The 72,089-nt window shown below is 36.0% G+C and overlaps 1 protein-coding gene across 1 annotated transcript; it reads left to right on the forward strand.

Annotated features, from left to right (window-relative positions):
- The first annotated feature begins 19,638 nt into the window (after positions 1-19,638).
- On the forward strand, positions 19,639-51,465 carry calcr (calcitonin receptor). The gene is made up of 15 exons (XM_062990687.1): positions 19,639-19,700; positions 20,537-20,699; positions 21,998-22,105; positions 23,004-23,107; positions 23,249-23,399; positions 23,596-23,706; positions 24,901-25,013; positions 27,648-27,739; positions 33,205-33,331; positions 38,846-38,999; positions 42,033-42,093; positions 42,187-42,253; positions 43,953-44,171; positions 44,261-44,302; positions 51,230-51,465. Exons 1-15 carry the CDS (start codon positions 19,656-19,658, stop codon positions 51,416-51,418), a joined length of 1,746 nt encoding a protein of 581 aa, XP_062846757.1. The 5' UTR covers positions 19,639-19,655; the 3' UTR covers positions 51,419-51,465.
- The last annotated feature ends 20,624 nt before the right edge of the window (positions 51,466-72,089 follow it).

The following is a 72,089-nucleotide window of genomic DNA, read 5'->3' on the forward strand; positions in this document are numbered from 1 at the left end:
AAAAGTACTACCATCTGTGCCTACAGTTCCTCCAAGACTGGAGGGCTTGTTCCTTAAAGTGAGTGCACTTAAATTCACATTTTAACTGAATGTTGCATTGTATTTTTTACCAGTAATTTGCAATGATTTAACATTTACAAAAGGCTAAAACAACTTTTTCTTAAATTTTATTTGAAGTCCACAGTGGGTGACACAGAGGAAAACAAAATCTTTTTTTATTTAGTATGAAAGTGGCACAATGGAACATTGCAATAATGCTGCTGTTTCATAATCAAATGTTGAACAAGAAAAGTGATGGGAAGACCTAGGCAAGAGAGACAGAGACATATGGATATTGCTTTTTAGTGCTGATAATTAGAAGCACACACAAAAAGAATGCAAGCATGTTTTTCAGAACTTTGAAAGCAGCTTTTGAAAGGCTGATTTATATGACACTCAGGATTACCATACAGTGGATATAAAAAGTCTACACACTCCCGTTAAAATGCAGGGATTTTGTGATGTAAAAAACAGACAAAGATGAATCATTTTAGATTTAACTGATTTCAATTGAACAACAAACTGAAAACATCTGGAGGGAAAACTAAAAATAATGTGGTTGCACACCCTTCAATTTGCATGTGGCTGTGTTCAGAAATAACCATTACAATCAAACTTAAGTAGTCATTACACCTGCCATCAATTAAAGTGACTCTAATTAACCCCATATGAAGTTCAATTCTTTTAGTAGGATTTTCCTGCCATTTACTTGCTAAGTGTCAAATTGTTAAAATGTATAGGTAAGAAGAAAGGTACATCAATTTTCAAGACATTATATGTACATATTAGACTAGACTTTGGTTTGTAACCCTCCCAGTCAACCAGGTCCTGTTTGCCGCCCTTAACTTTGTGCACATTCAACAGCCACTTCACAGTGTATTCTGGGATTAACTGTGGTGTGGGTGGGGGTGTTGACAGAGCTGAATGTTCAGGGTAGTTGCAATTCACCTGCTTATTGTGGAACACTGTAACTTCAATATTCTATAAACTTTTCACTATAATTTTGCCTCTGTCCCAGCTTTATTGGAGTGTGTTACAGGCATCAAATTCTAAATGTATTTCTATTTACCAAATACGATGGAGTTATTCAGTGAAAACATTGGAAATCTTTTCTTTCTACTTTTGTGAGTTAAATAAAGATTTAGGAGAACAAGCAAAGCACAGATTCTTCTTTTTTACCAACTTTTCACAGTAAGGGGTTTGTACATAAGGCTGTTTTTTCTGCCCTAAAAAACACTGGAATGTTTTATCCCAGAGCACAAAGGAGGATGGATTGTCTGCTCTAAAGTTACAGAGTGTGTGTGATAGCAGGCTGATAAGTTAAAAATGCTTTTGAATTGAATTGCACTATAACCTCAAAACATTTACATGGACACTCAATGTCTCTCAGAAATACTGCTGGTCTTCTGGCTTTACTGACCTTTAATGACTAAAAATCTATTAATGAAAAATACATTACGTGATTAGTTTCACCACTTGAGATGGAGAGTTATCTAAGTTTAATAAAGGGAATACATGGGGACTTGGCTGGATAATCAATGTCAGAATTTGTGTGTAAGGTTTCTGGCCACTCTCAAGCAAAGCAACTGGAAAACTAAATTGAAAACTTCTTTCTGGCCTTAGATTAAAGTCAGTTTATTCATCCTTAGTGTTCTTGAATGCTTACACATTTTGCAGCCGTTGTACTTCACCTCTGGATCACTTGGCATGCTTTGGTCCATGATAGATGTGTTAGAGATTGATGGTGTGTCGTCTAGAAAACTAACAGTGTGTAGTGTCAGTTTCTGAAGTCTGAATGTTTTGGTCATGGTCTACAATTTACCCCAAATGTCAAATAAAAGAAAATTGCAAAAATAATTGCCCAAAAAAATCCCAGTGGCTTAGATACATTAAATGAACAGTGTCTGTTGATAGAGGGAGAGGGCATATTTATTGAAGCATGTGGAGAAGAGCGGAAATTGATTATTTTATTAGTGTAATTAATTAGGGGGGCTATTTGCTTGACAAGAGCCCTTATAGTGTTGCGTGACTCAGTCTTTTGCTAACGCAGATGTATTCCCACTGGTAGAAATGTAGAGCATAATAAATTAGGTGCCGTTTTACAACAAGTCTTAAACAATGACACATTTTTGGAAGTTACCCTGTGTTATACTATAAGTTTCCTAATAAACATAACTGTGCACTGTTTTGTATCTACTATTAATTTCAGTTTGTAGTGACTTTAGTGCATCAGAAACTGTACTTTAACAAATCTTATAAAGAAAAATTAAGCACCAATGTGACTGCATAACTTATTGCTCTATTTTATGAAAAAAAGTTCTGACTGCCAAACGCTAGCATGTGAGTTACCATTCAGCACCATAAGGTGCTTTACATCTAAAAAAAATCACATACAGATTAAAAGTACACTCCTTTTTGTGTCCGTTAGTTGTTTTGTAACTCAAAAGGCAAAATTATAGAATCAATTCTTGCAATGTTTCTTTTAAAGCCAAACCACCAACACAATCACATAAAATAGATGAGTTTAATTATCTGGGTACTGTTAAGGGCCCCAACCAATTCAGGGAAGGTTCATGTTTGTACAGAAGTGAATGGCATTCTTTGGTTTTATCACATTAACAAACTAAAATTAACTAAAATTAGCAGACAGAGAGGCGCCTGTGCAGAATGCAGGGGTGAAAAAGGGTTCCGCGAAGGGCTGCACGCGGGTCGGAGGAGGCGTGAGCAGCAATATACCTCGACTGCAATTAGGGATCCCCCAGCAGTGGAAGACAAATTGACTACGCTAAATTGGGAGAAAATGGGAGAAAATGCAAATGTGTGCTTTTGGTGCCCCTGCCTAAATAAACCAAATGAATAAAAAATATAAAATAACATAAATAAAAACCCTATTATTGTATTTTACTGTGTCTTCTTTGAATGTATATCCAAGAGAATTCTAAAATTTTAGTAGAAGCTATTTAACAAAATTCTTTAACCATGGCATTGCAGATGTTACTTTACAGAGCGTATACTAGATAAAAGGGGGCGGAGACTCCATGACACTTAACAATTCTTCTTGCACCACATCTTTACTGCATTAATAACTATTAATAAGTTTAATGCTTTATTCCTACAATTTTACCTGTTATAAAATACCATAATTACCCTGTTATCTTAGTAAAGCTAATAATTAGCAAACTGTTATTAAACTGTGTGATATCATTGAAGGATTGTATTCAAACAGACACAGTCCCTCCAAACCCCAGCATCACTGCCCAAATCTTTAATGTCATGTCTAACGTGCAGAGAAGCTTTGCAAAAATCAGATAAAGTAGGAGTCAAACTTCTTTATTATTTTTTTATTGGTAATGATATTGATACATTGCATATTAACCAATTGCGCTTGACTTTGCTCTGCTTGACTTTGCCACTGTTCTGCCATTTTGGTAAAGCATTTCAGTTAAAACTGCACACTAAATTAAATCCTTGACCCATGTGTATCAATTTTTTTTATTTTTCTGCTGATCTTGGCATTCCACTGATCATTGTAAAACTTGAATTAGAACGTTACCTGTGCTGTGTACACTGATGGACTCCCATACCATGACAGATGTTGTCTTTTGCACATTTTGTTTATTTTGTTGATGGTTTGTTTGTCTGTGGCATTGAGAAGTAAACATCCATTTTTTCTACAAGGTGAAATATGGACTCATCTGACCACAACCAACATTTACACCATAGTACTTTTGAGATAAGCGTGAGCCCAAAAAATCTGCTTACTTTCTGCAGAAAGTTACTGAATGTTTTTTTTTCTCTTTCATCTGAAATATAAGTTTTGAATTTCCGGTTGCATTTCTTGATGCAGCGGACTGTGTAAAGTGACAACGGTTATGCTTAGTACTCCTATGCCGATGTAGTATGATGGTTTCTCATGCATTGCAGTCTGAGGGCTTAAAATTCACACATTCAACTGTAGATTTCAGCCTTGCTGTATTCTCAATGAGATTTCCCTGGATTCCTTGACTCTTTTTGGTTGTTTGGTAGAGGGTGAAAGACCTAAATTATTTGTAATCTTGTGTTAAAAAAAATCTACTTTTTCAACTGATTAACATTTTTCTTATCAAGTTTGGCACAAAGTTGTTAGGCATGACACTTCTTTGCTTGCAAAAATTGAGCCTTTGGTGAATCCTCTTTTATAATTTATACTTTATATCATGATTCACCTGTTACCAGTTTTAAAACTGTGTAACTTTAATGTACTATAAACTGTTCACTCTTACTCTGCCCCATTCAAACTTTTTTGAGTCTTTTGCAAGCATCATATTCTAAATTTGTGCAAAAATGCAATTAAGTTGGTTAGTGAAAACATTAAGATGTTAATTAAAGGTTTAAATTATTAACTACCCTTCTTATTTTTATTGTATTTTACAAAATGTCCCAGCTTTTCTTGAATAGGGTTTGTATTAAATTATGTTTTTTTCAAGTTTAGGTATTCTTTAGACCTTACCAGTGAGAGTAAAACAGTGTTTTAAATACAGCAAGGGACTGATTTTATAAGCACTGCAAAAACAGAATAAATAGTGTCAACTTGTGGATTATATCAGGAGAGCTTTTCTGTTCTCTACTGTATGTACTGTGTTTAAACATGTTTTATTCTCAAGGTCATTTGTTCAGATTTCACAGTTGCTATTAAATAGATTTAGGTTGTGCTCTGTTTCTTACCATGCAATAAAAACTAACCATAATGTAATCAAAGGATATTATACCTTGTGGTATATGTGTGGTTCTGAGTTGCAACGTTCAGTGTAGCACAATCTAGTTTGATGGCTTCCTCACCTCCAGTGATCGCATGATTGGACTCATTGTGTGAAAGGAAATAAAGAGAGTGGAGTCAGCCGGGTGAAGGTTTGGGATGGAGTGTACAGCCCCAGCCAAGCATTAAATGCAATGCCTTGAGCTGATGCAAGCAAGGCTATTCGACACTGCTATGTTCGTCAGCAATCCTGCCATCAATTTCATAGTTCCACATTTATTGTGCTGCCACTCTGGTACAATTTAGAAAAGAAATGCACATTTGGTCTATGACTTTAAGGAAAAAGTCATAAATGTTAGAGCTGTTTCAGGCTTCATTTCTTTTTTAGGTTTGACTACATTATAAATAAATCTCACAAATATTCACAATTTCTAATATTGCTTTTTAACTTCTTAAATATATTTTGTACGAGTATGTTAATTGTTTTAGACAGGAAAAATATTATCAAGCCATATATGACAGCTTGACAAGCTTGAAGGTGATAAAATAGACAGATAAAAAAGGAAAAATTGAGACTTTTTCTAATTAATCACCAATTAATAGTAGCCAACAGTAGCCAATCAAATTGTTTGGCCATTCATTTTCAGTAACCATAATTATTGGTCATGGTCTTGGTGAACCCTGAGGATTGCAAGGTCTTACATCCTGACAGGGCACTAGTCTATCACAGAGCAGAACTGGCTTACCTATTTACTAACTCATTCACACCCAGGGGCAGTTTGGAGAAATTGACCTTCTGCATGTTTGGAAGGTGGAAGCAAAACTAAACACCAGGAGGAAGGCTTTGGGGAAAACACGCCAAACCTCTTACAAGAAGTAATTGTTGGCAGGCCTTCATGACCCCAGAACTGTGTGACACCCAAACTACCTGCATAAGCATAACTAAAATTTTATGTAGGCAATGTTAACACAGTTTTTTTTCTTCTACGAATAAGAATACCTTTATTGTCATTGTACAAGTACAACGAGATTCAGTGTGCTCTACCTAAATAGGAAATAGAATACATGTAAATGAGAATATGAAGTACTAATAGAGGATCCCAGTAGTAGAAGGCTCCCAGTTTCGATATAAGGTGTTCCATGCAATAGTACCAAGGCAATATAGCAATGGCATTAGCAATGCCATCAACCATGTAGCAGCTCCAATACTATTAAAGTAAACAATGTGCAATAGCGATTGATATTAAACATATATTATACTATACTTTGCCTAATGGATACCAACTGCATCTTCAAGTCTTCAGAGTGCCCGTAAGTCATTGGAGGTTGTTACTGTCAGTCAGAATAACAAACTGAGGTCTGATTAGGGAGGTTAATTGTTTTTTCCCCCGCTTGTTCTAATAATGTACTTTTCTGGCTATGACTAAACATAAGCTGTAACAACGTCTTAAATGACTCACCTTTAATGCCCCATGTGTTTGTTTTGTTGTTGTCCCCTCTCTGTTTAGCATTCATTGCATTTCAGTTCCACCTGTGTCAATTTCATGTCTAATCACATAGTGTTTAAACCTTCTGATGTCTTGTTTATTTGTATCAGTTTTGCATCAGTCTTGTGTTCTTGTTCATTTGTCATTACTTTGGTTTGCTGTGTTTTGTGCTTCTTTAATAAACTTGAATGTGTGCACTTGTTTCCATGTTAAAGCTGTGTACTACTTTTAGTAGGAAACAGCTGGGAAACTGAATAAAAGTGCTCGAGGAAAAGAATAATAAATAAAGAAGCACAAACACACTAAACTAAAGTAATAGAGAATCAGACTGGGTACAATATGCAATCAGCGTCTGACAAAACAAATTAAAAAGAATATGACAGTGGAGGGTTAAATGTGAGTTGTTGAAGATGTTGTTGTTACATTAGTGGAATTTAAAACTGAACTAACAGTAGCCAAACATGAAAATATACTTTAAAGTTGCAATTTCATGTAGGTAATGCTAGCTCATACAGTAAACATACAACTACATTTATTTAATTTAAATGTGAAATCACTTAACATATTTACTTCACATAACATCTTATCAGCATATTTGTAGCTTTCAGTTTGTTATTTGGCAGGAATTAAGATTGACATTTAAATTGTAAATTTTTTGTAACACTATCAGTAGCATATAGCTAATAGGATGTCAAGTGACAGGCTGATACAAGTAATATTTAGTATTATTTTAAGTAATAATTAATAATAAATTCTTTTTATTACTTAATTAAAAGTAGTAATAAGAATTTAAAAGTAATAATCTCATGGTTAGCAGTTAACCATGTTAAAATATACTAGGGATGTCCCGATCACGTTTTTTTGTTCCCGATACCGATCCCGATCATTAATTTTGATCCCGATCCGATACCGAGTCTCAAACCGATACTTGTATTTTCTAGATATTGTCTAGATAAGAACTGGATAATACTGTTCACACAGTGCACACTTCGAGTACATAACAGTTATTCAAATTAATCCAATGTATATGTTTAACAACTAAATAGCTCTGCAGTGCTGTAGGGAAAAATGCTGCATCCAAGCTATTGGCTTAATGTTTTGTATTTTTACAAAATCAATCAAAATGAGTGAGATAATTAGTTTTACTTTAAACTTTACATTCGAAGAAAAAAAATCTGTTTAACGCAGTGATACACTAAAAATGAACAGAAATCTGTGTAGCAGCTTAACTTGAATATAAGAAAAAAAGTTACTTAAAAGCATTACAGTAAAACCTGAATACCAAAATAAAATGGAAAGGCTCTTTTGTTATGAAGGAAAGCCAGTTTTTAAAGTGCTTGTATTGTGACAGTGGTTTGATGGACGTTTCAACGCGAAGTGAGTGTGTTTTGCCCCTTTGGGGCTTCCATAGTGCATGGAATAGCGTGCTTGGCTCAAGCTGTCCGCTATTCAGTACCGTAACAGAAGAAGTTAATAAAGTGTTATGCTCCCGACAATATGTGAATATACTGTGTATTTATTTCTTTATTAAACGAGTGCATCACTACGTTGTTTTGTAAACCGGAGTGATCCTTGACTCACACACCATATAAACAGTAAAATTCTACAGTAATGAACGCAGCTCTGCTACCAGTGAAGGTCAGTAACGCGTTACTCTAATCTGACCGCATTTTTCAGCAACGAGTAATCTAACGCGTTACTATTTCCAATCCAGTAATCAGATTAAAGTTACTTATCCAAGTTACTGTGCGTTACTATTTTTGTCATTTTCCTTAGTAAAAAGATATATATTTGCTTTCTTCTTGCGTCTCGGGGAGTGACGTCTGGCCTATGCGACAGTTAAGTCACGGGCTGCGTCCGGAATCGGTTACTTACAGAGTGTGCACTAGATTGGAGGAAGTGTGCACTACTCGGCCAACGCCGAGTGATGACGTAATATCACCATGGTTACAGACTCATTACAAATCCCACTCGCCAAAATGTAGGATATTTATCGTCTTTTTGTTATTTATTTGTCTTTAAAAATGTTATTTTATTTATCTTACTTGCACTTGTGAACAGAGGACTCCTTTTTCCGCGTCTTTCCTGTTTCTTATTCCGCTTCAATCGCAGCTCCAGTTGTATTATGGGATACATTAGCGGACCGCATTATATAACTAATAAAGTAACTTGTAATCTAACTTAGTTACTTTTAAAATCAAGTAATCCATAAAGTAACTAAGTTACTTTTTAAAGGAGTAATCAGTAATCAGATTACTTTTTCAAGGTAACTATGCCATCACTGTCTGCTACTACCGCCTCATGAAACGCTCGCATTGCAGACATTACACGTCGCTGCTGGACTTGTTTCACTTTCCAATTTAAAGTATTTCCACACAGCGGACATGCTGATGTAAAACAAAAGATCGGGATTACGATCGGGTTTAGTAAAGCCGATTCCGATCAGTTAAAAAATGCCTTGATCGGCCCCGATCCCGATCTTTAAGATCGGATCGGGACATCCCTAAAATATACCCTAACAGTCATGGTTTTATATTGGTAGTGTTGGCACAAAGATAACAGGCCATATAGCTGTTAGCTAATTACCTGATTGCAAGTTTTTAAAGATCTTGTCATCATCTAAAAATCTATTTTTGTGATGAAACCTATTGTACTCTTCCAAAACCTGTTGTTTTACAGAAACATTAAAAACTCCTGATTTAAATGAGCACACTGACATTTGTGATATGATAACTTGTAGTATAAATCAGTGTCATTTGAATTGGTCTACAGATGAAAAGGCTTGGTTTTGTGATCAGTTTTACTTTAAACATTGTTATATGTGTAGAACTGATTTCCCTCAGTGGCATTGACTTCATACTGCTGTCTAGCTTTTTGCTTTTCTTATGTCTGGTCCCATGTTTGATTTATCACTTCTGTCAAGGCTTATTTATTTTCTTAATATTTGCTTCCAAATTCTTCTACCTGGGTTTCACAGTGGATTTACTTTTGGGAATAAGTTACTTTTTATAATTTGCAGTACAAAAAATAGCTACAAATTTCTTTTAGCAGAGAGTTCTGTCTTACCTGGTTGAAGTAACAGTCATGCTGCTCAAACAATAAATTAATAAACACACTATAGTATAGAATTTTTAGTTACTTTATTAAAAATCTTCTTTTAATTGTCAAAATGTGTCTAAAACTAATTTAAATCTGTCCTCAGCTCTGAAATATCAAATGCCATTCCTGCAGAAATTTACATAGACAGTTAGGGTGACAAGCATTCCTGAATAAACAATGAAAAAGAACTTATCTAATGTTGTCATCCATGCAAATATTGAAAAGCACTAGAAAATCAATTAAGGCTTTTTTTTCAGTGCCAAGCCATACAAATGTTCTTTTGACTGAATGGGCACAAATTTCCAGAGACATACTTCAAAGTATTGTAAATATATTGTATTATTAAGTATTATATTGTATTATATTAAGTATTGTATTTTTATACCATTGTTTTTGGAATGGAATGTCCAACAAGCTAATGGTCAGGTGTCCAAATACTTTTGGCCATATATCGCAAGTTTTAGTCTGGTCCAACAAACCTTCACACAGAAGTTTAAATGAAAAACGTTTAGTTGTCTTGACAAATGTCCACATGAACTTTTATTCAACCCCCAGCTTCACTGCTGGGTGAAACATCCTTTTGTCTTGATAACATCTGGTTAGCAGTTTCAGTAAGTGCTAACAAGCTTCTGACATCTTACTTTTGGAATGTTTGCCCATTGTTCTTGTGCAAACGTTTCCAGTTATTGAGGTTTATGCTTCAACTGCTTTCTTTCTTTCTTTAAATCTAACCAAAGATTTTCTATGGAATTTAAATATAGATACTGAAAAGGCCACTATAGCATATCACAGGACTGGTTCCTTAATCAAGCTTTGGTTGACTTGGAACATACGTTTGCCTTAATGACCTCTCAAAGCCCCACATTATCATTCATCCACCTCCATGATTGACCATGGTAATGGTATTCTTCTGGTAATAAGCCCCGCCTTTCTTATACTAGACAAATCGATAATCAATATGGCCAAATTGTCACTCCATTAGAACTTTGACCCAGAGCTCCACAGACATATCCCAAATATTTCATATTCCAGTTGACCCTGGTTATTAAGTCTGGTATTTTTCTAAAACATTTAGTTCTTTATTGTACTGATGATATTGCTAAGGCCTCTGGATGAAATTTTGGTCTTTCTCCCAAAGCCAGGCAGGTTTACTGCTGCGCCATTAGTTTAAAACTTGGAAAACACAATACTCCCAATTGTGTCTTTGGGAATGTTCAAGGTCTTGAAAATCTTCTACCCATTGTCCATACATTGAACTTATATCATCTTTTGGCTTTTGTGACAGCACTTTAGTCCCAACAGTTTAATCATGTTGTAACCCAACTTTAGCTTAAACAAACTAGCAGTATGTTTTAGGATGAGCAATATTATGTGGGGGTTGAATAATTGTGACATGGCAGAATTAACAAAATATCCTGCAACTTTAAATACTACATAATACATTTTCTGTGTTGATTTGTTGTATTGTTGAACTGATAATGACTTAATTTAAAGCAAAATTATTTAAAACAAAACTTTTTTGTTGTGGAGGCATACATTTTCATAGAAATTGAAGGTTAAAAGCTTTGTTCAAGAGCCAAACAGTGGCAGAAGGGCAGTAATGGGGCTTGAAATGTTTCAATCAATAATAGCTTAGTTGCTGAGCTAACACTTACACTGAATGCATTTTAATCAGTATTAATGTTTGCTTGATAAATCAATAATAAAATAAATCTTTGTCAGACTCAGTGTAGCACTGTCATCTCACAGCAAGAATGTCCTGGGTTTGATTCCCAGATGGAGCAGTCTGGGCAATTTCTTTGTAAAGTTTGCATGTTCTTTTGGGTGTGTGGTTTCCTCTGGGTGTTCCGGTTTTCTCCCTTAATACAAAGACATGTAGAAGTTGAACTGGAGATACAAAACACCATGACGGTGACATTGAACTACCTGTCTTGTCATGCATATAAGCAGAGTAAAAAACATGACGTGAAAAACCCAATGATCCTTTTTGCTAGAGAGTAGTGTTGTTGTATAACAGAAAGTTTTAATGAATAAAACTAAAGGCTCAGAATTTTAAATTGGAAGTGAAAATGTCTCTATATTTAAATGCAGTAAATGTTAATGCACTGTGTTGCAGGAGACAGGTTGCAAATTAATTATGCCACAAGTCGCACTCTAACAGTTTGTATGACTCACAGTTGATATTCAGGATCTCTAAACAAATGTGCGTTTTGCTCCTATAAATATGCTATTCTTAAGTTTCTTAATGTGTACTGTTGTTACCTGTGGTGCCTGTTAAATGTCAAAGGTTTTAGAGTTTATGCTTCTGTAGATACACAGCACCAAGATTTTAATTTGAGACTAAAGAGAACATGTTTGTCTTGTAGTTTACCCTGTTTTTTTAAAAATATAATTTAATCAGTGTCTCCAGTATGGTACAACACTATCACTCTATTGTTAAGCATTGAACATTTAGTCATTTTAATGTCATATTAATAATATCACCAGAGTTGACATCTCAAACTCACAAGTTCAAATCTCAGCTATGCTACCTGCATGCTGCCTGCTTATACAGACAATGATTGGCTTGTTCATTGTGAAGGGATTATCAAATAATTCCTCATAACTGCGGTCGATGGCACCTGCACAGGGATGAGGAATAATGGAGATCAGTGCATGACTCTTTGTACACGATACTGATTCCTGTATGAGCCTGCTTCATGCAGGTGAAAAAGGGAGTCAGCTATTGCAAACATGTTGTTCACAACACTTCTCTATCAGAATTGGAGGTCAGCAGCAGTAGAGGAAGCAAAATCGGGTAATTGGATATGACTAGATTGGAAGGAAGATTGGGGGAGAATTTATTTTAAAATGCAGTTTATTTGTGGGAAGTCCAAGTGAGCGTAGTGGCCTAGTTGGTTGGGGGTATTCTGGTCTCTCCATTCTTCCTGCGTTAGTATGTCCAGATATGTAGAAAAAAAAGTGTCTTACAAAGCATTACATGACCTAAAGGAAGCACAAGCTAGCCCTCGCCTTTTCAGGACTGTAGGTGTTGTAGTGTTGTGAAACTCAATGGGTGGAAAAGGCAAATAACAGTTTGGGGGTAGGGGGTGCAAAACTTTGACGACACACAGCTCTAAGGTCCTGGGAACCTGGGTATGATTCTTATTTCCTGTCACTGTCCATAGCTACTTAACATTCCTAAAATCTATCTAAAACATGCCAGAAGCGGATTGGCTATTCTAAATTTGCCCTGAGTGTGATTGAACAAATGGGGGAGTGAGTTATGCACTGAGGTTTGTTGGTGCAGGGTGTATCTCTGCCTTGTGCCCAATGTTTCAAAAGGCTCCACGAGGGCACGAGATATGTACTAGTGATTAGAAGGTTGCCAGTTAAATCCCAGCTATCACCAAGTAATCACTGTTGGGCCCCTGAGCAAGGCCTTAAACCCTCAATCTCACGGTATTGAGTCATAACTGTTAGTCATTTTGGATAAAAGCACCTGCTAAATTCTGTAAATGTAAATGACCCTGATTAGGACAAAGTAGTTGCTGATTTTGAATAACTTATTGAATTTTAATAGACATTAAGATGTAATGCATCTCTGCAACATGCTTCTGATGAATGAGAGAAAGAACACAGGGTATCAGACAGAATAAAATACAAGTGAGTAGTGACGGGTTATCTGCGCTGAAGTGGTGCACTTGACACCTCTTGCCACTTTTTATTTTATTCCATTTTGTTTAAAATAAAGAATCATTTTTACACCAGTGCACTTAGCAGAAACTACGCTAAGGTGTCAGGCAGAATTTCATTTTTCTAGCTCTTTAGAGCTCCTGGGCTTTAAAGTACAAATCAATAAAAACACTTCAAGGTTAAGCCTGCTGCTATTGCGTTTAGCTTTCTCATTCAAAAATGATAATCAGTCCTGAAGGTTCAAATTTAAGGTCTTTAGAGGCTATAATGGATTTAATGAAATATTCAGCTGGCTGTTATAACTGCACATTGCAATCTTCAAGATTTACAGTAAGGGAAAATGTATTCAAAAATTTGTTGTTGCTAATATGTTTGATATGCTGTACTTCTAGTATATACACTGATCAGTCATAACATTAAAACCACCTCCTTGTTTCTACACTCACTGTCCATTTTATCAGCTCCACTTACCATATAGGAGCACTTTGTAGTTGTACAATTACTGAATGCAGTCCATCTGTTTCTGTACATGCTTGAAAGATGAATTAGTCCTATACATTAAATGGTAAAAAAAATCCTCGTACAAATTGCATTAATCTGGTTGTACTGGTTTTATTATAAGAGACACGGCAATTGGTTGGGATGATTTCACTTAAGAAGTATCAATCATGGTAAAGATAATTAGAATTATGATGAACACATGAATAAATAAATAGAATGTCTACACACTGCACTACAGATCAGAGCTTTGTTGCTGTGGACTTACCAAAAATTTGTCCTTGCTTTTAAAAAAGAAAAAATTCTCTGTACTGTCTGGAAATAGTCAAAAAGTTGGTCTTTGTGTTTTGATAAAAGCATAAATTTCACATTAGACCTGGACCATGTGTAGAAATAGAAAGTGGCAGCTTCAAGGCTTTTCATTTTAGGTATTATTAAAAGTTTTGAAGCATGCAAGCATGGGGATTTAACAAATATAAGACACATTGAATTTACTGCTCAGATTACCCACATTCCAGGGTTTCTCTATACTGGTCTTTAATACTTTTCTAGACCAGATAACAAGGTTGCACAATCTGGATTCTTCTTCTGAGACTCAATAAGATGTGACTGCATGCATGATTGGGAAACATGTTCATGATATTACAAGTTTGTGTCAAATTGCAACTGTGTTCTGTCACCACTCTTCACTCAACATTAAGTTTGAAACTTAACAATGTATGCCTCATTTTGATCTGTTTCCACATTTCTGAAAAAGTTGGGACATTATGTAATATGCAGTAAGAAACAAGAAAAAAAAGAATAAGAAGAACTGATTTGTTAATTCTCTCGAATCTTTATTAAACTGTCAAAAGTAGAAGGAAAATAGTTCCCTGTTTTATTTTGTAAATAGAAACACATTTAGAATTTGTGATAGAAAATCACATCAAATGGAACTGACACATTTGGAGTTCTGAATGTGCCACTAGTGACCTGTGTGGGGTTTAAAAAGCAAAGGACATAATTTATTACATATTACCACATATTGTACCAGATTATTTCAGCTAGAAAATGTATGATTTGTCCAGTTATAATTCGTGTTATGATCAGGACTGATTATGTAGCAAGCAAGTCATCGCTTCTTTTCTATCATATTTTACTTTTTGGGCTAGGGAGGATTTAGAAAATGTATAATTATGTTAGCTGCCATTTAGTGCTTTAAGAGTCAGCCTTCAGTTCTTAACATTCCCATTAATCACCTACTTTTTAGACAAAACTGTAGGCTGATCCTAAAGTGGCAGCTCTTTTTCATAGAGTCCCAGCAAAAGTGCTACTGCTAAGGTAGTGAAGTGCAGGAAAAATGCCACTAAATGCAGTTAATCTGTATACCATAGCTGTTCGTGCTTGCTCTTGATCTTCATTATTGCTAAGGACACCAAGCTCTCAGGAAAGGCTGTGCTGTAATAAAGAGACCCATGTCCTGCTTAGTAATTGTCCTTTTTTTTAAGTACCCATTGTATTATTGACGCTCCATTGAATGAATTTTCCTGTTCACTTGTTGAGATTGCTCTGGTCCATTTTGGGCTATATACATGCTACACCTAATACAGCCAACTAATGGCTCATTGCTGTACAGTCCCTCACTTTTTGTGACTGCAACATCAGGACTAATGGATCGTGAAGCGATGCTTTTCATGTACCTATACATTTATAGGATGTTTCCCCTCTCCCCAGCTGTGCAGCAGCAATGATGGTGCTTTTCAGAGAGCAATTTTGTCATTAAAACACAAAAAATGCATATGCTTAAAATGCATACACTATACATTCAGAAATTTAAATATACCTATTATGGGATACAAATCATGGCAGTTTTGGGATTTAGCATTTTTTCAACTGAATAATCAGAACTTTTATTAAATTAATAAATAAATAAATGTTTTGGAGTCATCAGTATAGTCATATGTTTTTTTTTTTTTTTTTTTTTTTCATACAAACAGAATCCACTGGGTTAAAAATAAAGCTGCTAAAGTGCACCTGCAAGAATGAAAAAACTCAAGTGCAAGATTTTTAATCAAGGTAGAACAATTCTTCGGCTAAAACATCTGGCTAGATGTACAAGTAGACCATTAGTAGATATGATGGGATGGGCTTCGGAAAATGTTAGCATGATGACAACCTGAAGTGCATATAATAATATTATTAATATTGTCTGTTTCCAGGTGAGAAGCCCCTACTCCAGAGTACATACAGTGGGGCCAAGAAGTATTTAGTCAGCCACTGATTGTGCAGGTTCTCCTACTTAGAAAAATGAGAGAGGTCTGTAATTTTCATCATAGGTACACTTCAACTATGAGAGACAAAATGAGAAAAAAAATCCAGGAAATCACATTGTAGGATTTTTAAAGAATTTATTTGTAAATTATGGTGGAAAATTAATATTTGGTCAATAACAAAAGTTCAACTCAATACTTTGTAACATAACCTTTGTTGGCAATGACAGAGGTCAAACGTTTCCTGTAAGTCTTCACCAGGTTTGCACACACTGTAGCTGGTATTTTGGCCCATTCCTCCATACAGACCTCCTCTAGAGCAGTGATGTTTTGGGGCTGTCGCTGGGCAACACGGACTCCAAAAAATTTCTATGGGTTTGAGGTCTGGAGACTGGCTAGGCCACTCCAGGACCTTGAAATGCTTTTTACGGAGCCACTCCTTCGTTGCCCGAGCGGCGTGTTTGGGATCATTGTCATGCTGGAAGACCCAGCCACGTTCCATCTTCAATGCTCTCACTGATGGAAGGAGGTTTCTTTCGATCTCACGATACATGGTTCATTCTTCCCTTAACACGGATCAGTCGTCCTGTCCCCTTTTCAGAAAAACAGCCCCAAAGCATGATGTTTCCACCCCCATGCTTCACAGTAGGTATGGTGTTCTTGGGTTTTTCTTCTTCCTCCAAACACGACGAGTTGAGTTTTTACCAAAAAGTTCCATTTTGGTTTCATCTGACCACATGATATTCTCCCAATCCTCTTCTGGATCATCCATATGCTCTCTGGCAAACATCAGACGGGCCTGGACATGTACTGGCTTAAGCAGGGGGACACGCCTGGCACTGCAGGATTTGAGTCCCTCTCGGCGTAGTGTGTATACTGATGGTAGCCTTTGTTACTTTGGTCCCAGCTCTCTGCAGGTCATTCATCAGGTCCCTCCGTGTAGTTCTGGGATTTTTGCTCACCGTTCTCATGATCATTTTGACCCCACGGGATGAGATCTTGACCCCAAGGGAGATTATCAATGGTCTTGTATGTCTTCCATTTTCTTACAATTGTTCCCACAGTTGATTTATTCACACCAACCTGCTTGCCTATTGTAGATTTACTCTTCCCAGCCTGGTGCAGGTCTACAATTTTCTTCCTGGTGTCCTTCGACAGCTCTTTGGTCTTGGCCATGGTTGAGTTTGGAGTCTGACTGTTTGAGGCTGTGGACAGGTGTCTTTTATACAAATAACAAGGTCAAACAGGTGCCATTAATACAGGTAACGAGTGGAGGACAGAAGAGCTTCTTAAAGAAGAAGTTACAGGTCTGTGAGAGCCAGAAATCTTGCTTGTTTGTTATTGACCAAATACTTATTTTCCACCATAATTTACAAATAAATTCTTTAAAAATCCTACAATGTGATTTCCTCATTTTTTTCTCATTTTGTCTCTCATAGTTGAAGTGTACCTATGATGAAAATTACAGACCTCTCTCATCTTTCTAAGTAGGAGAACCTGCACAATCAGTGGCTGACTAAATACTGTTTGACCCCACTGTACATAAATAATTATACAACCAGCATTTATTTTGTAAGAAGCAAATACTTATGAATGATACCTTTGCTTAAGTGTAACTGCAATGACAAAATATAATAATAACAATAATATTTAATGAGGAAATTTTGATTTGCAGTGTTCTCTTCTGCTTCCCAGAACAAGCTTTCTTTGTTTCACAGCTTAAAAATGTTTAACTGGTTTATAAATAGAAACCTTGTACTATGCAACTCAAACAGTCACTTTGTGTCTCACTAGGAGGGCAAGAAAATGTCTCTTAAGTCTTTAAATAGCATAATAAAAGGAAAATACCAGTTATTTATTTTCCTTTAACTGGCGAAATGAAGTGCTGGGAAGATATTGTCTGTTAGGCGGGGGGGGGGGGGGGGGGGGGGAATCTAGTGAAGGAGCAGCTATTATGAAAGATTAGGCATAATGGAGTTTTTATTTATTTTCACCATGGAAAATAAATTTTCAGTGAATAAATTATTTTTCAGCTTGAAAATTAAATTCAAATTAATTTTAGAAGGTTTAATTGCATTTGCAATGCTGGCAAAGCCAACCAATTCCAACTATACAGAAACTAAGCCTAATCTTAAAGAAAATCCAGTTCACAATCAGTTGGTCCAATGGTCTTAAATGTATGCTCAAAAATTAATGACTAAAGCTGGCAAAGCCAACCACCCCAACTAGACACAAACTAAGCCTAATCCTTAAGACGTTGAAGTCAGTAGGTCTATTGGTCTTAAATGTATTATCTGGAAATTTAGTTTGTTAGTCCAGCTGGACCCAAGTAAAACTTTTTTAATCCTGCTGCATCATGGACCATGGCAAAATAACCTCAAAGTAATCAAGGTTTATTAAAAACCTCACCTTGAGTAACAACCTTGTGGAGATGAATTTTGCGCATCCTTGTTCAGCTTCTCTTTTTCCACTGGCAGAGCTTCATGAAACTGAATAAAGGCATTTGAAACATGAGTAAGTGCCACTCAGAGAACTGGTGTTTTGTTGGATGGATTTTCCTTCTGGCATGGATGAGGCTGGCAGCAGAGACGGGCATTCTGTACGAATCTGGGGTTTGGTTTTTCTCTTCTTTGACAGTCAGGACACCAATGATCTATATTATACTAAGTGATAATGATAGAATGGAACCTACCTCTATTTTAAACACCTTGTTTCGAGTATTGTCACTGCATGCTTTATAGACACGATCCCTTGTTTGGAACAACAAAAACAATACTGTCTTTGCTGGCACATGGGCATTGTGTATGCTGAAGTGCTCTTGAGAAGCTATTGTTAAATAAATAAGCCACGAGAGGCCGTACGTTACTGTGATTTTAGCACGGGGATGACGTTTTTGGCACGACGCGAAGCGGAGTGCCTAAAACTTCTTTCCCCGTGCTAAAATCGTAACAGTAATGCACGGTCTCGAGTGGCTTATTGCTTTTATAAAACGGCGGTCAATATAAAATATAATAAATACAACAATGTTTAATCATAAATGTATCTTTTGTGTATAAATTTACAATAAAGCATTCTTCCGCGACGCAAGGTAATCCCATTAACAGTGTTGCTAGGCAACGTGAGGGCGAAAATAACATTAACTTTCTCTATTCAGTGGCGTATTAATATGGAATGATGTGAGGTGGTCCTAGGTGTGCGTTTATCGGGGATTTTACAACGGCTTCGAACGCGGCTCAGCCAATCAGATTTTAGGACCGGAACTATCCGTTTTATAAATGTAATGTTTTCTGCATCTGGTTGACTAAATTGACTACAGTATACAGGATTGGTTCTTGTTCAGAGATTTGCAAAAACAAAAGTTACAAAAATATGATGACATATTTTAGTAACACTCTTCTCAGCCCAACTAATAAAGCAAGACCTCTATCTGCTGGTTTTGGCTATATCGGATGAAGGAGTGTATCCAGAGTCTTAGTAGCTCCATCTGGATGGTTTCAGCACTAATATTAAATGAGGTGTTGAAAAGAAAACATACACATGAAGTGTGGTTACAACTGAGAGTAATTAACAAAAAGTGAACAAAAATGTGATTAAAGAGAGCTTTGGGAAAAGCCAGCTTGACATGGAGCCATATGTACAACATGCTGATAAAAATATGTACTACTGTTATTTTACGTTTTTTCAATTGCTTTTGTTAAATAAAGAAATTCTGGTGGTGAAATTATTGACAGTTTGTGAAGGTGTTAAAAGTTTTATAAGCCAAACCTAAATATGTTAGCAATTTTCTCTAAACCTGGATCTAAAAACTTTCATACACCATGTGTTTTTTTCTCCCCCTTCCCACAAATTCAGATAAAGACAGAATCTGAGAGCATGGACTGGCAGGGTTTCCTCTGGCTTTTGGTGTTGTTCGCATTAGTAAGTCTTAAAACCTTTTTATATAAGTGTTTTACAGTTTTTTCTTCACTTCAAATAAAATTGAACTTATAGCATGACATTACAAAATACTTTCTGTTTATGATCAGACATGAATGAAAAAGTAAGTGGTTTTTACTAAATCATAATCACACTGAGGGAGATGACTCTGAACCGACTTGGGTGGTGGCCTGGTGGTCGTATGTATGACGTCATTTACTTCAATGTTTGGAGTGACATCATATGTACGGCTGCTAAACTGCTACATAGGACATCAGAAACTGCTCAGATCTTTTCCATTTTAGAATGGTAAGAACAAGAGATTTATTTTATACTGAAACTAACAAGAACTACGTGACATTGTAAAGAGCTAAAGATTTTTAATTAGTAAAATGATTTAATTTGAAATACTTTTATGCATAATAGAAGACTACTTCTAAACTGTTTTATGCCTCTCTGTGAAATTGTCAGTGGGATATCTTGTGCCAGATGTAGCATCTACACAAGCCAACTGAATCACAATGGAACATTATCTAAAAGTTGCCAGTGCTAGATATGGATTTATTCTAAAATACACAATGCTGATAAGAGCTGATCATTTCCATTTCTACAATCATACTTTGCCTTCCTTAAGATTGTAATGGCTAGCAAGGGAAACTGCAGGTATAAAGTGTTTCACTTAAAGGGCTGTAAATTCTGATTAAACCAAAGTGTAACTTTTTAAAGCACACTCGTCATTTTTTATATTTAAAGGGTGCATATTTTTTACCCACTGCATTCAGTGTGTCTAAAGTATTTTAAAAGAAATATTCGAAACGAGTGCTTTTCTTTTTTTACAGTGCTTAACTGGTGCAGATGCAGCAGAACCTCAAGCTGAGTCAACCACAGACTTTTCTCTATCCCCTGCAATGGGGGTGATGGAGGGCGAACGGCAAATCATGACAGAGTCTCAGTATAAATGTCTGGAGCTGCTAAGCAGAGACATGACACGTAATAAAAGTGGTAATGCCACAGATGTTATATCTGTGTTTAAATCTAGATGTTAAATTAACTGCATATTAAATAATAGCTGGCACAGATTTTATTTAGTGACAATCTTGTGAAGTGCCAAACTTGTTAATGACGGGCAAGAGACTGGTGGTACTGTACCGACCAAAACTTCACAGCTTAGAAAACAAATGTTAACCGTCTGTTTTTTAACAGCTGGAAAAATTGTCTTTACAAAAGGTTAGGAATACCCAGGACCTTTGAATATCCATGAACATTTGGAAATACTATCTTATAATAACAACTGCCTGCTAATAAATTAGCTTGCAATAAATTAGTTAGCGTTTATCACTTAACACGATAATACTGCTTTTAGCTTGCTCTGTACTATGAATTAATAAGTGTAAGCACTATTTATTAAATATAAAATTTTGTGTTTGCTGTGGTGTAAAGCTGTGGTATAAATTAAGTCACCTACCCAACCAGTTTTTAAATCTAATGTAAGAGTAAGTATTAAAGTTTATATGTGCATAAATTCAGTGTCTGAGGGCTACAAGCGACATGAGATAGACATGAGCATTGGAGAAGTCTGCTGTTAGCATGCAGCTGCTGAACACTGTATATCTTTTGCATTCAAAAAAAACAAAAAAAACAAGAAGCAGTAGGTTAACATTTGTTAACAACTGTGTATAACCATTTATCTCTCTCAGCATTATCAGTCACGAGCCATCCAGAATATAGGAGCATAACATGTAGACGTAGGTGGGATTTTACTAATAAAGTATTTGCATCAACATATTTTAAAAATGTATTTAAAAGTAACAAATTTGTCAAAACACATTAACATTTCTTGTATTCGTCAGACTAAATAATTCAAAGCAACTTGACAAAGTGCTTAAAATGAACCAGAACCACTGTAATAAATAATTATGCCAGGTTAGTGCAGTTCCAGTGTTGCTGGTATTAAAGAAAAAATAGATGTATATAAATGTATATAAAGTATTCACTTAACATTTTTGCACAACATTGGGTTGGTGAATAAATACAATTTGGATTTTTACCTAACAGTCTACAACAGATCACCCATAATAACAAAGTGGAATGTGTTGCAGGCCTGAAATGCTATGAATAGATGTATATTACAAGTGAAATGAAGTTGGCTAGACAAAACATACAATATCTTAGGTTCATACTGCCTTTTCAAACTGTCACAATTTTTTTCTAATTTTGGGTTGTCAGTATATTAAAATTGTATTCAAATGATAACCTAAATTCTTAAATTTAAATGGTTTATTTTTTCATGCATTTTCTAGTTTCCCATTGTAGCAGGTTCTGGGACGGCTGGCTGTGCTGGGATGAAACTTTCGCTGGGACTTTTGCTTCACAGAGCTGTCCAGACTACCCCTCATTTGACACCTCAGGTAAGACTTATCTCTTACTTGTCTCTACTAATTATTACAGAAGCTACCTCAAACTGATGTTTGTTCCTTATCAGTCCCTAACATGAAATGCTGTGAGAAAGCCAGTCCTGGGCAAGTAGCTTTTGGTTTAACCTTTGGTTTTTGATACAACACTAAACACTTCGACAGGTTGAAAATAATCTTTCTACAAACTAGATTCCCCCTTCAGATTTAACAGTTAAAAACTGATAATATACACTACATTTCCCATTGATGCAACAATATAATAAAACAATATGACATCATGAGACCATGCCAGCTGAAATGTCATGCCAGCATTTCAGATTTTTGACATTTTTACCAGCCAAATTTATTATTATTATCCATCTTTATCAATGCCACTATTGATTTTTACCTATTCATCCTTTACTACTGCAAGTAATTGTTCAGTGTGATTCTGTAAATGAGATGCCAATACTTAATTTGTGTTGACCAGCAGCCAGTGACAAAATGGGTTTACCAAAAAAAGGCTTAAGGAAAATCTTAATGACTTTCCTTAAGATTTGTGTGATATAAAGACATGTAAAAAGAGCCTGGTGGCCCAATAAATGAACCCATCAGCCTTTCATATCATGTTTAAATGTACAGAATGTTTCTGTGTTGAAGGTAGTTATGTGTTAATACAGCATTAGAAGTTAGTACATTAGACAAATTAGACTAGAAATTGACTGTAATAAGCAATGCACAATAGATGAGTGAACATAAGATTGTTAAATGGTCCACTCCTTTGTACAGGCCTAGTCCTGTTTTCTTTGATTGCCAATCAATATTCTGTGTGTATGCAATGATTGATATCAGAGTATTGTCATTACAAAACAGTAGCTTAAATAACTGTGTTTTATTTTTTCCTTTTGCACAGCAAAAATAACAAAATTTTGTGAAGAATCTGGTAACTGGGCCCAGAGCTCATCTTTCAATAATACTTGGTCTCAGTGTCTTGGGCTCTCCAAGGACACATTAAAGGTATTATAAATGTTTTCCATGTTGTAATAGTTTTAGTTGCTGCTTTAAATATTGATCCTGAAAAAAAAAAAACATCGATTTGAATGTGTTGCACTTGACATTTTTTAATTTGATGTTTCTAATGTTTTATGTGTTTTGCAGAAGGAGGAACTGGATGCAGAAACAGATTCCACGGTAGAGACACTGGTCAGTCCTGTGGCAACTCAAAAAACTGAAGAAAGAAAAAAAATCATTGATGGTCAATATAAATGCTTTGAGAAGATGAACAGAGATCCACCCTATAACAATTCAGGTATTAAAAACTTTTGTGGACTGTAATAGGGCCATTATATTTATAACTCTTATATTGTGAACAATTATAGGTGGTGAATAAACTTCACCTACTGATTTAGAATAAAAATAAACCTAAACTGACCAAACCGTATTTGTTGTTTATATCTGATTGAAACAGAAACACTAAAGAAACTATCATTTTGTTTGAATTCAAGGTCTGTACTGTAACCGGACATGGGACGGCTGGCTATGTTGGGATGACACACCTGCAGGAACATACACATCTCAAAATTGCCCCAATTACTTCCGTGACTTTGATCCTACAGGTATGAGCTAAAGGAATAACTGCCATTGTTAAATATACACTGTTATCGTTACACGCTAAACCTATGTAAACCTTTCTAGCAGTAATTCTAAGATATGTATAAATATACTTTGTAATTAACTAATTATAAAAATATCAGACATTGTGCCGCTCAGGTGGCACAGCAGTAAAACACGGTAGCACACCAGAGCTGACACTTCAAAATTGTCTGTTCGAAACTCAGCTCTGCCATCCGGCTGGGCAGCTACATGAACAACGATTGGCCTGTTGTTCATACAGGGTGGGAAGCCGGAGAGGGACCTTATAACTTATGATGCATTTATGACCTCTGCTGGCTGGTTGATGGCACCTGCTCAGAGTTGAGGGATAATGTGGACAGGGTGTGGCTCTCTGTACACAAGGCTGATCCACATATGAACTCGCCTCATGCAGGTAAAAAGATGCAGTCGGCTACTGCACACGTGTCAGAGGGGGTGTGTGTCAATCTGGCTCTCCTCAATCAGCAGTGGGGATCAGCATTCATAGAGAGGAAGCATAATGCAATCATGTAATTGGATACAACTAGATTGGGAGGAAAAATTGGGAAAACTGCAAAAAATAAAATCAGATATGACATTATATTTAATGGTTAATAGCTTTAATATCCTTGGTTTAGTTATATCCATATATGCTATAGCACCAAAGCACAAGTAATAGCACTGTAGTGGGATTATATTTGAGTCTTCTCTGAGTGAGGGATTCCTTGCAAAAAATGAATGCTCTGCCCAGTGTTTTTCTACTATACGTCCATTGTTTGGGAGTAGGCTCCAGACCCACAGGACCCTGTTATGAAAAAAAGATGGGATATGTGGAAAACATGGTAAAAACAAGACCTGTTGTGGCAATGTAATCAAAGCTAGTCTGTAATAAGACACAGGTCTGGGCAAGCTTGTAAATTATTATCCTTTTACCTGTATCAAAAGCAAACATGGCAGACTTTCTTGCTATATGGCTAGCATTTCAAGACAATATGTTTGCAATTCAAGATAAAATGACATGCAAAATATTTTATTTGACTTTGGTATGAAATATTTGATTATTATTGATATTTTGACACATCTTTAAGAATAGTTAAATACTTTTAATCGTTCTTTTAAGGAAAGATAATTTCCACAAAGCTGAAACCGACTCATGTGTAATTCATTATCTTTCTCAGAAAAGGCCATAAAATATTGTGATGAGACTGGAAACTGGTTTCGGCATCCAGAAACAAACAGGACGTGGTCCAACTACACACTCTGCATTGCCTACACTAAGGACAAGCTAAGGGTAAAGAAAATAACTGCTTTGTTTATGAAAGTGTCAAGCTTTGAAAAAGATGAAATGCATATTTTAAAGCTCAGGAGCAGACTAACATTAAATCTGTAGAGGTTACTTTGACATCAGAGGGAATTCCACACACATCTGTTCTATTAATAGAGAGTGATTTTGTAGGACTTTGAGAAGAAACAAAAGCATGAGACGGGGTGAGGGTTGACTGGTAAAATAAGCTGAGATAATCCTCTTTAGCATTTTTTTGCTTTACTGCTTTTGCTAGGTGTCTTTTGCAAGGACCAGATCACTGCAAACAGCTCTGTGTAGGCACTATACCAACCACAGAACTATTCCCCAGCATACACAACAACATAACATCACTCAAATCTCCTAAAATGACTAGTTACCCTAAAAAAAGGTAAACTACCCATAAGCCCCTGCAATATATAACTATTTACATAGTCTCCACAAGGTGGCTCAATCACAGTCCCTAATAAACCCAACATAAAACCACCTGGTGTTTCAGGCAGCATCTTTGCTGGTGGCCAGTGTGCCTAAACAAAGAACAAGCCACGTTGGCGGCTGGAGGCTTTGACGGCTTGTCCTTTGAGCTAGAGTGTCCATGTTTGTGTGCACTGAAAACCCACATGCACTTTTCTAGCTGAAACTTGTGTCTTCGCCTGTGCCAGCTGTTGTGTAGTGCTGCCTGGCTATGTGATGCATGCTGTCCATTCTTTATTGCAGCTCTATCACATAGTCAGCAGCCTGTTGTCTGGTGATCAGCCAAAAAACGAGGGGGGTTCAGAGCTCTCTACCTATCATAAGCACCCCTGGCGACCGTCCTTGTTGTTTCTGTTGTTTTCTGCTGTCGTTTTTTGCCATCTGCCTCTCACTGGGGGCACATTCGTCGCATGCCTTAGCCCAACACCAAGACAGTTTATTTGCACTTGGTGTGCTGGACCTCCAGTGATTTAAAACTTAGCGGCCATCGGAGCGAGGAGTAGTCAGTCCAGAGGGTGAATTTCTGACTCTATAAGTTATGCTGTATTAGCGTTCTTGCCAGCTTAACACTCTACTGAATCTGTTCCACCTTGTCCACCTGGCGAAGCACTTGATACCTTAGTCACTTTGGTCACTGCAAAGTCTCTTTTTTTAATTTGTCTAACAATCGCTGACCATTGTCCAGGTGAACCATTTTCCTTTCTCTGTGGGACTTAGAGCAGTCTGGAGATGTCAGCAAAGTTTTTATGAAGCACTACTAGTACTACTAGTATCTGGCGAGTGGTGGTGGGGGTGCGCCAGTCAAGGATAGCAAATTTGTCAGAAACATTTGATTCTTGGTAGCACATCCTCAAGTCTCTGATGGGCTGTGGCAAAACTGGTGGAGTGAACTAAGAGGTTGTCCAGATACACAATGCACGCAGTGGGTGGGATGCCAATCTGGACCTTTCCAGCAGCTGCTCAGATGTTGCTGGACTATAACATAGGCCAAATGGGAGATTGATGACTTCCCACAGTTCATTTCCTAATGTGTTTTTTGATGCAGCGTCAGGAGACAGTTGCTTCTGCCAGTATTTACTTCTCAGTGAGCTGAACCAGGTGTATCCTGACAGCGAGTACAAGGCCTTGATGGTGTGAGCAATGGGATAGGAATCTTTGTGGATCATTGTGTTTACATGGTGGTAATGCACACACAGCCTCCACAACAAGTCCTTATTTTTCGCCAAGGCCCATGGGCCTTCTGAGGCCTTGATCATGACAGCCTTGGCCATCTCTTCAGACAGTGGGCTTGTTGTCTTATCGGGGTGACATTTCTGTGTGTGGATCTTGTGTTGATACAGCATGGTGTGGCAGCAGTTGCTGTTTTAGGTGGTGAAGCTGTGGCAGTAGTGGTGAATTAATTTGGCCAAGTGCTGTTACTGATGCTCACTCAGGCCTCAGACGCTGCTGTGCCAGAACATGAGAGAGCATTATCACAAGAATTCGGATTGCCCTCAGCCTTCTTGGTGCGGCGGTTTTGCTGTTTTGTGTTTTTCTGCTGTACCAATTTCTTACTGGCTAACGCCTTCCCATTCATGAGCTTTAGTGCAGGCAATGCAGGGAAGTCAGTGGCATTGATAGCAGCAAGGATGTCAAACCCGTGGATGCACTGATCACTAATCTCTGCCAAGAAAAAGTCACGGGTGGCATCCTGTCTGCCAAGCTGTAGTGGAGAAGATGTTGCTTCTTACTTTTACTTTATGGCCCATCACCGTTACTTGTCATGCTCCTGTGGACCAAGGACCAGATGACTGCAAACTTATTGTTTTAGGGCTTTTGTCAGGCAGACAGGTGTACTGTGCAGGCAGTATACCAAATACAAAACAAAACCTTTTATGAGCATACATAACAACATAAAATTGCTCAAGCCCCCTAAATGACTAGTTACCATAAAAAAGGGAAGACTACCTATAAAACCCCTGCAATACATAACTTTTACAGATTCCCCCCAGAGGGTCCAATCACAGCTGGTGACCATGGCTTTAATACTCCCAGTGTTACAGTGTTTTATTTTAAGTCTATAAACTTCTTAAATTATTATATCAAAGTTGTCTTATCTGCAGTGGCATCTGGTGAACAGAATTTGTAGTGTGATGTGTGTTTTTGCAGATGGCGTACATACTGTATTACATGGCACTTGTGGGGCACGCTTTGTCCATTGCATCTCTTCTCATCTCACTGGCCATATTTTTTTATTTCAGGTAAGTTTAGATATGTATTTTTCAAACTGTTGATTTCCATTGTGGAATACACCATTGCATATTATAGGGTTTTATAACCAGTACATAAAATAAAGGCAATATTATAATGGAATTTTAATTTCAAGCCCCTAAAACTTAAAACAATAATTTAAGCTTTTACACTTTTTACAACACTTCTCTATAGCCAGCCACAGCCACTTTACAGTACTATAAAATACACTATAAACATGTCCACAAACCATAAACATAAAACACAAGTCTAAAATTAAACCACACTGTCTAAACTTGGAAACCAATAAAACAGTGGTAGTTACATCGTTAATACAGGCCAACTCTAGTATGGTGCTGAGGTAGAATGAGAAAATATATATTTTAGATGTGTAATGCATCACTTAAGTGCCAAAAATGAGACAAATTTCCCTATAGTTTCACATAGGAAAAAATGCAGCTGGTAATTTTTTGTGGCTAAGGAGTTTGCGGCTGTGGATCAACATGGATCAACAGTTTGTCTGGCACAAGAAAGGTGCAGCTTAGGAACAGAAGAATACTATCCCCACTGTCAGGTACAGATTGGGCTAGTGATGATGTGTGTAATTTTTTCTGAGTGGCATTATGGAGTCACAGAAATATCAAAGCATTTTGAGGAGAAATATTAAGACTTCTGTGTTGACATTGAATCTTGGTGAGAATTGGACTTTCCAACAAGACCATGATCTCAAGCACACTTAGTGTTAACCAAAGCTCGGTTAAGGAATCAGTCCTTTAATACCCTGGAGTGGCCTTCTCAGTCTCAAGATTTAAATCCTGTAAGAACCTTTTTGGTGGGATTTAAAGAAAGCAGTTGCAGCATGAAAGCTATCAAACCTCAGTGAGCTTGAAACTTTTGCACGAGAAGAATGAGTAAAGATAGCACAGGAGAGGTATCAGAAGCTTGTTAGCATCTACCAAATTAGAGGCCACAGTAAAAGGATATTCCACCATGTACTGAGGCTGGGGTTAATAATAATTCACACGGACATTTGTCAAGATATATACATAATATGATGTCAACTAATGTGCTCAACATTGCTTATATGTATCAGTGAATATTGTTACTTTGTTTTCTAAGACTTTCTCTTGTATAATTTCTTTCAAGTCTATACACATCACCATAATAACTTTTAACAGTATACCTGACATTTACATTCCCAGATTTGCATATCCAAATATTTGACAATCAAGAGATTCCATGATTTGAGTTTCTTAATCATAACCTTTAAGATATATTTATTAAATATCAGTGGTTGTTGGGAACTGATTTCTTAAATGTGTAATTTTTCACAAAGGTTGTTGTGTAGTACAGAATAATTTGGAGTATGTCAGAGGTGTTAACATGCTGGTGACTGTTAGTTATTTCACTGCAGATTCCTCAGCATAATTTACCAGGGATGCCACCTCATGCCATTCATTGTTAAAGAAACAATACATTTAAAATGAAATGTAAAGAGGGATGTGTGTTTGCTTTGGAGAAATATTAGCACTGTGGACTACGGAAATGCAAAGAACAGTTTGATTAATTTATCTGTAAATATTAAATCATCTAATAAATTATGACACTGCATTACATATTTATTAAGAAATACTAATATATTAATATTTGATATTCGCTTAAACCATGTCTGTAGATAAAATTTATGTGATTCTATCACTTATGCAAAAACAATAACAATAAAACAATAAATAACAATTTAAAATGCTAACCTCGATCCACATCGAGGAGCTGGCCTACATGAACCAAGCATTGTTTAACCAAGGTACACGGCTTGCTTTCCATCTTGGGCAAGTTATCGCCCCATGCAAGCAGCTTTCTTTTCCTTTTGTTTGCTCACAATTGTTCTGCAGCCAGCAGCAAAAAATGCCCTCTCCTAATGGGCATAATGCTCTTATTCTGTTTTGCAGGTGTGAGGCTTCACCTTGTGCTACACACGCGAGGTGTAACCCACACTATTATAGAAAGAGCTGCCAGTACATGAATCCAGCAGTTTTGCTTTCCATTTGGGACGAGTTAGCTTTTTCAGCTTTCTTTTCCTTTTGTTTGCCCACTTTTTCCGCAGCCTGCAGTAAACAAATGCCCTCTCTCAGTAGGCCTTTCTCTCACCTGTTAGGGATGTGCTGCTGCAACTGCAGCTGTTGGGCACTTTTTCCTCCTCTCCCTCCCCGCCTTGGATAGGTGGGCACAAAGAAAATGTAATGGGGAACTGGAAATTAGTAAATAGAGGGGGAAAAGGGAAAATACAAAAATAAAAACAAACACATCCAATATTTAAAAACAAATATGCACGTGCTGTATCTCAAAGCACCTAGTATAATATTAACATTTTTTTATTTATTGTTCATGCTCTAACTGAACATGCCAAATAGTTCAGTCAATGACTACTGTTTTTCCATGCATCATTTATATCCCTTTGGTTATAAAAATGACCTTTTTCAAAAGAATACTTCATTTTCAAATAAGACATCACTACTAACTAAATTTTTCATGTTTTGCCCATTTACTCATTTAACAGACGTCTCAAAAGCAATAAATATTTTTAAAAAAAGTATCCCAAAAGAAACCACATTATTCAATCATAATAACATGATATGTTGCATTTTGCTTGTATTAGAATAGTTTCTTAAGCTTATAAATATTTTACTGGATTTATTTCACATAAATACTGAATCATAAAAACTAATAAGGTCAGGATAATGAATGTAGATCGTTTACTTTGTTCATCTACATAATCTCATCACATCTAGAAACATAATACAAACATGTAAATTACAGAAAAGCATTTGGTTGCAAAACTACTTCTATATTTTTTCAACTGGAAAGTAGTAATACTGTAGTTCTGCAAAGTATTTACCCTTCTAATTTGCAAGTGCTGTGTGTACACTTTGATGAATGACTGGGCTGTGAGAAATGAGGAGAAAAGTCAAGTCAAGTCAACTTTATTTATATAGCGCTTTTTACAATAGACGTTGTCTCAAAGCAACTTTACAAAATCCAGGACCAACAGATACAAAAACCCCCTGTTGAGCAAGCCGAGGGCGACTGTGGCAAGGAAAAACTCCCTGAAAATTACAGGAAGAAACCTTGAGAGGAACCAGACTCAGCAGGGCCCATCCTTCTTGGGTGGTCTGGAGGATACTTTAAATAAATACACGATTTACACAAAGCATACAAACACAGAATTAAATGATCTAAAAGTTATAACTGGTAATAAATAGATAAATAAATAAATAAATAATAATAGAGTTGTTATTCGCTCTAGTCTTCAATAAAGTCTGTAGTGAGTTCTTGTCATTCTTGGTGCAATTACTCCAGACCCGTCACATCCGGCAGGAGCAGCATAGTTGTCACGGCAGTCTCGACTTTAATCCTTAACCTCGACGGGTAAACAGGTTTCCATCAAAATGCCTTTGGAGTAAAACAACAAAGAATGTAGTTAATAATGTACAATGCTAGTTGTACAAAAAACTCTTTTCTAGTTGTAGAAAAGAACTCAGAGAACTTTGCTGCTTTGCATAGCTCCATTTAAAGCTTACATGGAACACTCCGTGGACTAAAACAATATTTTATTGCTGCATAAACTTTATTAGGGAAACAATACATACACAAATGTGCATATTCTACATACAGCATTGGGTTTTCATGTCAATCTAGCACTAAAGCACTAAATTTTAAAGGTGCTGCACTTTATGATACTACTTAAATAACATGATATGACTTGCTTTATTTTTACATGGCCTTCCACCTTATTGCATCCAGATGTGCTGTTTACAGACAAATTTAACATTACAGACCAGCACAAAGCTTTTATTTATGCCCTCGCTAAAGCAGTGCCCGAGTAAAGTTGGTTAAAAATGTGTGATTTGGTTTGGAAAATGAGTCTTGTTTTCCCTCAGGTCATGCCAGTCTTCAAAAACACTATTACGCAATGCAACTAATGTGTGTGGATTTTTAGGCCTGTGAGGGTGAGGTCATGTGAAAGGCGTGATTCTGCTAATGTGGTGAAATTATTGTATTTTTGAAATACAGTATGTTTACCATTATATTTTCTTTGCTGACTTGATCAAATTTATTGAGATGTGTTAACAAACTGCAGTCTGTGGCTTATGTTTTGTAATTATAGTCATGTATTTTTTATTGCCCTGCTATTTACAGAACAAGGCCGGATCACTCAAAGCAAGCAGCATTCCTTCAAACAGCTGGTTTTTTTTTGTCGTCATTTTTTTTCACTTGAACTGTTTTTTATACATTATTTAACTTATTTGTTTATCTGCATAATGTAGATTTTGTGTTAGCTCCATGTTATGTCAAGTACTAGTCTATACCTAAGCAATAGAACATGGGAGTGAATGTATTTTCACAAATAACATCATGGCTGTGATTCACTCATAGGCATTAGCCAATGGTGAGTGCTGTAAATTATTACAGCCCTGGCGTTGTTCATGATAATACACAACCTTGGTTTAATATATGGCAAAGTAATTATTGCGTTTAGATGCTTTGACCATTGCTAAAGTGTACTAAATCAAGTATATGAATTAAAATTCAATGTTTCTAACTTTGTGGCAATTGATTGAGAAATGCCATTTTCTGCTACAGCATGACTGTGCCCCTGTGTACAAAGTAACACCTATTAAGACATAATGTGGAAGAACACAAGTGGTCTGTACCTTAACCTTAACATCAGTGACAACCTTTGGGATTATTTGAAAGATTGGGTACTGGAGATAAACGTGTACAGACCAACAGGTTGTATATTCATAAAGTTCATGTGTATGTAGCTTATAAAAAAATGAATGAATTTATGTAGCAAATAGGTGTACCTAATAGTAGTTGGTCAGTATATGCAAAGAATCATAATTCTGCTAAATGCCAAATTTGGTGTTCATTTAGCTAGTATTTGTTTATGTAAAATGTATCACAGTATTTAAACATTCTTAACTATGGGATGCAAATGTTATGGTAAAAATAAATGAAAGTCATCCAAACTGAATGCTTCATTAAAAAAAAATCAGTGGTTAAATTTAAAATGATTTAATGTCAGTGTGTCTAAAACAGACCACAGGTAACATCTGACAATCACATTATACTACTAAAAGCCAAGATATTCTGTCCAGGAGTTTGTAATTCATAGCTCTGCTTTCTTTATCAAAGCTTTTGCATTGTGATTGCAATATAAAATGTTGACATTTTTCAGATTAATTTTTATTCCAAATACAAATCATTTAATGGATGAATATGTGGTGTTTGACATAAAGCACTAATGTAAATCTTGTGTGGATCTATGAAACAAGATTAATGTTGAGTGTGATCTGACATACACACTCTAGGTGTGTATTAAAAAAAACATTTTACCATATGTACATGTGAAGTATTTCCATGACTTCTTCTGTTATGAATAAATGACTTATTGCTTGTTTGTTTGTCCTGCTAGGAGTTTAAGCTGCCAAAGAATTACGTTGCACAAGAACCTTTTCTGCTCATATGTGCTCAACTCAGCCTTCACTATTATTAACCTCATATTTGTGGTCAACAATCCTAAAGTGGTGGAGAGGATTCCGGTAAGATTTGTTCATTTGATATTTATATCAGATCTGAGTTAAGCATTCATTGTGAAAAGTTAACACATTCATTGTGCATATTAGCAAACAGATTTATGCATGAACAAATCCACCCTAAATGACTTACACATCAATAAATTTAAGTCCCACCATTACCAAGCTGCTACTGTTGGACCCTTAAGCCATGACTTTAATGCTGATTTGTTTCATACGTAACTCACTAAATGTAATTATTTTAATTCATCATTTTTTAATTTCATACATCGTCCTATGTTTCCTGCAACACTTTAAAACTACACTAGCTCAAAGCTAAAATTGAATAAAGAAAGCACGGTTACTTATCTGCCATACTTTATAACATCACTACATTCTATTTTAAAGTCTAGCTTTTATTTTGCCCCCTTCAGAGCCTCATTATTATTATTATTATTATTGTGGGTTCATGTAAGACACTGTTGTTACCAAATGATACTGATTGCCTGATGGAGATGTCAGCATACCTGTTATATTCTCTATTATATATTCTCAAAGAAGTCTAACCTTCAAAAAGACTTTCCACTTTGTATTTTATTGACAATGTATTTTAACCAGGAAATGCTTATCAGTCCATATGTTTTTATTTTGGTCTTATTTTAAAGAGTCACTCAGATGCAAATAACGAACACAACGTATAGCTTTGCTCAGAAAATAAAAGCAGTTATGGTATAAAATAAATAGACATAATATCAAGATACTAACAGAACAAGAAAATCAAGAAAAGCTGAAAAGTAGTAGTGCCAAACTTTACCTTGAGATCTTCTAGGAAAGCAGCCATACAAGTCCTAAATGGTTTGTGGTTTAATGCTGTTGTATTCTTTTAGAAATCAATACTTAATGTCTTTGGGGGATAAAGAATGTGAAGATCTACTGTCTATACTGAAACACTTTTAAAGAGATTTAAACCTGGTGGCTGTAAATGCTCAACTAGAGGCTCCATTATGTCCTTGTGTTTATTCAACCACCGCTAAATTATTTTAGTGATGGAACTGTCAGTAAGACACCTGACATATGTGTCATCATGTGGATGTTTTCTCTGGGTACGTTTTTCAAGAACATGACAGTAATTGGACTAACTGCATTACATTAGTGAAGTTGGCAGCAGACATGGTGGGTTAAAAGATCCATTGGAATTTCTCCATAACCTAAATACATACAGTTTATTTTTTCCACAAAGGAAATTTACTGAGAGGCATTTGATTAAAACGATAAGAATGATTAAGACTAAAAAGAGGAAAATGTAATGGTAATGTAATTTTAGATTAGCTGTCAGGTTTGACTAGTGTCCGCTTTACTGAAATAATTGTGTAAATAATATGGACTGCTGTAGTGTGATGAGAGCAGATGTTTAAATCACCCTAATCTTTTTTAAATTTTCCTGTCTCTAAGTATTATGCTTTTTCTTTACATGCTGTTATGTTCTTTCTGATAAAAATACCCCATATTTAATGCATCTGGTAAGCTGTGCTGCCAGCTTTTATTTCAGTTTACCATTTGACAAGCTGGAATGGTAGCCCTCAATTCAAGTCAAAACAGATCTGTTTTAGCATAACTGTTCAGCATATTCTTTGCCATGCTATTCTTGTTTGGTCTCACTTGTTTTTGTAACAAGGGGAGACATACAGCAGCATTTTAAAGTGCTGAAATGTTACAATTAATGAGCAGGCATGCCTAGTATGCATAGTTGATATGTAAGAAATAAGTTAAGACAATGTATGCCATTATAAAGAGAAATAATAAAAAGAATGGGCAGAAAAATGTTTAAAAAGCATTAATATGCATTAAAGCTGTTGTACTTATACAACAGCATTGTTTCATATTACAATTATTTTCCTTTTAATTACACATTAATTTTTTTTACACATTTAAAAAAAATACAAATAATGTTAGTCATTTCTTAGTCAATTACTTGAAGCATCTAGCATCTATTAAATCACTATTAAGTGATAAGTAGTAGTATTTACCCACATTTTGTGTTACACTATTTTGGTTTAAGTTTAATGATAGTACTGTATGCCTACTAATAATACAGTATATTTTAATGGATAAATTAGTCTGCTTTGTCAGTTCACATTTTTTATCAAATGGTTGGTCTAAGATGTAAACAAAATACTTTGGATATCTACTTGAAAACAACCATCAAATAGGCAAATCAGAGAACAGAGGCATAACATACTGTACATAGAGGAATTTTGCTTGTTTACAAATGGGCTACTCAGAAAATCACATTAAACACTGGTCTGAATATGTAACTTTAATGGCTTTTTATTTTATTGTATTTTTTTGACTTAAAAATGTGTTTGTCAGGCCTCACTAAACAGATTACTGTAAATAAGGTACTATAGAAATTGTAAATAATTAAATAATACATTACAATAATATATGTATATATTATATATACACGTATATATAAATATAAAAGACATTGAATTCTAATACAAAGAATTGCATTCTAAATTCATTTAAAAAAAGAGTTCAGTGAAATGTGAGTCGGTGTGCTGCTTGCTGGAAGAAGTGAAACATGCTCATTCCATTTAGAGACAACTGCTTTCTCAAGTTATAATTGATGACATCTTTCGTCTGAACAGGTTTCCTCTGTTTATTGGTGTAGCTTATGATCAGAGGAGATTCCAGGTCAAATGTAGGAGGCAAAAAGCAGAAACTGTCTCAGCACACTCACTGACTGTACTGTACGAGTTTGCCTACCGGCATGAGGCAGGTTGAAATGTTTGTACTTGAACTGTATTTTAAGAGGAATTTGTGGAGCTGTGCATCTGGTTGTGAGGGTGTATCAGTCAGCATGACATGAAAATGCAGACATATAATAAAGTTATGTTACTGATGATTAATGGGCATTGGATAAAAAGCATATGGCACAGTCTAAATTCCACACACAAGTTCACAAAGAAAAACCAATCGAGACCCTTTGGGTTCAAATAAGGTCTAATACATGAGATCATTTGCCAGTTTAAATTTTTTACAAAAAATGATGCTTAAGGAAAAAGACACTGAGGGAAAATGTGTTTTCTTATTATGGGTGCATTCATTCCATATTTATTAAAGCAATAAGCCACGAGAGGCCGTGCATTACTGTGATTTTAGCACGGGGATGACGTTTTTGGCACGACGCGAAGCGGAGTGCCTAAAACTTCTTTCCCCGTGCTAAAATCATAACAGTAATGCACGGTCTCGAGTGGCTTATTGCTTTTATAAAACGGCGGTCAACATAAAATATAATAAATACAACAATGTTTAATTCATAAATGTATTTATTGTGTATAAACTTACAATAAAGCATTCTTCCGCGACGCAAAATAGTTCGATTAACAGTGTTGCTAGGCAACATGAGGGCAAAAATAACATTAATTTTTTCTATTCAGTGGCGTATTAATATGGAATGATGTGAGGTGGTCCTAGGTGTGCGTTTATCGGGGATTTTACAACGGCTTCGAACGCGGCTCAGCCAATCAGATTTTAGGACCGGAACTATCCGTTTTATAATTTCATTTTTGATATGATTCTGATTCCAACAATTACACTATCAGCACATAATATTAAAACCACATTACTAACCAAGTCAACAATTAGTAAGCTTTTGTCATCAGTTTATATTAATATGGATTTGATAGTGTATTTTGATTTTTTTTTAGTTAATTTTATGATTGTAACTGATATTAATCACTCAGGTGAGGTATGTTATGTAAAATAAATTCACCAGGTAATACTGTTGTCATAAACTTGTCAGCTCTGTATCGTGCCTGGTCTATGCATATTTTTTGTGAATTTTACAAGACTTTATTATACTGGCAAAATGAATTATTATACTTATAGTAGTTATGATAAAACTTGTAACCAACCAATTCACCTGCTTTTTTTTGGAAATTCTAAAAGTGTTTTTATTTACAAAATACAACAAAGTTGATCAGTAAAAACTCTGAATTTTTCTATTTTTAACAGTAAGAAAATTTACAAATTTATAAAAAAAATCTTCTTTTTACTGTGCTTTACAACACGTCCCAACATTTTTGGAAATTCTTAAAGTGTTTTTATTTACAAAATACAACAAAGTTGATCAGTAAAAACTCTATTTTTAACAAAAATATTTTTATTTATATATTATATATATATATAATTCTATTTTTAACAGTTAACAGTAAGAAAATTTACAAATTTATAAAAAAAAAATCTTCTTTTTACTGTGCTTTACAACACGTCCCAACATTTTTGGAAAATGGGTGTACATTATTTTTAAAGTAATAAAACCATTATTTTATATAGGGAAAATGTACTGGATTTTTATAGTAATTATATCTGGGAATTTCTGGGACATTTTGGGACTAGTTATTTTTATATTTGCTAAACTCATTGAATTTGTTTTATTTTTACAAAAATATCAGCAGAGAAAATACAAAGTAAGTTAGTGATAGAAAGACCTTCTTAGCAATTGAACCAAATAGTATTTTCTGATGGTTTAATTGTCACAAATTTGTCCTATAAATAAATACCTCTCATAAATTTGGAGGAATTCATGTTTGTTGGATGCCCAGTGATGTCTTGATAATGTCTGCCTGTTTGCTAAGTACTTTAAAAATCCAAAACGGTATGTCTCACTAAATCACTGTATGGTGCAAGCATTTGTTAATGTGATGAGCCCATTTTAATTGGATAATAATGCCCTCATACATGTTATTCAAGAGTAATTTGATTAATGCCAGAACGAATTCAAGCACTGTCCATAGTCCATAACCTCTTTTGTTTATGGAAGGTTTAGAAGCAATTTGTGCCAGAAAACAATTCGGATATGTAGGACATAATTCCAAGAAGAATTTAAGCTGTGTGAAGGCAGTGTGGTTCTAATCCCTATTTTGTATTTAATTTTACTTCACTCTATGTTTTTTTGTCATTTTATGCCCTAACAAATGTAATGAAATATTTTTGTTGCCTTTTTCTTATAAAGAGCTAACAAAATATGAGTCTTTATTTATGTGCATAATTTATTTATAGCAAATGTCTGAGGAATTCGGCCCTAAAACAAAACTTAAAATCAGCTTGATGCATTCTAAGGTTTTGTTATGAGGTCTGTTTCACAGTATTTTGTCGGGCTAACTAATTTGTCAAAACACAGCCATTTGGCATAAATGCTTGTCTTACCACGTACAGTTTTTTATATTTTGTGACTAATATACTTTGATGCACATACAGATCAAGATAAAAACTGAAAGCTGTCAGAAACATTTTGTGAGAGGATGTAACTCTACAGGGGGCAACATGCTTAAACAAGCATACACTTGTCTGAGGAGCTAAACTTAAACAAATTGTAAATTAATTACGTGTTTAACTTTAGCACTTCTGAGAATTGTATGGTTGTTTTAAGCATGTTGTCTCTTGCTGAGTTACGTTCTCTCACAAAATGTTTCTGACAGCTTTCAGTTTATATCTTGTTCCTCCATCTTCACCTTACTCTCTTTGGTGTTGTAGGTTGGCTGCAAGGTGCTGCACTTCTTCCACATGTACATGCTAGGTTGTAACTACTTCTGGATGCTATGTGAAGGGATCTATTTGCACACTCTTATTGTGGTAGCAGTGTTTGCCGAGGAGCAGCATCTTCACTGGTATTATCTCTTGGGCTGGGGTAAGTTTCAGCATTATTTTAGTTTAAAATGTGTTTAGTAAGGTGCAGCAAGGTTTTAAATTACTTTTTAGTTTTACATCAGAAATCAGAGCTTTACCTCTTCTATATTTGTTCCTGTCTTTTATTTGTATTATTCCTTTTTTTTTATTTATTGTGTTTATCTGCAGCAAGGGTTCTCAACCTTTTGGCTGTTATGTAAAATAAACATTTAAAGAAGTGAAAATCTCTTTAACCTTGGCATGGAACTCCATCAAAACAGACTAGGCAGAAACTAAAATAATAAAATCACTGCTATCAAACATCATATTTGTTAAAAAGAACCATCGCCGCTCAGGTGCAGCGCTAAAACATGCTAGCAAACCAGAGCTGACATTTCGAACTCGTCGGTTCGAAACTCAGCTCTGCCATCCGGTTGGGCTGGGCGGCTATATGAACAAAGATTTAGCTGTTGTTCATACAGGGAGGGAGCCAAATAGGGACCTCATAACTGATGCAATTACGACCTCTGCTGACTGAATGATGGCGTTTGCACAGAGTTGAGGAATAAGGCTGATCAGGGTGTGGCTCTCCGTACACAAAGCTGATCCGCATATGAACTCGCCTTGTGCAGGTAAAAAGATTCAGTCGGCTACTGCACACGTGTCAGAGGGGGCGTGTGTCAGCTCGCTCTTCTCAATCGGGGCAGGGGTCAGCACCAATAGAGAGCAAGCATAACGCAATTGGGTAAAAATCGGACGCGCTTAAATTGGGAAAAAAGGGGGGAAAATTCATTAAAACAATAATAATAACCATCAGTGATCCTCAAACCTGCTTTGCTTGACCAGAACTAATTACTAATTAGCACTAATTACTTCCTAATTACTGAAGCATTTTTGGGATATGCATCAATACATTAAAAGAAATGGCTGAAAAGAAATAGAATTTAAGTCAAGTGCTGTCTTAAAGTTAATAAAGTGGTGTGGCAAGACCTAATATTTTAAACCTAGCAGAGTTCTTCAGGCTTAAAAATCATCTACATTGATGTGACAGCCTAATATTAAATTATAGGAAGTTATTCCTTGCAGAGTTGGTGCAGCTGATTATTAAGGGACCAAGGGTAAGATTATTGTTTGAATACTTTGTCTCTTGAGCTCGCTTTGGGTGATATTATGTTTTGTATAATGTTGTAAAATTCAGTATGACAAAAATGCTGGAACAGCAAAAAGGGAGTTATTTCTTATTTTGGGGTTGACTACATTTGAATGTGTCACAGTTTAAACCCAGTAACCTTTACTGTAATTTCATCAGTCGTGCTATTAGGTAAAATTGTGACATTATACTGAAGGTGCTGCTACCAGTTGTTAGGTAGAAAACAGGTTCTCTGCTTTTATAGCTGCTTTCTGAATGTAATGTCTACAAAAAAGGCTGATAAGTAAGCTTATGTACAAACAGCACATTTTGCATTTGTATGTGAAAAATAATTATTTAAACTTGATTTATTCTGATTTACTTTTCCATATCCATTTAAATATTCATAAGTGGACACAGAAGACTTAAATGGGCAACACTTATTAGAGATGGTGTGATAATTATGGACAGTGTCTGTGTTAGCGTCTCGAAATGAAAAATTACTAATTTGGCAAAATACCTTGCTTTGAAAAGCATTTCTGTCTATGGTAAGATAAAAAATCCCCATGTAGCCACTCAGGTGGCGCAGCGGTAAAAAGAAACGCGCTGCAACCAGGGCTGGATTCTGAGAGCGTGGTATCGAATCCAGCCTTGCTTTACCGGTTCGAAGCTGAGTGGCTATATGAGCAACGATTGGCCGGTTGCTCATGTGGGGGGTGGGACAAAGAACCGGATGTGGGTCTCTCTCTGTCAGAATGCGATTGCGTTCTCTGCCGGCTGATTGGAGGCGCTTACACAGAGATGGGAGAGGGTGCCCTTAGGGTGTGTCTCTCCGCATGCAACGCTAGGTGGCGCCAAACTCGTCAATGTGTGGGTGGCAAAGATGCATCTGGCTGCTGCTCGTGTTTCGGAGGGGATACGGGTTAGCTTCAATCACCTCCGTCAGGGCAGGGTTCGGCATAGACAGAGAGGAAGCACGATGCTAATTGAACAATTGGATGCGCTAAAAAGGGGAGAAAAAGGGGTTAAAAAAAAAAAAAAAAAAAAATCCCCATGTAAATGGTGTTATTATTAATGCATTGTTTACAGATGAGGAGTGAACATCAATGGAAATTGAATTACGCTGAACTTACACTGAGGGTATTAATAGCATAATCAGTTGGGTATGACAGAGTAGATTATGTAGGAGCTTTAAACATATGATATTAAAAATACATTTCATAGTTAAATGTAGTTAGACACTCAAATATAATTCATGTGCTCTTGTTAAAGATTTAAAAACATGACCATTAATATGCAGTCCACTGTCCACGTCAATTTCAGCTAAAAAGTATAAGGATAGGAAATGGTAGGTATGACATTGAACATTAAGATTGGTAGTGTTAGGAAAAAGTAAGTCCAAATGTGCTATGCTTTAATTATTCACTCGACACTTAGACTTGTGTGCCACTGCTTCGCCATGAGGTAGCTCCCAGAAGAAAGTATTGGATTGATTTTGCTATCAGAGACAGGCCAGACATTGGTAATGAGGGTGGCAGTCTTGCATAGGCAATTTTGTTAGTGCTTTTGCAAATTTCGACCACCAAGCTGTTGCTCCTAGACATTTGTGCTTCACAGTAAAATGACTTATAGCTGACAATAACAATGTTGCAGGGCAGAAATTTTAATAAACTGACTTGGTCCAAAGATGACCAGTGTGAAATTCAATGTTGCTGATTTTATGCACTTGTTAGTAGAGTCTGTGACCAAACTATCTACATTCCATAATTGAAAGTGGTGTCCATATACTTTGATTATATCATAGGACATTTTTAAATATTTAAAATAATATAATTTGTCTGTATTTACATATTTCCTTAATAAAGTTCAGCATTTTCCACTATATTTACTGTGTGAGTAACAACATGTGTCTTTGCTGTTTTACAGGATTTCCCTTGGTTCCAGCCTCTATACATGCTGTGGCAAGAAAAAAATACTTTGATGACAGGTGAGAAACCTTCATGCTTTCCTGCTGTAAACATGCTAAATGCTAGGCTTAGTGAACAAATCTTACATTGGCTTAAATGTTTGTTTTTACCAGTTGCTGGATGAGTGTGGAGACCCATCTGCTGTATGTGGTTCATGGGCCCATCATGGCAGCTTTATTAGTGAGTCTTTACTAACACTTCACCTCACAAACCACATTTACAATCAGAGATATAGAACTGAGAGGAAAGTGGCACAATATTTCAACTGGTTTAAATTGTTTTATCTAATAAAATACCTCTATCATTTTTAAAGAGTTTTTACAGAAGAAAATACATTTACATTTGGAAACTTGTTGCACTTGTTTCTTTTGGTAATAGGAGGATTTTAATATTGTGTTGATTGTTAGGATGAAGTATTGCCTTTACAGTCTGTGTATGATTTTTTTTTTTTCCATTTTCTTGCTGTTTCCATAGAGTAATTAAAGTAATTGTAATGAATTAAAGTAAGCAACAAGTCAAATCAAACATTAATCCAGCTAAATGCATGAGTAAGTCCTAAGTTAATTAAGATCATGACACAGTGTGGCATAATGTGAAACACTTATTAATTGTAACATTTTGTTTGCATCCAGAGAAAAAGCTGCCACTGCATGCTGCTTTACTGTCAAAATTTACTCTAGTTTTTTTTTTTGAGAACTTGCCATTGCTGTAATAAACTACTCATTTAGGATTTTGTAGTTGTTTTAATGATCCTGTGAAATTGTTCTTGAAATATACACTATATGGCCAAAAGTATTTGAACACGAGCTTGTTGGACATGCCATTTTAAAAACAAATATCATTAACTTAAGTGACCTATGTGATCTTTTCAGCTATAACAGCCACTCTTCTGAGGCTTCTTACAAATCTTCCTCTCACATATTGTCTATGACTGGACCCAAAAATTTCAAACTTGGATTCGTCACTCCATAATACTTTCCACTTTTCCACTGATCTTCCTTCACTGATAATAATCATATTACCAAATACAGTTGCAACAAGAGTTGGAGATAGATGAAAGAATGAGTGCTTCCGGTCTTAAGTGAAACATGCAGAGGGTGTGTTCTGGTTTGGGGCTGCATTTCTGCCAGTGTTGATGGCTATATTGTTTAAATTGATGGGATCATAAATGCTGACAGGTTTTAAAAGTTACAGGTTTTAATTTATTTTGCCATTTCTTTTGGAAAGCACCTGTTTGGGATTGATACCAAGTGAACTGCTAATGCAGTGAAATCATATTTGGAGAGAAAATTATGGACTGTCATGAATATTATAAGTGCGTTATGGGGCTACCTGAAAAGACGAAGAAATAAAATACAGCCTAAAATCCAAAGAGGAACTCTGAAAAGTGATGGAAATAATATTATTACTGGTATAATATTTCAGAAGATCACTTTAGGACAGGCTACCCAAAAAAGTTCAAGATCTGCTTAGTTCTAAGGGAGGTCACACTTTTTAGATTTAAATTTCATTATTCTAATTTTCAATTTTGCTTGCTGTATTTTATTGTTGGTACCCCTTTCCCCAATCATACACCCCTGTTTACCGCTGAAAACTATCACAGAATCTATGTTTTATGCATATGGTTTATTTTTGAGAAAATGTTTAATTGTGTTATTTTTATGTACATAATCATTTCATAAACAAGTGTTTTCCAGGATTGAAGTGTCAGGATTGAATAACTGCCAGCAGTTATTGTTTATGCTTGATGAGCTTTATTACAGATATTTTGTGCAAAGTTAAATTAAACAGTATGTTAGATATTAAATTCACTCAGTGTTACAAATGTGCATTCATCAGTAAGGGGGAATGAAAAGCCTTTTACTGTTTTTTGCTACAGGTGAACTTGTTTTTTCTGCTGAACATTGTTCGGGTTTTGGTGATGAAGCTAAAGGACACCCACCGTGCAGAGTCCAACATGTATATGAAAGCAGTGCGAGCCACTCTAATTCTTGTGCCATTATTAGGCATCCAGTTTGTCATATTTCCCTGGAGGCCAGAGAACCGTTTAGCTGGGGAAGTATATGACTATGTCATGCACATATTACTGCATTACCAGGTAAATGATACAAGCTTTTATTTTCAAATTTTGAGAGGTTTTAAATAATGACAATGACCTTCTGCACTGCCATTTATTTTCAATTTAAGGGCTTGTTGGTGTCAACAATATTCTGCTTTTTCAATGGAGAGGTAAGCACTGCAACCACAACACTCAATACTACTGCACTTAATTGTCTTAAAAGTTAGACATTGTAGTCAACATATTCTTATTTCATAAATATTTTTTCATTATTTATTTAAACATATTCTCATAGATGAATTCTTTTTTTATTTTTATGTATATTTAAATTGTTGATTTTTATGTTTTATAACCTCCTGTTTGCCTTCTATTGCATATTTGACACAGCCAATTGTAAACAACACATTTTGTACAGCAACAAAGCAAAGAAGTTAACCACATTTAATCGGTAAATCAGTTTAGTTTATATTGTACAGAAGTGGCTCCCTAAAGTATGTTTTATGTATTTACTTATCAACCTCCCTTAATTAAGCTTATCAAGCTCCTATTTAATCAATCAAAAACATTTAGTGTAACAAAGGGACATAAGATAAATAAACAGACCGACAGACAGTTTCTTGTTGTACACCACATATACTCTACATGGCCAAAAGTGTGTGTGCACCCAAGCATCACACCCATCTGCTTAACCCAAACTCATTGGCATTTATTAGGGAGCTGTCTTACCCTTTTCTCCATTCATCTGGAAAGACTTCTAATCAGATTTTTGAAAATGACTGCAACTACAGGACCTTTAAGTGAGGGTGGGCACTAACGTTGGGCAATGAGTCATGCTTGCTCCAAAGATAAGTCTATGGAGAAAGCATAATTAAATGCCAATTGTTAGCAATAGGTGCAGTAAAACAGCTGAACCTTGTGATTAGAAGGGGTGTCCACATAAATGGGGTTAAGGCCAGGGCTCTGAGCAGACAACTGAAGTTCCTCCACATCAAACTTGCCAAACCTTGTCTTTATGAAGCTTGCTTTGTGCACAAAGACACAGGCGTGCTAGAACAGGTGAGGGCCTTCCCAAAGATTAAAGCATTTAGTTGATTTTATGTACTTGATTTTATACACCTTTTAGCAATTATTTTTGGCTTTGGGGTTAATGAGAGTCACTTTAATTGATGGCAGATGTGAACTGACTAATATTTAACATCAGTCTGAATATGTGTTTCATTTTGTGTGTTATAAGCTGGGGTGTGTCTACAGGTGGGCTGAGGTGGGCATTGTCCATCCAGAGTTAAGAGCTGCCCACCCAGAAAAAAAATTGTCATTAGTGATCAAAAATGCACTACATTCCTATTGCCATTTTGAATGTGTGGGTGTGCTTAAGCTGTGCTTCTCCTTTACATTATTGCCAACATTGAGTTACCAGGATTGTGTGCGATTTTTTTAAAGGCTATTTTCAAAATCTACCGTGGCAGCCAAAAAGCTTTCATAACAAACAGCACAAAATGAAAATAAATAACTACTCACCGCTTGCTGAGAAAGATGAGGAAGAAAGAACAAATATTTAGAAGAAAAAGGTGCTAAGACTGTAAATACTTTTCAATCAACTAAAAAACTGCACAGCACAGCAGGGAAACAAAAAGTTTGAACAGGAGTCCTGAAAGGTCAAACAGAGAAAGAGAATACATAACAGAAAATTGCAAACAGTGAAAATCATATGTATGCTTGAGCTCAAGTATCAAAAGAAAGCAGTTGGAAAGGACTGTCCAAAAGTTCAAAATAGCTAACCTAAAATTCAAATTAAAAACCTTAAGGGGAAGGCACCCAGGTGGCGCAGCGAGATATATTGCTAGCACACCAGCGCTGAGATTCTGAACTCCTGGGCGCCATCTAGCGGGCACAATTGGCAGTGCCTGCAGCAGACACGGTTCTGCTAGGGGCGGATGACCGGACTATGTGGGTCATCAATGCTGTGTAAGGACCCTGATTGGCAGATAGAGAGGCACCTGTGCAGAGTGCATAGGTGAAAAGGGTTCCGCTAAGGGCTGTGTGCGGGTCGGAGGAGGTGTGAGCAGCAATATACCCTCCTTGACTGCAATCAGGGATCCCCCAGCAGCGGAAGACAAACTGACTACGCTAAATTGGGAGAAAATGCATAAATAAAATAGGAAAAAAAAAATCATAGGGGAATGGTCAGATAAATTTGTTAATAGAGAATTAGAGGGGAGAAGAGAGTACGAGAAAGAACAGAGAAGAGTAAGAGAAAGGCAAATTCACTTCTTTTAGTGTTTACAGTTTATTTTATTTGGTTCTTATAAGTTAGCAGTTAGGTTCACAGTTAAGGTTGCATGTTTGCAAGCTGCATATTTCTGTTAAGTCCCAGCTCACTTGGTGGCCACTGGTTTAGTGATTAGCCATCTAGCAAGCCAGCTCCAGGCTAGCTATAGCTGATTTGTTGCTCGTCACTGGAGATGTTTTGTTGGGAAGGTTAAAATAAGTTTACAGAAGGCTTACACGATTAATTGTATTTAGCTAGATTAATTTTCCAGCATGGTCCTCCCTAAAATTGAATAAATTAATTGCATTCCTAGTGACACCCTAGATTTTAAGAGCGTGTGCACACTTTATTTTTAGTTTTTACTTTTTTCCTCTAAATGGTTTTAGTTTGTTTTTCAATTGAATTGCACAGATTATATATCCCATTAAAGGTGGAAATAAATCTGAAATCATTTCATTTTGGTCTGATTTTTTTAATTAATGAATGATAGCTCTTGCAGTAATTACAAGAGTAATTATTGCATTAACACAAGAAGCTACTGAATTTAGGGCTTGATTCCTTGGCTGTCAAGAGTTACATTACATCATAGTCAAGCTTTCTAAATGCACTGACTTGTTGTCCAGGACCTTTCATTCAATGCCAGACTGTCTGATTGTGCTCAGCAAGGTGGCAGATTGCGTGAGAAGGGTTCTAAATCCTGAAAGGTACTGCTTGGCCAGTCAAAGGACATTTACTAGCCTTAAAGTTTACACATGACATAACAAGGACAATGCAGACCGCCCAGCAACTTGAACAGTCGCATTTGAATGCTCAGCATGTGGTTGCTGGCACTGATAAGAATGCAGCAAATTAGCAGCCCTCATCAGGCCCTGGATAAGTCATGTTTTATACATGGAAAATTATTTCTAGGCCTGGAAAATGGGACAATTATTAGCTCATGCATGAGCAGCCAACTCTCATCAGCATCAGCGAGTGGTTGCAAACTATTTGGACATGTCCTAAAGACAAATTGTGTTTTGAGAAAAGTTGCACTGACAAATGATAATGAAGTCTTTGTGAGGGTGTTTATTTGCCCTGGCCTAATGGTTTGTCCTGTACCCTTTTGTGGGAGATTTGTGCACCCCTGTTTTGGCAGTTGCCCTACATCTTTGACTTATTCCTCAGCCTGCTTATTTTTGAGACCAACACGTATCACAAAAAATACTGTTTTCTGCATTTCCATAACCTGCCATAAAAAGGATTGTTTGGGCTGTATTGTATCAGGAGACTGGCAAGATATACTATATAGACAACTGGGACACCACTTCTAATTATTGAATTTATGTGTTTCAACCACAAGAATTGCTAACAGGTGTAACAAATAATTTATATAAAGTAAATGATATGCTTAGGTCAACAGTTCCGGTTCTTTCATTACTGTGCTCCTGTGCACAAAGCAAGGTCTATAAAGACCTATAGTGGACTGCACAGTGCCCTGACCTCAGCCCCACTGAACAGTTTTGTAATAAATTGGAACATCAATTGATGCTGTCTTAATCAACATCGGTGCCCAGCCACACAAATGCTTTTTGACTGAATGGACAGAAATTAAAAGACATAGTCATGTGAAAAGCCTTCTTAGAATTGTGGTTGTTACACACCCTAAGACATGTTTGCAGGAAAAATGGGACAAAATAACACCTAAAACACTTTATTGCTTGCTATTATTAGTGTCAAAACATCTTTTAAGTGTTGTGAGAAGGAATGAAAACATTACAAAGTGGTAAATGCAATGCAAATGAAATTGACCAGACAAAACATGAAATATCTTGTGCAAATGTAAGAAACACTGTAATTTTTACACAGCAAAAGAAGTCATTAAATTACATTATTATTTGAAGCTGACGAAACTAATTAACAGTGAAACACATGCAATGTCAAGCGTTTCTATTTGTAGTAAAATAATTTACAGAAGCACTGATATTACAATATGGGCATTTAAATACAGTGTATCACAAAAGTGAGTACACCCCTCACATTTCTGCAGATATTTAAGTATATCTTTTCATGGGACAACACTGACAAAATGCACTTTGACACAATGAAAAGTAGTCTGTGTGCAGCTTATATAACAGTGTAAATTTATTCTTCCCTCAAAATAACTCAATATACAGCCATTAATGTCTAAACCACCGGCAACAAAAGTGAAAGTTCCTGAAGTGTCAATATTTTGTGTGGCCACCATTATTTTCCAGAACTGCCTTAACTCTCCTGGGCATGGAGTTTACCAGAGCTTCACAGGTTGCCACTGGAATGCTTTTCCACTCCTCCATGACGACATCACGGAGCTGGCGGATATTCGAGACTTTGCGCTCCTCCACCTTCCGCTTGAGGATGCCCCAAAGATGTTCTATTGGGTTTAGGTCTGGAGACATGCTTGGCCAGTCCATCACCTTTACCCTCAGCCTCTTCAATAAAGCAGTGGTCGTCTTAGAGGTGTGTTTGGGGTCATTATCATGCTGGAACACTGCCCTGCGACCCAGTTTCCGGAGGGAGGGGATCATGCTCTGCTTCAGTATTTCACAGTACATATTGGAGTTCATGTGTCCCTCAATGAAATGTAACTCCCCAACACACCTGCTGCACTCATGCAGCCCCAGACCATGGCATTCCCACCACCATGCTTGACTGTAGGCATGACACACTTATCTTTGTACTCCTCACCTGACTGCCGCCACACATGCTTGAGACCATCTGAACCAAACAAATTAATCTTGGTCTCATCAAACCATAGGACATGGTTCCAGTAATCCATGTCCTTTGTTGACATGTCTTCAGCAAACTGTTTGCGGGCTTTCTTGTGTAGAGACTTCAGAAGAGGCTTCCTTCTGGGGTGACAGCCATGCAGACCAATTTGATGTAGTGTGCGGCGTATGGTCTGAGCACTGACAGGCTGACCCCCCACCTTTTCAATCTCTGCAGCAATGCTGACAGCACTCCTGCGCCTATCTTTCAAAGACAGCAGTTGGATGTGACGCTGAGCACGTGCACTCAGCTTCTTTGGACGACCAATGCGAGGTCTGTTCTGAGTGGACCCTGCTCTTTTAAAATGCTGGATGATCTTGGCCACTGTGCTGCAGCTCAGTTTCAGGGTGTTGGCAATCTTCTTGTAGCCTTGGCCATCTTCATGTAGCGCAACAATTCATCTTTTAAGATCCTCAGAGAGTTCTTTGCCATGAGGTGCCATGTTGGAACTTTCAGTGACCAGTATGAGAGAGTGTGAGAGCTGTACTACTATATTGAACACACCTACTCCCTATGCACACCTGAGACCTAGTAACACTAACGAGTCACATGACATTTTGGAGGGAAAATGACAAGCAGTGCTCAATTTGGACATTTAGGGGTGTAGTCTCTTAGGGGTGTACTCACTTTTGTTGCCGGTGGTTTAGATATTAATGGCTGTATATTGAGTTATTTTGAGGGAAGAAAAAATGTACACTGTTATATAAGCTGCACACAGACTACTTTTCATTGTGTCAAAGTGTCATTTTGTCAGTGTTGTCCCATGAAAAGATATACTTAAATATCTGCAGAAATGTGAGGGGTGTACTCACTTTTGTGATACACTGTACTTAACCCTTGTGTGGTGTTCATAGTTTTGTTACTCAACCAATGTTTGCGGGTCTGGTGGACCCACCGCATTATTGTGTTTTTAAATCAATACAGCCATAACTTATTTAACATACAGATGTTTAAGATGTTTACAAGCAATAAAGACAGCATATTTGGTTAACATTTACTATTTACCTATGTTGGATTATATTTATAAATAACAGTGCCATCCGTTTGTTGTGATAAAATATAAAAAAGGAAAAATCGTTGTTAGTGTAAGAAACACCAGCCTGAACAGATACAGTATCTGTATCAGTCTACACATCAGTCCCATTGAACACAGTCTATTCATGCTAGCCTATACAACATGAAGGTCAGCTTTACTGTGTGTGTGTGTGTGTGTGTGTGTGTTACATACATTCATTTGATTCATGTATGCTGTGTCTGTCTGTCTCTCTGTCTGTTTGTCTGTATCAGTATGTCTCTCTGTATGTCTCTCTCTCTCTCTGACTGCCTGCCTTCCTGTCTGTCTCTGCCTGTCTGTTGTTTTCTGTCTGTCTCTCTTACACACAGAGACACACACACAGCAGGACATGTTGTAGTAGGACAGAGTAAAGGGACACACTTTTATACCTGCGAACACCACCTGTGTAATATAAATGTGTAGGGGGGATGTACAGTGTGAACTCAAACGTGTTATTTTATAAGTTCTTCACACAAAATGAGCCAAAGGCAAGGAGTCTGAGGTTAAATTAATAATAAATAGCATAATTTTTCTTTTGGTAAAAATTGAAAACGGGTCCCACAGACCCAAACACCACACACGGGTTAAATTAATAAAGGTTGATGAGGTCTCTGAAAACCAGAGTTTTAGCATACTATTTATTTAGTGCAGATGTGTGTAGTTTAGGATATAATGATACGATGAGAAGCAAATCCCACTTGTATTTATCTGTAGTAAATGCAAGTTGACACAGTATATTAGAGTTAGCCACCTGGCCTGCTTTTGGGGATAGCAGACAGGATACATTTTCAGAACCACATATTTATGTTTATAGATGTGCCATATTTTTATGCCATATAAAACTTTTTTGTTTAAAAAAAAAAAAAAAAAAACTTATATAAAATAAGATATTTATAGCAAAGTTACAATGCAGTTTTGTGTCTCCTTCAGCAGATATATCTTGAAAAGAATTTGATAGAAATTCATCTGCTCATCTCTGATCACCTACAGGTTCAGGCTACTCTGAAGAGGCAGTGGATGCAGTACAAGGTTCAGTGGGGTCAGCGACGGCGTGAGCACTGGTCCATGCGCTCCACCTCATACACCACCACCTCCATCACAGAGGTGCCTGCCTTTATGTTTCACCATGACTGCAACAGTGAGCATTTAAATGGCAGGCATGCTGATGATTCAGCATGAGCTTGTATCTTCAAGGTCAGAGAGACGTACGCCTAAAGCACAAACTATCAGAGATGTGCTGAAAAACATTTGAATACAGTAAGAAGAAAGAGAAAGAAATACAAGGAAACTGCAGATCAGACAGATACAGTCCTTGCAGTTTCTTGCATCTCAGGTCAAGAACATGACACCCAGTTCTTGTGTGTTGGTAACGGTATATCTGTTGAGACATGTCTCAAGCTATATATTATCAATGTTTAAAAGATTGGAAAAGTGTGTAATAGTTTATTTAATCATCATTTTATTTTATAAATGCTTATAAAATATTTAACATTTAAATATTTAAATATTTAAGAAAAAATAGATCTAACAACATGAACCAGCAAAGAAACAGTCTTTTAAACAATAAAAGAAGCTGCTGTGAATTGCTGCTTGGGTATAAACAATTCTCTCTCACGCTATGGGTACAAGATCTTATAAACCAAAAAACAGGATTAATGCTACTACTGTGTGGTATTAGTATTATGCTGGTGTGTAGAGTAAAGCTATTTTTCTAAGTAGCACAGTTTTTTTATTTTAAATAAAATAAAATTTTAGTTTAGTTTAGAATTATATCCCTTTATAATTTTAAATTATAATAATTTGAACATAAAAATAGTGTTTTATTTCTAATTTTTAAAATTTAAGTGATAATGTTAATGTGACGACAGAACAAAGTTGGGACATTGAGTAAAATGCAGTAAAAAAATTTTATTTGATTTTCATTTCAATGTATTTTGCAAACAGAAACACTTTTAGAATTTGATGCCGGCAATACAGTTCAAAAAGTTGGAACAGAGGCAAAATTAGAGTGAAAAGATTATAGAATATTCAAGTTACAGTGTTTTGAAACATTCCTCAAAAAGCAGGTAAATTGGAAACAGTTACTGGGCTCTCAGCTGGGTATAAAAGGGATCAAAGGATTAGTCTTTACAAGCAATGATGGGTCATGGCTTACCATTTTGTGCCAAACATCAGGACAGAATTGCTATCAGTTTAAAAAGAACATTTCTCAATGCAAGTTCTCAATGGAGAGATCTTAGGCCGAGTAGGGCAAAGCCAAAAGCCATGCTTCTGTTATAAATATAATTACATGGGCTCAGGAGTACTTCAGAAAACCATTTCACTCAATACAGTCCACCACTGCATCAAAAAATACAACCTAAAACTCTATTACACAAAGAGAAAACCATACATCAATTCAATGCTGCAACACCATTGAGTTTTCTCCAGATGGTCAGATAGATGGTGGAAACGTGTGTTGTGGTCAGATGGGTTCTTGTTTTGCCCAGTTTTAGAGAAAAACAGACGTCTGAGGCATATATTGGAAATGTAGAAAGAATAAATTCTTCAGATCTTTCTGCTATGCAGAAAGTATACAGAGAGTGTGCAGCATGAGGAGGAGAATCAGATGACTGTGACTACAGACTGTTGAGAAGCTGAAGTCTCATATCAAGCATGAATACAAAGAACTTCCACTTGCCAAACCGCAACAATTAGTGTTCACAGTTCCCAAGCTCTTAATTTGCCTGCTTTTATTGGAATATGTTACGGGCCTGAAATGTTGGAACGGATGTATATTAGCAAATGTAATGAAGCTGACCAGACAAAACATAAAAATCTTGGGTTCATATGGTCTGCAATTAAATAAAGGTCACTGTATTTTTTTTACTGTCTCAACTTTTTTTCTGATTTGGAATTATTTTTAAGTAAGTGACTAGACTGGCCGGATTCTCATAATTCAGACTGATGTTTACTTTTGTTTTCTTTTTGTGATTAATTTAAATTTTATATTGAAATTTTTTTTTTTTTAATGTAAAATTTAAACTTCAAACCTTAAAAATGATCTAAACATACATATTAAACATTTATCTAGCTGAATGTGAAATGCCATTTAATGGCCTGTTTACATTATAATTATTTTTATTATTATAAACTAATACAAAATAAGCGATTATTTTAGTTTAAAATCCTATTGTTGGTTTTTAAGTGTAGTATTTTATTTTAGTTCTTTGTTGTTGTTTTGTCTACTATAATAACGCTGTACAGCACACAAGTGCCAGTAATCCTGTTTTGTTTAAGTACAATAAGCATTTTAGGATAAACAGTTTAATAATTAGCAGAAAGCAGTGCTGCTTTCCAGACATGATGCATTCAGTGGTATTGTAACATATTCAATGCTGTGCTGTGTTCTTCTTTACTTTGGACATATTCAGCACTGTACATAATTGTAGAAGCCTTTAAAAAATGAATGAAGCAGTGGACATTGATTTCAAACTGTTAAACTGTACTAATTTTGTATATCTCTACAGTTCTGGTGCTGAAAACAGGTAGAATGTGACATAATTAAGCTGCTATTCCCTCCTCAGTCCTTTTGGGCCCAAGCTCACAAACGCAAATGTTTGTGTAAAAATCTAAACCAAAATCAAAGGGTGTGTTGCTGGATGGATGGTGGTCGTTAAGTTTGGGGATGTGAATCATTGAAATAGGTCTCTGAAGGATACTGACTGTTGAGAAAAGCTCCTCTGTGCCTGGAATCCTGTATATACACTCACCAGGTCCACTTTAAATGTCAAAGTTTGTTGAGGAGATTTTATTTTTGAAGGTTTTTCGAAACAGAATGACTTTTTGTCTGTGTTGTCCTGACCTTTCTTGTTTCTTTTGTAGATGTGCTTTTCACTAGAAATTTGTTTGTGACTGAGGAGCCAATTGAAGGTCACTGAAATCAATTTTTATTTTTCCCATTGTAATGTATGATGTGAACAATAACTAAAGCCCTTGAACCAAGAGAGATAACAGTGGCCTCAATATGTTTGAAATTTAAAAAGCATTATTAATTTTCCAGAAAACTTTACTTTACAAAACCTTATCTTACTTTACCTATTTTACAAAAACGAAGTGTAAATTGGTAAAATAGCATCAGAAAAGTAGAATATTTTGTTTACAATATCATTAAACCACTGGAAACTCATTAATGACCCTGCTTCAGCTGTGTCGTATTATATTAACACCACCCAGAGATACAAGTGTTTAAGGTGTGTTGCAACCATGGTGAAAACTAAGAAGCTGTCTCGAAAGCTGAGAGGAGTTAATTTCAGTGCATCAAAATGCAAATGGGAATAAGCAAATTTCCAAGACCTTGAACATTTCTTGACCTTGAGATGTTATTAGAAGTATTGTCAGAAAGTTTTTAAACTTAAGGCTCAGTAGCAAACCTGCCTGGCCATGGGAGTAAGCCCAACATTTCATCCATATGCCTTAGCAATTTCATTAGTACAAAAAAACACTCAATTTTACTGCAAAACACTTACAAGATGTCCTGATGAAGGCTGTGAGAAATATGTTAGTGGCAACCATAAGAAGATCCTATAACTATCAAGGACTTCATGGCCGGACTCGAAACACGCCACTTTTGAACAATACAGGAAGGGTCGACTAGAATATGGCAGAATAAATTTAGATAGAAAAAAATCTTGGCACTTCAGTGGCACTAATGTGAAAGATGGTATGGTATTGTGTGTTGTACACGTAATTTAGGTTCAGCATCAGATCTGGGGGGTTATAAGATCTGGAGCATTCTTCATCTCCCAGCATTGCCATGTAGCATCTGCTTATAATGTAACTGCAGTGCTACAATCTTAAGACAGAGAGAGCTGTGAATGGTGGCTTTACTATTACCATGATTATAATGTTTCAGTCTCAGAAACCTTCATTTGGATACAGAAGTGTTTTGTTTTTATATTATTTAAGAATGCAGTTAAGCTTGTAAATGTGCATTGTAATATTGTGTTCATGGGGTTTGAGAACTCTCAAAGGTTCAGATTTCATTGTGAGTTATGTCAGTAAACTGGACCTGGTATTTACCATGTAAATGTTTCTAGCTTAACATGGTGATGTATTTCCATGGTTTACATACTGCTAGCAAATCAAGATGTTTATTTTTAAGTTATAAAGCTGAATAATTCATTATGGCTGTTGTGTTTGTATTTTATATCACCTGAACAACAGATAATTGAAGTGGTGTTATTCATCTCAGTTTTTTTGGTATGTTACATTCAGTGTTTTGTCACATTCTTATGAATCCACTTTTTGTGTCATATTAGACTCATTTTAATGTACCTGTTTCTTTATTAATACTTGATGAGGCTTACTCATACCAGACATCAAAGGCTACAGTCAGTTATGTTATGCCTGCAGACAGTGATATGTTTTAATGTGGCTGTCATAGAAAAGGTAGATTTTGACACTAATTTAAATAATAAAATGGAGACAAAAATGTAATTTCTTGATTCACAAGGGTTTGTGTAAAAATCTAATTTACTAATATGGTCTGTGGAAAATTGTTTTTTTTTTAAATCAATTAAGTCAACATGTCCTGTCATGTCCCAACGATTTGGATTTTAAAGCATTTTAACATCCATTTCATTTTTTTTTTTTTTTTTGGATTAGAGTTAGGGTTATTTCATGTCTAATGTCTGTTTTAAATTTACTTCTGCATTTTAATGTTCTTTGTTTACTTTACTATACTTTGCAATCATTTGGCCACAAATATGGATGTATTTAACACTATAACAACTATTCTGAAACTGAGGTTGTTCTCCACAGTATTCATGCCCTGCTTTTTTCACACTGGCTAAATGAAAGATCACTTACTCTTAGATCCAAACTCATTATGGTTACTAAATACATTTAGCACATTAAAAAAGAAATAACAGATTTAAAAATGCATTTGGATATTGGTTTTTTTTTTTTTTTTTTTTTTTTTTTCGTTTTTGCAATTGTCATTTGGTTAGTTTGTTATAGAAAATCACCTAGGACATGCCCACAAACTACATGTGCATTTCATAGATGGTGAACTCTTTATTTAAGATCTTAGTAAATCATAACCTTAGTGTACTTAATAATGAGTCAGTCTTTGCAATCAAAAGATTTTTTTTTTCAAAAGACAATATCAAAAACTTTTCTCCTGTAGCTTTAATGCACGCCCAAAGTGTTAGAACTCAAATCTGCTGATATGTGTGTAATGCTCTTGTTGATGCCAGCATGTTGTAGCTTTATACAATTAACATTTCAATCCTGCACAAAAATCAGTTTAGTGTTTTGTTTTTAGATCTTAGGTTCTGAGTGCAAGTTAAATGTCACCTGATTAATAGCTAATGCATTTTAAATGCTGACAAAAGCACAGACAGCAACCAACAGTATTTTATTCTCCCTATTGTCTCTTTAGTACAATATAAGCTGAATAGGTATTAAAAATAATTAATTTGACCTTATCATAAAAATGAAGAATGATGAAAACCAATTCTTACTATTCTGTTACACTGTCTTTAATTAACTGTCTTTTTTAATATCAAGACCACAGTGATTTTACTGTGTTCATATGATGTCCCCCTTCAACCAACTAACTTAACAAATTAGCTGGAGCTGATCTGATCTTGAAAGCAACCTTAACACAAAAACTGTTTGCATGCAGCTTAATAAATGTCATCTAATGCCTAGCAGGCAGACACAAGCCTAAGATTACTACTAGTTATTCAAAACATCAAAATCCTCTGGACTCTGGAAATGCTTTTTTACTGAAGTGATGCATACTGCTTAAAAAACGACCACTCTATCAAGTGAAAATAGGTTTGGCAAATGACAAGAGGGGGCTTTAGCTGGCAACATTGATACCAACTGTGAACAGAGGATGAAGGAATGAAGGCCAGGGTTGTTTTTGATTAGGCATATTGGCCTCAGACATCGGCCCATTGTAGCATTTGTAACATTTTAGAGAATTATATGTTTGTAACTTTGTGGAAAATGGTGCCTTCTGTTCTAATATGGCAATGCACAAAGCAAAGTTCATAAAAAAAATAATGGGGGTCCACATGCTTTTGGTCATGCACTGCTAATTCAACCCCTTTATTCCGTAGCTAATTGTTGTGCATCAGTGTAAAAACCAGACAGCAGATTTCTTTATCTATTGGATGTGCACATTTGAAGTGGATATTTAGCTACAGAGATCTACTCTCATCCATTCAATGGCAGTAAATTGCATGTAAGTGTGTTATTTTTTAAAGATGTCACTTTCATTAAGCAGCCTTATGTAGAAGTGCTGAATCAGTAAAAAGAGCTATGATCCTCAGATAACCAGTAGTTTCAAAAAGCTTTATGCTTCAATTAAATGCTGCAGAATGTCCACGGAAATTATGTATTGGTAGTATTTCTAGAAGTAGCAGTGCTGCATCAAGTAATTTCAGCAATGTACAAGAAGAGATATAATGCAGAAAATAATATTTATGACAGTATCTGTGAGGGCCTGTGGTGGTATCTTCACAATTTACTGAAAATGGAATTTGATATAAAATGTGCTTTTTAAAGTATTTCTTTGCAACTCTTGCTAAACTATTGGATTTGTATGTGTACAGTTAATCTGTATGAAAATATTTATCAATATGTACAGATGCATACAGTAATTTATTATTTATGGACTTATTTAGGGAAAACTACAGCTACTTGTTTTAAGAGAAGTTACAACAATAAATGATAGAAGAATATCAATGCAGCCAGCAGTATATACTACAAGTTTACCAATATGAGCAATAGTTCATTTCTGATCTAAATAAGATTTTTAATGTCCATATGCTCATGAATTCTGCTAGGCAGTAGCAGAAATAATCTAGATTTGTATAGTAGAAATGTCCACACTTTGTTTAGCATTAGGTTTGTAGTGTAGTGAGTTTAATATAAATACAGTTAATTATCCTGTGTGAATAATAATGGCTTTGCCTGAACAACCAGCCCAGATGGAACAAATGCACTATTTTCTGTCCAGCTAAGCACTATAATGTTTTGTTTTGTTGCAAGTATTGGTTTATTTATAAAATATGAGTGCTTTTGTATGACATTTAGTTTACAATTTAAACCCCATGGTATTACAAAGAGAAGAACAAAAGACTGTGAATGTGTGTAGTTTTTTCTTACATCATTACATTTTAAGTAAATCATAACTGAATTGTTTTGAAAACAGTGACTTGTATAATTAGATACTTGTTTTAGATATTGTAGTTGTTACACTGTGAGTTGTTTTTTTGTACTTTACTGTTTTTTTTGCCAGTGATTTGTTAAGCTATTACAACAACAAATATATAAATGCAAAAGCAATTGCTGTGATGTGTTATTATTTTTTATTATTTTTAATCATTCTCTATCTACCAAGCAATATTATTTCAATATACTACGGGAACATTGATTCTTGTCTAAAAATTGTCTAAATGAACACTGACCAGCTGCATTACATGACATTTCATGTTTTACATGCTAAACTCGATGTGTGTGCGACTGTGGCTTTGTTCAGTGCTCGGCTTGAGCAGTGCAGTAAAACATCATTAAAGTATTAATAGTGACAATATTTATCAAACAAACCAGCAGAATCTAACAATCACAGGTATACTGTCTGTTTTACTTAAAAAATCCCAAAAGAGTTTAATATTTGATAATGCTTTGCTATCATTGTATCAAGTGCACAGTAAAGAGCAGCACCGTGGCCCAGATTAACCACACAGCAGCATAAAATCATAACCACTGCTTACCTGAGCTTCTCTTCTTTAAATTGAGACCAAATCTATACCCGTGTGTTGTTCCATTAGGGATAAAATGCACATGTTTTTGTTCTTGTATGTTTCCAGAATATTTCCAGAATATATAAATCCATATCCAACTGTGTTTGTGCACCTAACTAACAAAAAACGTCTTAGTAGGATAATTTATTCTCTCGGCTTTCGTGGTAAAAAGCTAAAACTGGTAAGTTGTTAACTAAGCTGCCACTTATACTTCTACAACCAATAAAGACAAGATAAGAGTTCTTCATTGCCAGCTCACCTAAGTAACAAACATTGCAGAAATCCTAAAAAATTGCATATATTGCTTTGGATTAAAGGAACAACTAAAATTCTGCCCATAATCTGAATTTGGAAGCTCTGATTGGTTTATACAGCTGTTTATCAAGACCTTAACCATGACTGAATCTCTGGAACATTTGCGCACTGGTCCATGGAGTTGTTTACGCACGACACAATAATGAAATAGAGTGAGCAAAATAATTGAATCTTTACCATATATATGAGCACAGCTCCCTGTGAATAATTTGTTTAAAAAAAGTTTTTGACTTGTTTTGACTCAGTTGATTCAGTTTGCTTTTTCACAGACTGATGTGAAGAAATGTGGGAGGGGTAAATTTCATGTGTATGGACAGAGTTTGACAGAGCTTTAGAGCCAAAAAGGCACAAATGTATTGAATAATGACACTATTAAGTGCAAATAATTCATCTTACATATTTTTTTTCTGCAATATAATCTGGGTTTTTTTTGGAGACTTTTGGAGACCAACATTGACTCTTTTTACTCCAATTTCAGTAACTCCAGATCAGAATTAGTTAGAAGCTAAACATTTGGTATGGTGATTGTAAACAACATTTGCCACAGGAATAAATTGTTGGACCTGCATTCCTACTTATATTCACTAAATTTTAAAAATTGGCAATTAATTTTTTTTGGTTTTATTATCATTTGATAATGGTAAAATATCATCATGGCATTTAGTTTTTTTTTTGGGGGGGGGGGTTACATAACATTAAACTATAAATTTTGTCTTATAAACTTTCTGAATGAAAAGCCTTAAAAACTAGGTATGTTGAGGTGGAAAATGAACAAAAACAGGCCTGACAGCCAAGGGGTTAACTTTTAAACTTGTGTTATAGCTCGGGGTGCTGAGAAATTGTAAGAACCAGCTTTTCTGTCTAAAATGCTTATTGTTAAAAAAAAAAGGTTTATGTGATTTAGTGTATTAAAAGAACGACATAGGAACACTAACCTTCTCTTAATTATTACTGCTCATAAGTTCTCTCCACTCATGAAATTCCTCGCTCGTTGTTTTAGTACAATAAGTCACGTTAAGCCTTGTGCACTGCCACACTTGATACAATATAACGGCACATTCTAACTTTCTTGGAATGTGTTACAGGCCTTTATGTTATGCAGGAATGTACAGTATGTATATAAATGAAATGAAGTTTATAAACCAAAAAACAAAATGGTGAAAACAGTTCAGTTGTATAAGGTGACGCAAAGGTGAAGCGGCAATCACTAGAAATTATTTGTATCGGGGGTAAGAATTTAAGTCATGCTTTTAGAAGTTGCCAATCCACTTATAGGCATTTGTTTGGGGGGGGATCAAGATGCTTGGTAACCTTGAAACTTCTGTGTGGACAGAAAAAAACGTTTTTGTGAAAGATCATCATCTTTGGCAAATTAAAAGATCAACACAATGTTACTTACAGTATATGGAAATTGTTGCTGCATTCATGTTGCCAAAGACAGGGTTTGTACCATACATCTACTTCATAAGCTGGTACATTTCTAAATGATCTTCACTGAGAAATGATCTAAGGGCTGTTTCCTGTGTTTTTTTGTGAACTTGGTAATTAAGCTCTCCAAAAATCCATTAATTTATTACACTGTGACAATTACAAATGATCCTAATGGCAGACGCTCACTACATTTAATTCAGTCAATGCCTGGTCAGATAACGTATACAAGCCCAGTAATTTACCATGTACCAGGAGAATAATAAGTTGTACTTATATAGCGCCTTTCTCAAACCCAAGGTCGCTTTACATTAAAGATAACAAAGCACACTGGAAAATAAACCGGAAATGAGCACAACGCAGAAATTGAACAGAAAATAATCAAACACACAAAATTGAACAGAAAGTTAATAGACAATCACACAAAATTGAACAGAAAATAAAACAATCACACGTAAATAGCAGAAGAAGAAGTGAGAAAGTACTAAGAGAAAAAGGTGAGTCTTTAGGAGTGAGAAAGTACTAAGAGTACTAGAAGTACTAAGAGAAAAGGTGAGTCTTGAGGAGAATTTTAAATTCAGAAAGAGAGGAGGTGGAACGTAAAGAGGAAGGAAGAGAGTTCCAGAGTGAGGGGGCAGCAACACTAAAGGAACGACCGCCCATGGTACTGAGCCTGTGCCTAGGAACAACCAAGTGACCAGCATCCGATGACCTTAAATTCCTAGATGGAGTGTGGAAACTGAGAAGGTCCCTCAAGTAAGCCGGACCTGACCCATGCAGTGCCTTAAAAGTGAGAAGCAATATTTTGTATTGAATACGCTTATTAATGGGCAGCCAGTGGAGCTGCTCAAGGACAGGAGTGATGTGATCATATTTTTTGGTTTGAGTGAGGATCCGAGCAGCAGAGTTTTGAACAATTTGCAGAGGGTGAAGTGACCTGGAAGGAAGCCCGTAAAGCAGAGAGTTACAATAGTCCAGCCGAGAGGTCACAAAAGCATGAACCAGAGTCTCCGCTGCCCTAGAGGACAATAAAGGGCAGATACACGCAATATTACGTAAATGGTAGAACGCTGTCCTGGATAGCGATTTTATGTGTGGTTCAAAGGACAGAGGAGAGTCAAATATGACACCAAGATTGCGTACTGTAACAGCAGGTTTGACATTGACATCATTTATGGGATGTCAATGTCAGAAAGAAAACACAATGATGCAGGCTACTGGAGTAGGGACAATGAGTGACCTATCCCAACCCCCTGACCAATCCTACTCTCACTACAAACAAACAAACACATTTGTAATTTCATCTTCATGGTGTTACAGTTTATTGTGTATTAACTAAATATTCTATTTTTAGATATATGTTACCCCAATCATGAGCACTAAACTTAAATTTAACCAGAGGTTTTAAAGGGTACATTTGAGTAAGGGTTAGTGCTAACTTTTGGGGTTGATTAGGGTTTGGTAAGGGGTTAAGTAATGGTTAAAGTTAGTGTCAAACTTGTGTTTAAGTACTAATATGATCTTTGTGCTAAGTTTCGCCCACTGTAAGCATAACCTTTACTTAAATGAATGGCACAGTAACAGTAATAAGTATGTGTGTGTGCCTTAGTAAGAGAGCACATGAGAGAGAAGGGGGATTACAGAAGACTTGATCATATAGACAAATGATCATATAAAATATTTACTTTGCTGGGTAAATTAAAGTTAATATTCCATTCTTCTCACCTCTACTACTGATTACAACTAGACAGGTCAATCAACAATGGAGGGCATTACTTAACGGATAAAGGAGACCAATACTCAGTGATTATTATGAATAATGCAAATACCTTTTTGCCTGCATTTAGGAGTCTGTCTTTTATTCAATCTTTTGTTTTATTTAAGAGTAAACATTATTGGAAAAAGAGCTTTGTTGCTGTTGTGAGAAGGAATGGCAACATTACAAAGTGGTAAATGGTTTATCGTTCCAACTTTTTTTAAATGTGTTGCAGGCCTGAAATGCAGAAATGGATGTCTTTATCTTAAATGAAATAAATTTGACCAGACAAAACAAAATATCTTGAGTTTTATTTGGAGAAAGTGCTGTACAAATACATCTGACTTAAGACCTTCAGCATTTAGTATGCACCTTACTCTGCAAACTGAAACGTCAGTGTCTGCTTCCACCAAATCTGGGTTGTTTGACAGCCTGCCTCCTCAGGGATCTGGTGACAGTAAATGATAGCTCTGGTGTTGAATAATTTTGATTGCAGTAGGTAAACAGGTTCAATGCCATGTTGACATCACCCAGCTCTTCAGGTTTTATTGTATTCTACAGCTATGGTGTTCATCCACGGAGAGCTAGCATTAGGTGAGGTTAAATTTCAGTACACACTAAATAGAAGGAGTTTTTAAGGTAAAACTCAAGGTAAACCTGATTTTTGAGTAGGAGTAAATGTTTGAAATGGCAGGATCAGTTCTATGGAAAAAACCTGGCCTGCTAACAAATTCAGTGTGACAGACATAAAAGAACAATTTTACAGTCAATGAAAGATGTTATGTAAGAATCAAGTGCGGTGAGAAAGAGATGTGCATAGCTTGAGCAGACAGCCTTGCTTTACAACCTAAAATACAGTATATTGACATTTAAAAACACATGAAAGCTGGACTGCAAATGACTACTCTAACAGAAGAATAACGAAGAACAAAAATGTCAAGGATAGATCTGTCTGTTGCTTATGAAAAAGAAACAAAACAACTTTGCAACTTTGATACATCGAACAGCCCTAAGCAAATGTTTGACTGCAGGTCTAGTAGGAGTCTTAAAACGTTATTGTTCAGTATGTTTTTATTTTTTTAGTCTTAACCATCTTAACATCTGCATCTGGTGTATATACAGTGTATCACAAAAGTGAGTACACCCCTCACATTTCTGCAAATATTTTATTATATCTTTTCATGGGACAACACTATAGAAATAAAACTTGGATATAACTTAGAGTAGTCAGTGTACAACTTGTATAGCAGTGTAGATTTACTGTCTTCTGAAAATAACTCAACACACAGCCATTAATGTCTAAATAGCTGGCAACATAAGTGAGTACACCCCACAGTGAACATGTCTAAATTGTGCCCAAAGTGTCAATATTTTGTGTGACCACCATTATTATCCAGCACTGCCTTAACCCTCCTGGGCATGGAATTCACCAGAGCTGCACAGGTTGCTACTGGAATCCTCTTCCACTCCTCCATGATGACATCATGGAGCTGGTGGATGTTAGACACCTTGAACTCCTCCACCTTCCACTTGAGGATGCGCCACAGGTGCTCAATTGGGTTTAGTCCATCACCTTTACCTTCAGCTTCCTCAGCAAGGCAGTTGTCATCTTGGAGGTTGTGTTTGGGGTCGTTATCCTGTTGGAAAACTGCCATGAGGCCCAGTTTTCGAAGGGAGGGGATCATGCTCTGTTTCAGAATGTCACAGTAAATGTTGGAATTCATGTTTCCCTCAATGAACTGCAGCTCCCCAGTGCCAGCAACACTCATGCAGCCCAAGACCATGATGCTACCACCACCATGCTTGACTGTAGGCAAGATACAGTTGTCTTGGTACTTCTCACCAGGGCGCCGCCACACATGCTGGACACCATCTGAGCCAAACAAGTTTATCTTGGTCTCGTCAGACCACAGGGCATTCCAGTAATCCATGTTCTTGGACTGCTTGTCTTCAGCAAACTGTTTGCGGGCTTTCTTGTGCGTCAGCTTCCTTCTGGGATGACGACCATGCAGACCGAGTTGATGCAGTGTGCGGCGTATGGTCTGAGCACTGACAGGCTGACCTCCCACGTCTTCAACCTCTGCAGCAATGCTGGCAGCACTCATGTGTCTATTTTTTAAAGCCAACCTCTGGATATGACGCCGAACACGTGGACTCAACTTCTTTGGTCGACCCTGGCGAAGCCTGTTCCGAGTGGAACCTGTCCTGGAAAACCGCTGTATGACCTTGGCCACCATGCTGTAGCTCAGTTTCAGGGTGTTAGCAATCTTCTTATAGCCCAGGCCATCTTTGTGGAGAGCAACAATTCTATTTCTCACATTCTCAGAGAGTTCTTTGCCATGAGGTGCCATGTTGAATATCCAGTGGCCAGTATGAGAGAATTGTACCCAAAACACCAAATTTAACAGCCCTGCTCCCCATTTACACCTGGGACCTTGACACATGACACCAGGGAGGGACAACGACACATTTGGGCACAATTTGGACATGTTCACTGTGGGGTGTACTCACTTATGTTGCCAGCCATTTAGACATTAATGGCTGTGTGTTGAGTTATTTTCAGAAGACAGTAAATCTACACTGCTATACAAGCTGTACACTGACTACTCTAAGTTATATCCAAGTTTCATGTCTATAGTGTTGTCCCATGAAAAGATATAATGAAATATTTGCAGAAATGTGAGGGGTGTACTCACTTTTGTGATACACTGTATACACCAATCAACCATAACATTAAAACCACCTCCTTGTTTCTACACTCATTGTCCATGTTATCAGCTCCACTGACCATATAGAAGCACTTTGTAGTTCTACAATTACTGACTGTAGTCCATCTGTTTCTCTGCATGTGTTGTTAGCCCCCTTTCATGCTGTTCTTCAATGGTCAGGACCCCCCACAGGACCACCACAGAGCAGGTATTATTTAGGTGGTGGATCATTCTCAGCACTGCTGTGACACTGACATGGTGGTGGTGTGTTAGTGTGTGTTGTGCTGGTATGAGTGGATCAGACACAGCAAAGCTGCTGGAGTTTTTAAACATCTCACTGTCACTGCTGGACTGAGAATAGTCCACCAACCAAAAATATCCAGCCAAGAGCGCCACAGTATTTAAAAACTCCAGCAGTGCTGCTGTGTCTGATCCACTCATACCAGCACAACACACACTAACACACCACCACCATGTCAGTGCCACTGCAGTGCTGAGAATGATCCACCACCCAAATAATGCCTACTCTGTAGTGTGCCTTTGGGAGTCCTGACCATTGAAGAACAGGGTGAAAGCAGGCTAAAAAAGTATGTAGAGAAACACATGGACTACAGTCAGTAATTGTAGAACTACAAAGTGCTTCTATATGGTAAGTGGAGCTGATAAAATGGACAGTGAGTGTAGAAACAAGGAGGTGATTTTAATGTTATGGCTGATCAGTATGTAGTACATACACGCATATACGTATATATGTACAGTATGTACATACACGCATATATATATACAGTATATATATATATATATATATATATATATACCATGCACAGCACAATGCCAAGATTCAGTTAAGGTTCTGTAAACCACATCACCATTGGTCTCTGATGTCATGAAAACTATTTCTCTAACCACCAGAAAATAAGATGGCAAATCAGAATGTTAGATACTATGTTCCACTACCAAATGTTTATTGATTTATTTCTATGATTATAATTTTTTTATTTGTACTGTTACCAAGTTTGTACTTTGACTTAGTTGTTTGGACATCACACATTTAGTCTCACACTGATAATGATATAGCAGTCATACTATGAATTACCATTCCAATGTAATGTTCATTTTTACAGAACATCTTAACATCTAAAACACTGTGCAAGGAACTTGGTTAACAGACTGAGGCGCCTGTGCAGAAGCACGGGTGTAAAGAAGGGGTACGCTAGGACTGTGCATGCGTTGGAGGGCATGTGAGCAGCAATATATCCCCCTGGAACACAATCAAGCATCCACAGCAGCGGAAGACAAATTGACTACGCTAAATCGGGAGGAAAAGGGAGAAAATGCGTAAATAAATAAAAAATAATAATAATACACATAAAGCATATACAGTGCCTATAGAAAATCTTCATACCCCTTTGAAACAGTCACTTTTTAGTCTTACAGCCTGAAATCAAAACTCACAACAAAGAAATCTTTCTCCAGCTTTATTTACATATTTTGCCTTACAACATACAAGCAATGAGAAAAAATGAAACGGTTCTGAAAATTAATCAAAAAACGAAAAAGTAGAATAACAGGGTTAGAAAAGTCATCAGTCCCCTGATTCAGTACTTTGTAGAGCCACCTTTTGCTTTAATTACAGCCATGAGTCTGTTTGGATATGTCCCTACCAGCTTTGCACATCTGGATTGGGGAATATTTGTCCATTCTTCCTTGCAGAGTTGTTCGAGTTCAGACAAATTTCGTGGTGCACTGCTCTGTCCAAGTCTGTCCACAGATTTTCTATCGGATTTAGGTCAGGGCTCTGACTTGGCCACTGAAGGACATTTACCTTCCTATCCTTAAGCCACTGCGTTGTTTATTTGGCAGTGTGTTTAGGGTCATTGTCGTGCTGGAAGATGAATCTCCTACCCATCTTCAGCTGTCTAGCAGAGGGCCGCATGTGTTCCTCAAGAATTTGAATGTACTTGGAGGAATCCATGGAAGAAGCCATACACTTTCCACTTCTTGATAATGCTCTGAACAGTACTCAGAGGGATAGTTAAAGCTGCTGAAATCTTTTTGTATCCTTCTCCTAACTTGTGCCTTTCCACAACTCTATCACGGAGCTCTTTTAAAAGCACCTTTCCAACCATGGTGTTACCATGCACTACTAGTAGTGGACTCGTAAAGGAACAGCTGGTTTTATTTTGAAGTAAGCAAAACCAGTACAATTGATGTCAGGTGTGGGCCAATTAGCCTGGTGCGTTATCTGGAAGGTGATGTACCTGAGCAAGTTTATAATGTTCACTTATATAATATATAAGTTTATAATGCACTTTTACATGATGACCTTCCCTTTTTCACTTCACCTTTTCCTTTTCTCAGGGGAAACACACAAGGTCATAAATCTTTCACATAAAGCACAGAGACAACATGGAAATGTTCTGTAACAAAGCAAAAACAACAGCCAAACAGATAAAACAAACATAAATGCCAAACGGTCCAGCTGTGAGCCTAAATTAATGCCAAGTCACATCTTTCTAAGAGCATTCGTGTTAAAACATCACTCATGGGTGCAATTCCTTAATACTAGCCTCTTTTTCTTCTCTCAACACACAACTTCAACAAAGATTATACGAGGTAAATATAAGATTATAATGCACTAAATTTGTTCTAAACATTCACATTAACCAATATCTATACACTCTCTCATCATTTTTGGTATCTCAAGAACTGTTCTGAACTAAAAAGAAATAATAAAAAAAAGTGTTTAACAAAAAGCATGTGCATGTCATATTTGTGTGCTCAGTTGCACAAATGGGTTTTGTGCATGCATGCGTTCCCTGTCTGACCTTCCTCATTCCATCTAGAGAACATCACTGTTTTTAACATCACATAGGCCACGAGTTTAGGCTGTATGGAGTACAAATTGAATTTATTTAGTATTCTTTTTACACATAACATTTTTTTTAAAACTTATATTATAGATTTTAACCATGAACACTGAATGTGTCCAGTAGAACCTTCTATAGTCTTTTAAAAAAACATTTTACATTTTTAGTTAAAATAACTACCTATGAAAAGAATATTTTCATTTCATTTCCACCTGCTTTATCCAGGCCAGGGTCATGGCAGGTCCGGATGGGACCTTTAAACTCTCGGCACAAGGCAGGAATACCTTTGGTCATTCCCTCTCAGACATACCTAATCATGTCTGTGTAGACACCCAACAGTGCCAACATCAATGCTGAGATTCAAACCCAGATCTCAGTGGTGGTGGGCTAGCATAATAGACCACAGTACCATCCACCACCCAGCTGCACCACAATTATTTCAATACAACAGAGAAAAAACAGAGAAAGATAAGGGTTCAGGACTATAAACTGCTTATTTCATTTAAAGAACACAACCTCTGACTTGGTGATCAAATCCATATCTTCAACAAAGAGCTTTTTCTGATGATGTTTAGTGTTGTATAATTATGACATTTAATATTTCATCAAGTTTGTTTTACAGTTCATTTATAGCCCATCTAATTCACTATCAAATTTACAAGCTTAGTAAAGCTCGTAGAAGCAAGACTATCAAAATACAAAGGGCAAAATTGATGGACAGCTCTGCTCTGCTCAGTAGTATGGTTACAATGTCCCTCTGGTGGGTTTACAATTTATGATTGTTGGTAGATTTGTACTTCAGTAGTAATTTAGGAAATATGACTTTTTTAAGTTAAACACTTTTAATGATGGTAACAATGCAAGAGCTTATATTAAGTTGGTCTTATCTAGTGTAAACATGATTATGTAGTTGATAATTGCTCAGATTTATTGCCTGCCCCTAATAAAACAGTAAGATCTTGTACTTCTGATATTCATGTGTTGCTAATAATGTTTGTAAAAGGTGTTGCTCATTTACAATAATATCTTATGTTGGTGTGACTTTAAATCTTCTTGGAAAGATTTAAGTATCAGCAGTCTCATATTTAATAAACTTACTTTAAGACATGAAACATTTTCCTTTGTTTGCCCCTGCAGTAGATTTCCAAGTTTCATCAGATCTCACAAGTACAGTATGTTTTTTAATCTAAACTATAACAGCTAACTGACATTTTCAATATAGGACAAAATAATTCCACTGTAAAGCTCGACAACAGAATCATGAGCATAAAACAAAAAAACCCGATGTGACAGAACTGCTTCTAGTGAAGAATTAGGAGTAATGAAAAGGCAGTGAGGCCAGAAACTGGAGAATATAAGAAGCATTGTAGTAGCCTGCGGGAACATGATGTGATTGCTTATTCAGGGGCTGAAAACAAGCCACTGCTACATACCATTTAACATTTTCATAATGTTTTCAACCATTTGCATTGTAAATCAGAACTGGAAAACACTGTAAACCTTCATGATTTTTATTATGACATGACAGTATTATATCGGAACTAGTTTATTTTATAAATTAATTTGTATTTCTTGTATTTGACTGTATATACTGTATTACAGTTTAACAGTATTACATCTGTATTTACATTTATGGTAAAACAGTTAGTAATGTAAGTTCATTACCAGTTATTTTACTGTAATTTTTTTTCACATTTCACATTTTTTTAATTTTTAGTATACACTTAATTCTGATCAGGGTTAAGGTGAGCCTATCGGCAACCAAGGCACGACTCATTTTCTCACCCACTCTTTATCTACTCACTCACTAATGCTTAGGTGCAATTCAGTGTAGCTACTGGCATGTTGAGAGGTGGAGGAAATCAAAGTACCATAGGACCACAGATACCCCAAAACATAGCTGAAGTATGGTATGCTATAGACATGGGCTGTCAGGGTTGAAAAAATAGAACAGAAATGTAAAGCTATTGAAATGGATAAAGAGCATCACTTGCACATACTGTAATACAGCAGCATGAAACACAGTATTAGGCTAACTTAGGCTGCACATAAAGCACAGGAAAGTTGCTGTATCTAATTTACAGTCTTACATACTGTGCTAAATTTGATTTCAACCAATGGTTAGGCTACTAATCTTTGATTAAAATCAATACTCTGTATTAATTAGATATTAGCTATAGATTTAGATATTAGATATAGAGATTAGCTTTGGAAGCATATTATTTAAACAGTAAACTGGCCAATCATGCTCATATGCATTTAAATCTAGTTTTGTCAGATTTTGACATTTTGCATTTACACAACATTACAAAGGGCTGTTTAAAAATAATCTGACTATAATTTAAAGAACTACAGTCCAAAAGATGTTCCAACACATAACGGTAATGTAATTGCACCAGAAACATTCCTTTTTGGAATCGACATAACAGCAGAACATCAAACTGCATGTTAGATATAAGATTACTGATAACACTGCTGCAGTGTAATGAGGGTTTAATTATTCAGCACCTGTAAAAGCTGCTAGCATAACATTCATAGTGTTTTTGATAAAATTACTTCCTAGCAGTTATTGCTTGTTTGAACTATATATTTCAATCCCCCTGAGTGTGTTTGTATGTCTGCACATTCATTTAATCACACTTTTAGATTCAGTTGGCAACCCAACTACTTGAAACATCTTCCCACGCACCTGAGAAAAACATGAAAAATAGTATTAAAAAAACATAAAAAATAATAAATAGTAAAAAATAAAAAATAAAAAATAAATCATGTTCATGTCATTTTTAGATGTATTTTTATATTTATTGTCTGTGGTTAAACTAAAGCAAAAGTAGCAAAGAAAAAAATAAATTCTTGAAAGGTCAAGGAAAAAGTTTTGCATATCACTGCTTTTGGTCTTAAATAAGATATATACATTAGTTTTTAGCACTGTATGGTTTGCTGTTTCATTTGGCGAGACAGACAGTACATGATGGTTTTTAAATGTCGAAACTTGACTTAGACCTTTGGCTAGAGCAAAGAATATGCACAATTGCTGTATATGTTGCTGTATATGTTATATAGCTGTATAACAACCAACAAATATAAGGCAGTTTTACAGGACAAATTGTATCCTTTAGTGCAAATATTTATTCATGTGGATGTTCCCATTTTCAAAAATAACAGTAATGCTCCATTCATACCGCTAAATTACTGAAGTGTGGTTTGATGTATGCTCTACGATGTCCACCACAAACAGGATTAAAACGCTGTGTTACACAAGTCACTTTTGAAATCAGTACTTACAGAAGGCCAAGTTATGCAAGTTTTATATCATCTGATCACAATAAAATTCACTGTACATTTTTTATAGAGGGAAGTTTTGACATGTAGAATAGACACCACTGTATTTGAAATGTATAAAAAAGTGTACCGATACAGGTTTTTTATTTCAGTTGTTCCGGGACTGCAGATAATTATTTCATCTGTGAATAATAGTAACCATGAGTGATTTTGCAGATCTCCCTTCTCCACACTCACCAGCTCTTTTTACAGAAAACTCTCACATAATAGACAAGACAAGTCTTAGCAACCAGAGGCTGAGAGTCAAACCTAAAGGAAAACCCTATATTGGCTACATCCAAATTCTGCTGATTTAGCAAGAATAAATAAATATAAAGTAGCTAAGCTGATCTTGTACTTAACAGCAGATCAAGTTCAATCACTCATCCAAGACTCTTGTGATATAGTATGATATTACACTGTTGTAAAGCAATCATAAATTTGTAATATAATACCAAGACAGAAACCTTTACAATGAATGTCAATAAGTAAAATGATTCTGTATACATATAAGGACATTTAAGCCTATGCAAAAGCCCTTTGATAGCTATACTTTTTGTGTCTAGATAATTGTTACACTAAAATTGTGACAAACAGAAATCAAGTGAAATGCAGAGCATTTTCAGATTTATGTTACGATTTTAAAACAGA

The sequence above is a fragment of the Trichomycterus rosablanca genome, chromosome 2 (genome assembly GCF_030014385.1).
Source record: "Trichomycterus rosablanca isolate fTriRos1 chromosome 2, fTriRos1.hap1, whole genome shotgun sequence".
Lineage (NCBI taxonomy): Eukaryota > Metazoa > Chordata > Actinopteri > Siluriformes > Trichomycteridae > Trichomycterus > Trichomycterus rosablanca.

Excerpts from the sequence above, each read along its gene's own strand:
- calcr (XM_062990687.1), top strand. The coding sequence starts at position 19,656 with ATGGACTGGCAGGGTTTCCTCTGGCTTTTGGTGTTGTTCGCATTA. Across the intron at positions 25,014-27,647 it reads ACACTAAGGACAAGCTAAGG|ATGGCGTACATACTGTATTA; the intron begins GTAAAGAAAATA and ends GTGTTTTTGCAG. Across the intron at positions 33,332-38,845 it reads AAGTGGTGGAGAGGATTCCG|GTTGGCTGCAAGGTGCTGCA; the intron begins GTAAGATTTGTT and ends TTGGTGTTGTAG.